Below are 72,089 nucleotides of genomic sequence, written 5' to 3' on the forward strand. Positions count from 1 at the left end.
GGAGTGTAGTGGTGTTTAATTTATTTTCATACTATAGTGTCTGATTCCATATTATTATACTAGTGTAGTTACCGGACATGTGCGGCACAAGCATAAAGTCATAGGTCGAAAGTCGTTAGGAGGAAAGTGGTAGTTGTGTGAAAATCACTGTGCCTGCACCGGGCCACCCATTCCTACAGCTCTTCTTGATACATGCACTAGATCACTTAACTTGCTACCACCAGACTTTTTAGATCTGACATTTGTGGTTGAAAAGAGACAAGTGTGTTGTCTTCAAGGGCCGTCACAAATTTTGATGTCTACTGGAGTTGGTCCAAACTGTAGTCATTCACTTTTCGTATTTATCTTAGTGCTTTCCTTTTTAGTTTCTTATTGTTAATTAAAATTAAAAAAGAGTTCGTCTCTTGAACGTTTGTATGTAGAGGTCAAGTCCTCTCTTTCTATGAAGAGTGATGTTGAGTCTCTGTTTACTCAGAGAGTGTTGTCTCTTGAACTAATTTTCTATTAGACAAATTATGTATGTCTTGGAGAAATCAAGTAGAGAAAAAATTAGAGGACTGATCACTTCTTGCACGATGAAGTGGAAGTATCATCCCACACAAATAAATTTTTCTAATGAACTTTCTCATTTAATAGCCGTGACCCCAAAAAATCCCCACAAAACCTGTGCCATAACTACTCACGTACGCAACCCAATGAATTCTATGATCATCCTTTACTAAAAAACATTTTTCTAAAATGCAAGAAATGCCAGTTTCTATCTTTCTAAAATCTCGTTCTTAAATAAATATGGTTTTATCCAATAGTTACAATTTGCATACCAGCTTGATTAGAGGAATTAAATTATTCTTTAATAAATTTTACATAATATAGTTTTTCAAATATAAATCTTGATAGAAACTAGGCCATAATATTGTATACAAATTAACTATCATCCCAAATAGTGTTTGGCTTTTTATATCTTTCTTTTTTTAGGCATCTTGGAAGCGGATAATTTCTTTCTCAAAGTAAATATATATCCATGGTTACGATCTACCCAAGTCCATCTCGTATCTCCAATAACTCTCAAGCTAGGCTTTCATTTTATTGGAAATTAACTTGTGAGAAGGATTTAAACATCTAAACAAAGACGCAATATATATAAATATATATATATTTATATATATATAAAATAGGATTTGAACAATATTATCACTATGTCGATATATATAATATGCATTGGGCAATCCATGCCGTTCATAATTTTGATACTGCGCGCCCAATGCATTTTGATCTCAAAAGATGTTTAAGTAATCAATGCATCAAATGCAGCGATGCCAATAAAGAAATGTACACTAACATCAAATGCGCCGTTTTATTTCTTTCTAAAATAGTAAAATATAGAGCATTTTTATTTCTTTCTAAGCAAAATAAGGGAATATTTTTGGTTTGGCTTGTACGACATTTATTTTCGAAAGCAGCGGTATTGCTAGTGAGATACAGCCAAGTTACCTTTTGGAAAATCTAGTGATCTCCAAATATAAAAAAGAAATGGAAAAAGTAAGGAAATTTTTGTATGTAATTTAGTACAAATGACATATTTGAAGTTGAAGCTTCAATCACGTAACCGTATATAACCATCATTCTTTAGTCTTCAGGTATGGGTATGGGATGGACAAGCAAAGCTAAAACACGGTCCTTGGTTTCACGGTCTTCAATTCCATGCCCATCTCCATGCTGGTACATGCATTGGGACACTCTTGCACTGTTCATTCCGATTTCAATAAAAGTTTCACTGAAGGAGGAACTTGCACCACGTTCTTCATTAACCTTTTTCCATGTTGCACTAATCAAAGATCTTATGAACTCACGAGCATCTTTCTCACTAGCACCAGTATCATTCATGTAACATTGTATTGATTTAGGATTATCACCCCTCTCTATCTCATCCTGATTTTCAAAATACATATATATAAACATGTTATCCTATGTTAATGTAAAGTAGCATGAAAAATTCATGATTAAAGATTAGGAAAAAATGGTTTGCAAACCGTAGATGTTCCGAGATCATCTGCGAGTCGCACAATCAATGCTAGCCAACGAATTATATCTGGATACTCTTCCAATAAATCCAAGGCTTCCTTTGTTATAGGGTTGGTCACAAGAAAATAAGAATGCACCAGTATATTTGGTCCACCTATTGTAATCCATGCATTTCCAAAGTATTCTAGAAGGCTTGGTGTATATCTTTTGTAGTACCACTTTGCCTCCAACAAATAATATCTACATAAATCCGCCCACTATACCATTTATATATGGTGGATCAGCAAACCAAAAGAGTTATTATATACACAATCAATATTAGAGTACTAAATAATGATGCTATAAATGTAATGGCCATACCACCCTTTTAAGGTATCGAACACTGTTGAATCCTTTTTCCTTGAGAATGTTAAAAGCTATTTCGTTAGTCGAGTTGTAGAGGGTAAGGAAACAAATCTGCATATAATGAGGAAGTTGTTCCATTGCATTGATATCCCATCTACATCACAAAGATTACACTTAGTACTTGCATAAACGATAAGCCATATATGAAGCTTTTGAGGCTTACTGCTACTAATACAAACCTTTCAACAACATCTGTGAAGAGCTCAAGTTCATCCAAAGTGCCATATACATCATACACATCATCTATTGTTGTAATCAATGCATAGAGCCTTGTTACCATTCTCCTCTTATACCCAAATTGAGGTTCAAATGATGCTCCCACTGTCCATAAGAAACTCTCCACCACCCTATCCCTCGCAAAGCTCAATTCTCCAAGGCCAGTGCTCTTCCACCACCTTCGTTTGAGCCAAAGAAATAATATCAGTTTAGAACTGTAGATGCACAATTTGTTAACTTTCTAATCATATATATATATATATTAAGTAAATGCCCTTGTGTCTATTCTCGTACTTGTTGTCTAAATTACTAAATGAGAATAAACAAGCTTTTTACCTCGATACTGCTTTTAGATCTTCTTGGTGGATTGCTTGTACCATGTTGAAATCCAATCTTGCAAACTCAAGCAAGCTAGGATTCAAATCTTCTCTAATACTATATACATCAATGAACCACCTTGCTTCCAACCTTATCATTTTCCAATGCAATGGAAGCTCTAGAGCGTGGTTCACCATTGTACGAAGATTTTGATCTTTGCTTTTCTCTACATTGTCTTTGAGATGTTTGGTTGCAAAATGTCTTGCTTCCTCCAAGATGCTTTCACCTTCTATCAAGAGGAAGGAGGCTTCGTACAACGCCAACACTTCTTCAGTATTATTACAAAGACATTCTTCGAAATCTCCATTTTCATTGGTGAAACTCTTGAAAGTCTCTGCAGTTAACACAACTCGCCAATTGTTAAATATATCTGATGGGTTACAAATCTGACATTTATTTATTAATATTTTACAAAGCATTTGCAGTATATTGTTTACCTTGTGGTACTTTATATCCGTGTTGTCTTAGCAGTCTAAATTCAAGAGCCGTGGCATATAAACTCTGCTTCTTGCACACATGATCACCACTATGATGAGTATTGTATATATTTTCCAATATGCTCCTTATTTCATGCTCAAAGTGGTAAGATACTCCAAGTCTTTGCAAGACATCAATCAGTTTGAGTTGCTCTAATGGATCCACGACTACTTTGTGAAACATCATTGTAACTTCTCCCTTCAACTTATCAACTTTTTTGGTGAATGTCTCCCCCTGCCAAACGATGCAATTTTTTCATTAGTCGAATCACTAGTATTCCAACAAATATTATAAAAACTACGAACTAAGACAAACGATGAAAAACAGAAATAGCATAATTTACCACATATTCACTACTTAATGATTGGATGTAATCATAATGCCAGATGGTAGGATGATAATTTGCTGATCGTCGAACAATAGTAACATCATGACTTGAGTTTTCTTTTCTTAGATCTGAGACAAGTGTTTTAGATGGGAGCAGTATAGAGGGTTTGCAATTTCGGACTGAATCAAGAACTGTTAGACACATTGAGTAGGTCATTTGTGAAACTTTGGGTTTCTGATTAATTAAATGGGTTAAGCTGTGGACATTATATGTATGATTCACTTATATACAGTCCTCGAGTTGGTATCGTCTCTATTGCCACGGTATTAAAGACACACCCTAATAGGATTTAAAAGGTTTCCTGTTCATGGATACAAATTACGGAGGCTGAAGGTGTTGGCAGCTATATATTGGTTGGCTAGCAAGGATGTTTTAAAAGCCGCACCCCCAAATGAAAATGTAGTTGTTTGAGAGAAATTAGACATACTTAACTGAGGCAGTTGGCGTCAAGTTATGAGGGCCAAGGACAAAGACATATTAGAGAGAGAGGTGAAGTCCTAATTAACTAAGGAATTTAAATGCAAACCATACGCCAATTTTTTATTTTTGAATCCTTGTAGTTTTATTAATTTAGCCTTCTCTCAGTTTATTAGTTTTGGTATTTCTAATATTTCCTTTCCTAGTCTTCTTTTATGTTTTAGTTTTTAGTAAAATTTTACATTTTCGTCTGTGAGGATCACGCTAGTCCATGGGAACAGAATATGTGATATCCCGTATTTACGTGTAATTTAAGTAAGTAAATTTTTTAATTAATTAAGATTATGGGCTTCCTTGTTTTAAATTTTAGATGATTTATGTGGTATTATTTTAAGATTTTTAACTGTTAATTTAATGTGTTTTCTTGTTATTAATTATTGTTCATTATTTAAATTGCTCCTTATTTTAAATTAGTTTATTGTTGGATTTAATTATTTTATTTTTATTTAGTCATTGTGTTTAAATTAGTTTATTTAAATTGTTGTTTTGAAATCATTTTCGATGGATCAGTTTTGAGATCCCGAGTTGAAAGACTGGATCTCATTTCTTTCCCTTCATTTTTTTTTCCTCTTCTCTTTTTCCCTTTTCTCTTTTCTTCTTTCTTTTTCTTAATTTCTATCCCCTGCTTCCCAACCCGTGCGACCTCTCATCCCTCTATTTTCTCTCCGTGCGTCTCTTCCCCCAGCCCACCGCTGTGTGCCACCGTCTGGCATTACAGCTCAGCCCACCAGCTCCACCACCCTCCGGCGACCTCCCCCACCCCAGCTTCCCTTCCCCACGCTCTCTCTCTCTCTCTTCCTGCTCGACACCCTCCCTTTCTCCCCCTGTCCGTTGCTTCGTCCTCCATAGCGCCACCGTGCGCCGTCATCGGCCACCATATTTTCACCACATCACCGACGACCCCCTAGCTACCTAATCCACCCATCCTTAGCCTCGATCTGCCACCGGAGAAGCCCATCCATCTCCATTTTCGTTTTGAGCTTTTTGCACTCCAACCGCCGCCACCCACGGCTAACCACCACTACCATTAGCTTCACCGACATCCTTAAGCTCTTCCCTAATAATCCCAAGTCTTCGTTTGTCTCTATTCAAAATCTAGCATTTTGAGACCCACGGCCATAATGCATTTTGCACTGTTACGTTGTTGTGCTGCCACTTCTAGCACCTCCGTGATCCTTCGAAAATTATATTATAGCACTGTAAGTATTTTTCCAAAGAACTTTTGAGATTTAAATGTATTTTTGCACTAACCCATATTTACTGTGAACTGGTTGGTTATGCCGGACTGAGTCCGAGGAGTAAGGGGGCTGGTTGGATTAGAGGATGCAGTTGTTTGTGTGATTGGACTATGTTGGGATTTGTTGGCAGTTGAATATTTGTGTTGTGTCATATACAATGCATTTACACGCATGTTCATGTTTGTAACTGAAAACTGGATTTTCGCATAATTGCATACATGTTCATATGTATACTTGAAATATTGAATTTTCATGTGTGAAATGATTTTGAGTATGTTTGAAATGATTGGATTGACTGGTTTGAGAGAAAGGAAAAGAGACTGTATGGATGGTAGTATAGTCCCACCTGTGATTCTCGCCTACAGTGCATACGGTAGGGATAGTGGTAGAGTTTCGCCTGTGATTCCCGCCTATAGTGCTCTGATAAGTACCTCTTGTGTGAAAATGAACTGTAGGAATGGTAGTATAGTCCCGTCTGTGATTCCCACCTACGGTGCACGAGGTAGGGATGATGGTAAGTAGGGATGGTGGCATAGTCCCTCCTGTGATTCCCGCCTCTGGTGCATGTGGCAAGGATGGTGGTAAGTAGGGATGGTGGTAGAGTCCCACCTGTGATTTCCCCCTATAGTGTCCGATAAATGATTATGTTATCGGTTTATGATTTAATGGTTATGAGTACATTTTCTGGGAAAATGATGGATATTATTCATGGCGTTTTTGGTCAAATGGGATTTTTTTGGCGTGCATTAGAAAATAATCATTTTTTGGAAAAATGAGGTTTTAGGTTACATTTGTGTTTCTTCGTGTACTCATATTTGTTGGCTGCATTAATGTATTTTTATCTTTTGGGTTGCTTGGTTGATTACTTGCTGAGATTCATAATCTCACGGTATTCGATACCTTGCGATTCTGTTTTATAATATCGCAGATTTTGATGCAGATGAGGACGAAGAGCCCGAGGATTTTGCTCTGTCGAAGAAGTGATTTGGGATCACTTGATTGTGTATTGGGATTTGTCTCCCACTTTTTGGCTATGTATTTGGTTTGTATTATATTTATATTAGATAACTGTATAACTTTTTAAAAACAATTTATTTTGGATATCTGTTTTTAAATATCTGGTACTTAGTTGACTAACTCTTAATTAACCACTGCGACTTTTGTTGTGCACTTCTTGCATGTTGCCCACACTTGAACACTTATCGTTGGGATGTGTGGTCCGTGTTGTCATTATCCCGACGTCACGATTCCTGCGTTTCCGTACGTGAGAGTCAAGGCATCACAGAACACTTTCTAAGGGAAGGTGGAAGGCAAAAAAGAGAGTATTTTCTTGGAAAGATGGAAGACGAGGCAGCAGTGACATGTAAAGTGTAGCAAATCCAACAGGGCGAGCAACACTATGTGGAAGGCCGAGTTGATATACCTAAGTACAAGGTGAAAGAAATGATTTGTTACCCAAAGTCAATCAAGAAAGAAGAGGCATCAACCATATCAATGCGAGAAAGAAGAGCTAAAGAGGCTGGTAGCTTGGGCGAAGGGTGAGATACAAGCCTAAGATGAGCAACTTTCAAGGACAAGATCCATTCTGATGTAAGGGCTTTCTGGATAACACTGAAATACTCAGAAGGTAGAGGCCCATACTCAACTTGAAAGGTCACATGTGGAGTGAGTTTACAGAATGAAAATTATGACTGTGCAGGCAATATCATTTGAACCTAGAGGTATGGTTCAATGCCATGTGGGAAACCCTTACTTGGGGAAGGACTACAGATTGGATTAAAGGCAACCTGTAGCAACGTGCATGGCTTGTCCCGTCAGTCTATCTCTGTCATCTTGCAGATGGACGATTGAGATTTAAGGTGTAACGACCCGATAAAATATTATTAGGGATCTAGTATGGATAATTTTATTGGGCTTAAATTAAGTTAAATGAATTATTTTGGATAAGCCCACGAGCTATAATTTTGATGTTAGTAGTGAATTTTAATTAGGCCCAAGAGCCCAACAGTATATTCTAAGGCCCTTAAGGTTTAGTAGATCATTTTGGGATGATTTTAATAGGTTAATATATTTTAGAAGCTCAGTCGAAATCTATTGGATTATTTGGTAAGCTCATGTGCCCATAATTTATTATGATGGATGGATGGTTTCCATTGAGCCCAACAATTGGATTTAAGCCCAACAAGTGGACCCAATAGTCAGTATGAGGCCAATAATTATTTTATAAGCCTAAAAATATTTATTGGGTGAGATGGGCTTGTTATAAAATTTAAGATCGGCTCGCTAGGGTTATTAAGCGACTTAGCCCATAAAGTTATTGGACTAGGACCCGTGACCAAGCCCATAAAATGGACCTAGCCCGTGTGTGCCTAGAACCAACCTAAAAACCCATGATCTGGTTTACACTCAAACTGAGCCCTTATATATACTAGCCTATAACTGGCACAATGTGCTTTTATTTTTTATTTTTAATTTTAATTTATTATTTGTGATCAAATGAAAGATGATGGTTTGAGATCTTTCAATATTCATACTTGTATGGTTTTATCTTTAATTTCTATAAAAATTACATAAAGCCTCCTTGTGATGGGGAAAAAAATCATTACCTTGGGCCCAGGATAGCAGAAAGGGTTTGTTGTGGGAGTTGGGCCGACAATGGGGCCTGAGCCGACAATGGGGCCTAGCCCGATCATCTAAGCCCGGGCAAGGAAAGTGAAAGCCCGGACCAGAACATGGACAGGGAGTTCGGGTCAGGGCAGGAGATCCAAAAGAAGACAAGGAAAAAAAGAAAGAAGACTGTGACATGCATCGCGAGATGGAGGGGACGCGGAACAGAGGCTACGTCGCATTAAATGCCTCCCAGGGCACAGGGTGTGCAGCATTGAATGCAGCCTAAGACTAGAGCAGTGCACAGAGAAGGCCTGGGGCCATCGCTGCTCGGTGAGGTGATAGTGTGAAAGCTGCTTGGTAATGCAATACGCAGGGTGAATCGCCCCACGCTACGCAATGCCCTACCATGGGAAAATCCTAAACGGTAACTATAAATAAGGGTCAACCCAGCGACAAATGAGGTAATAGAAAAAAAAATACTATCATCCTTGTCCATGGTTCTTGCTTCCCTCCTTAATTTTTCTCCTCTAGACATTGACTTAAGCATCGAAGGATTAACGGACCTCGAGGTCCCCTCTCCGTTTTGACTGTGCAGGATCGCACTTGGATACCGGGAGTGAGAAGTTGCCCAGGCTTGCGAAACACGACATCAACACTCCTATATAATTTAAATTTTAATTACTTACCTAATATATTAAAAAATAAATTGTTAACACCAGACGTTGACTATAAAGTCTCTAAAACCATAGAACAAGCACTTGTGTAAACAAAAAAATAGTGGAAGTAATGAATAAAATGATATGATAAATTACTGTTACGAAATATCTGAGCAAATTAGAATCTTAAAAATATCATTAGATTTTTTTTTTTTTTTACAACTCAAACAATAACACGCTCACTATTGTAGGCATGAAGACTTGAAACCCATTGAAAGTACTGCTAAGACAATTCAAAACACTGATTAATTGCTCTGTTTAAAATTACCTACATGCATATATGTATCTAAACACATTGAAACCCATTTTATAATATATAGTAATATACAAACATATTGAATGCAAAAAAATGCAAAAAGATTTCAAATCCATATTCAACATAACCCAATTTCGATACCGTGTATAATGGCCATGCATATTGAAATTTGATTAAAGAAAACAATCTCTAGATTAATTTGCATAACTATCGTCGAGAGATTTTCACAATCTAGCTTTTTGTTGCTTGTTATATAATGTTGTCAATGTGAATAGCGCATCTAAGTGCCACTTGTGAAATTAGAGTGGGTACAACAGTCGTTGGGTTCTATTACATTTCTCTGCTGCTTTTTTTTCACTGTTATCATGCTTCTGTTGTTGTGTTCTTTTCTGTGCTGCCATTTCTTATTCTCATTTGATGTTCCTGCTGCTCTTTGATTCATTGTGTTCGATCTCTATTGTGCTGCTCTTTGATACAAATTGATTTTTATTTATTAGTCTCATGCCCTTTCTGTTGATGGGTAGATCACAAGTGATGAGCATAAATAATTACTTTTGTTCTAAATAAGGATTAAAATATATCTATCATGGATGGACTAGAAATTCGTCATTGGCATCAATATGCCAATGAAGCAGGATAGAATGAGTCTTTTGGTTGTTTATGATGAAGAGCCTTGAGAGCTTTGGGAGCTTAGCTCAGCTTTAGAAATACCAGACTGGAACTTTGTTGGGACTGGAACTTTGTTAGAAATACCAGACCATAAACTAAAAAGGATGCTTTTAATAATCATATTCGTTTTTGTTGGAATTTGCAAAAATAATATAAATATAAAAACTTTTTTAATTAATCTGCTGCACTTTTGTGTTGCATTGCCACACTTTTAATTAATCTGCTACACTTTTTTAATATAAATAGATTTTTATGATCTATTGTATTTTCATTCAGTAAAGAAGTGTTGCAATGCAATACATAACATGCACTATATATATATATATATATAGATGCAGTACATATACATATACATATACATAACATGTTGTATCTATATATATATATATATATGTTTTTTTTTTCTAATTTGCTTGCTTCTAATTTATTTTTTCAGCACAATATATCTAGATATGGATGCTACACCTAGTGGGGACGATCGTCCATAAGGGGATGCCACAGTTCCTACACCGACATGTATTTCCACCCCTATACCCACATCTAGAGCAGCTACTTCCTATACAAGTAGTCGAATTCCAATAGATGTAGAAGATGAACAGATATTTAATGCGGAGGAGGAGATACATATTGAGCACGATCAACCACCATGACCTACTAAAAAAATGTTGTGGACATGAGAACATTTCACCAAAATTTTTGGTGAACGTGCGAACCCGCAAGCAAGATGTCACCACTGTGGGCAACTTTGTGGTTGTCATTCGAGAAAGCAAGGCAACTCTGTATTAATAGTATATCTTAATGGTTACCAACTATATAAGATACACAAGGGATTGGTGGCCATTGATCAGACCAAGCTCAGTTATGAAACTTTTAGGGCCACAAATGGTAAGCAGATTAAGAAACTGTCAATCTCTCAATACAGTGAGAAGAAGTTGAGGGAATTCCTTGCAGAGATGATCATCTGTGATGAGATTCCTTTTACCACAGTTGACAAAAAAGGCTTCGGTAAATTTGGGCACTCTTGAGCCACGATTTTCCATGCCTTCACGGTATACGGTGATGCAAGCTTGTCTAAAGAGGCATGCGAAGGAGAAGGTAGAGAGTTTCATTTACGACTGATTCATGGACATCCATACAGAATGTCAGCTACATGTGTATCACAGCCCACTTTATTGACAGTGAATGGACATTGCATAAGCAAATTATTGGCTTATAAGAAATTGTTGATCACAAGAGTTCATCCATTAGGGTGGAGATGGATGATTGTATAAATGATTGAGAAATTAGGAAAGTACTTTGTATCACAGTTGACAATGCCAGTGCCAATGGCATTGCAATTGATTGGTTCAGGCAAAATACGACGGTAAAAGAGGATATCATTCGTGAGCACGAGTTTATCCATAGTTGATGTTGTGCTCATATGATCAACCTCATAGTTGCTAAGGATTGAAGGAGGTTGATGATTCCATTAGCAAAGTCCGCAACCTTGTGAGATATTTGAGAGTTTGCCTCCAAAGGCTTGGCAAGTTAAAGGCAATAGTCAAACAAAATGAGATCCCATGTTCTAATACGTTGTGCTTGGATGTTCCGATTCGATAGATGTGGCGTAGAAGTATCATGAGATCTCATGATGTTGGAAGTGGCGCAGAAGTACCAAAGAGTGTTCGAGCGGGCAGAGGTTGAGGATGGGGGGCTTGAGGTATGCTTTGCTAGAGTAAGTGTGACACCCCGTATTTTAGTATATTTTTATTGAAGGATTTATTATTATTAATTCAAAAATTTATTCTCTTGATTTAAAATTGTTGGATTTTTAGTTGGTTTATTTTTTATGATTTTTAATTTTGTGAAAATTATTTTGAAGTGCTTTCTTATTATTAATTATTGTTATGCTTTTAAATTTCTCTTTATTCTAAATTAATTTACTGTTACATTTAATTATTTTATTTTCATTTTATCACTACATTTAAATTATTTTATTTAACTTACTGTTTTGAAATTATTTTTCGTTGGATCATTTTGTGACCCAAGATGTGAGGATTGGACCTCATTTTTTTCCCTCTCATTTCTTTTTCTCTTTTTCTTTTCCCTTTCTTTTCTTTCTTCCCTTTTTCTTTTTCTTTCCCCTGCTTTTTTCCCCCAGCGCGCGACAGCCCCTTCCCCTTCCCCATGCGTCCGCGTCGCCTCTCCTAGCCTACCGCCGCCCCGCCGCCGTGACACTCACTGCCCCTCCCATCAGCTTCCCCACCGGCCGGTGACACCACCCTACCAATCTCAGCCTCCCTCGCGCTGCCGGTAGCCCCCACGAACCGCCCAAAGCCGCGGCACCTCTTGTGCTCGCGCGCCGCCATCGCGCCACCACCGGCCACCATTTCTTCACCACTTCATCCTCGACCTCCTAGCAACCCCATGTACCCAGCCCCAGCTTCGATCCGTCACCGGTGAAGCACAACTAACCTCAATTCCGATTTGGGTATTTTTGATCTTCAACCACCCTTTGCGCCGCCACCCATGGCCAACCACCACCACCACTAGCTTCACCGAGCTCTCTAAGCCCTACCCTATCAATTTCGGGTCTTGATTTGTCTGCATTCAAAAGTGGGTTTTTGAGACCCACGGCCACAGTGTATTTGGCACTGTTAGGTTGCTGTGTTGCTGTCTCTTGCACCTCTGTGATCCTCCGAAAATTATTAGATAGCACTGTAAGTATTTTTCCAAAGAACTTTCGTGATTTAAATGTATTTTTACACTAACTCATGTAAACTGTTTGGTTTTGCCTGACTGAGTCCGAGGAGTACGGGGGTTGGATGGATTGGTGGATAAAGTTGTTTGTGTGTTTGGGCTGTGTTGTGAATTGTTGGGTGTTGGATATTGTGTTGTTTCATGTACATGGCATATTTGCACGCATGATCATATTTGTAAAAGAAACTGAGTTTTCGTGTAATTGCATTCATGTTCATGTGTATTTTATGAAAACTGGGTTTTCATGTGATAAATAGATTTTGGGTGCGTGTGTATCACGACCCTAAGCCGAGATGGGGCATTATCTCTGTGGAGCTCCTCTGGTCACTCGAGAGCGGAATATATTGAGTGACGTCCCCTGGATTGTCACTGGGCGACAATGGGATCGGACGAGATGGTCTCGTGCCGACTCCGTGGTCCCTCTGCTAGCGGGGAGAATGCTTGGCCACGAACGCGCTGGGCGCGAAACTGGGTATCGCTCGTTGCATAGTAGATGCTTGGCCACGAACGCGCTGGGTGCTGAACTGGGTATCGCTACGAAGCCAGGACGTACGGATGATCCCCAGGGGAGATTATGGTGCATATGGTTAATGGATTAATGGGTTGTTTTATGAGAAAATAGCGTGTGTTGAATAAAAAGATTTTATGTGATTCATTTTCTGGAAAAATGATGTTTTATTGATTTGGGTCATTTTCTGAAAAAATGACGGACTATTATTTTTGGGCCAAACTGAGATTTTGGCGTGTATTGGAAAATATTTATTTTCGGGGAAAATGATGTTTTGAGAATAATGCATATTTCATCATATGCATGCATGTTGGTCGCATTAATGCATTTTTATCTCGTGGTTGTTTGTTTTATACTTAACCTGTGGTACCATTTTGTGGTAATGTAGATTTTGATGCAGTTGAAGATGAGGGTGAGCCTGAGGATTCGGCTCCGACCGATGAGTGATTTGGTATCACTCATTTTATTTGAGACTTGTAAAATATTTATTTTGGATGACTGTATAATTTTTAAACCTTTTTACTGATTGTTTAAATTGTGTCAACAATTCTGGTACTTAGTTGATTTAATTATCCGCTGCTTTATTTTTTGTACACTGTTGCATGTTCATACACTTGGCACTATCGTTGGGATGCATGGCCGTATTGTCATCATCCTGGCGTCTCGATTCTCGTATTTCCTTACATGGGGGTCGGGGGCACCACAGTAAGTAGGAGGAGAAGGGGGTTTAGTGCGCCGGACATAGTTGATTGGGCCAATGTGAGGTATTTTAGTCTATTTTTGGAATTTTTTTATGACACAATTCTGTGTATATTTGAATCCAATTATACGACTGTGAACTTTTACTTCGACGAGCTCTCGAGGCTTCATGACCACTTGCAATAGAGTTGTGCTGACACTATGCGATTGTTATTTTCTATGGTTATGATGATGAAATCCAAATATGATAAATATTGAAAAAATGTTGAGAAGATAAATAGATTCTTATTTGTGGCTGCGATCCTTGACCTCGATATAAGTTGACCATTATAGAATTTTGGATTAGGGATGTCCTCAGGGAAGAGAAGGCTGGAGAGTTTATTAGAGAGCGGAAAAGTGATATTGATGACTTATATAGCCACTACAACAACATCGGTTTGTCTTCAACCATAGGTGGTAGCTTCTCACACCCGACCTGTTCGACATCTTCCTTAGATGGCACACATGCACAATGTTCATCTATTTTGGTCAGGCGGTATCATCAAAAGCATGCATTGAGGAATATTATGCAATGTAGATCTAGGGTTGAGCGTTATTTTATGAAAGATGTCGAAACACCTAGTGAAGCATTTCATTTATTAACTTGGTGGAAGGTTAATTCCACAAAGTTTCCAGTATTTTCCTGAATAGCTCGAGAGGTGTTAGCCATTCCTGCCACTACGATTGCCTCTGAGTCGGCATTTAGCACCAGAGATCATGTGTTGGATGTTTATTGGAGTTCATTGGCACCGACAATCCTGGAGGCCCTCCTTTGCACACATAACTGGTTAAGTGAAATACCCATTGGACTAGATGTCGTTGATGTCGAGAGCTATAAGTTTGAATCGAGTAACTTTATATGCTTTGAATGATTATTTAAACATTTTTAATGCTATAATTATTTAAGTTCTAATTTTTATGATTTTGTAGATCTAGTTGTGAACCCTAACATAATTGTGGATGACTGAGATAGACGTACCGTGGGATGGAGAACCCCATTTATTGTGAGAAATGAAATACCATTAGCAAAAGAACTTTGTCTTTTTTTTTTTTAGTTCAAAATAATGCTTTAGTTCTAATTATTGTTTTTTAATTTCCAAAACAATAATGCAGGATGCTTGGGATTGGAGGCTGAATAGCTGATAGTGATGAAAAATTAAAAATTATTGTCAATTTATAATTACTAATTTGTAGTTTTTTTTTTAATTTTGATACATTATTACATTGTACAATGTAAATTGGTTAAGCACTTTGGTTGTTTAATTAATGTTTGGTTGTGATTGTGCTGGTTGTTTGGGGGCTCCTTTGCATTTTTTATTTATATTGTGTTTGCCATTGTGCATTTACTTCTCTTTAATTTTGTAATGTATGTAATTTAATCATTGTATTTAAATTTTTTAATTGTTTTTACAACATGTTTTGGAAATTGGAAGCCCACTAGGGTGTTGGTATTTTTTTTACAGTATTTCAGAAGCTCAAATATTATAATGGGCCTTGGGCCTTTGGAAGTGGGCCCAAGGATTTGAAATTGGGCATTGGGCCTTCGGAAATGGGCCCAGGAATTCAAAATTGGGCCTTGGCCCAATCACACTCCGATCAGAGTCAAACTCTGACTCCGAGTGGAGTCGGAGTACACGATGGCCTTCGACTCCATTCGGAATCAGAGGTCGAAGGTGGTCACTCTGACTCCGTAAGAGTCAAAGCCCACCCCTCGGCCTAACATGAGGTGGGCCATGAAGCAGTTCTTGACCGAGCACAGAGTTGTATTCGCCTAGGGACACGAGGACATACTCGGGATTGATCACGCCATAATGATCGATAATTAAAATAGGTGTACAATGGATGTGATGGATAAATACTTTAGACTTTGTTTTAAGTGCAACAAATTTTGAGGTCGAATTTTTTTTTATGGGAGGGATGTAACACCCAGGCCCGTAGAAAAGCCCACCCGCTTGTAAAACGACTTCGTTTTGGTGAGTGAGTTTCTCTTCTATTTTTTCTCTCCTTCCCCCAATGGTTTTTCCTTCTCGTGTTTCTCTAGTCCCCGTCGCTGCACTCTCCATTTTACTCTCCCACTCTCCCCAGTCTCACAATTTCTCTCAACCCCCAACAAATTTACTTTAGTTCCCTCTCTCTCTCTCTCTCACCACTCTCTCTTCGATTTTCTCTCTCTGTGTTGTGTCATCTGTTACCCCATAGACTCCATCATCAACCTCTCTCCCACAGCCCTTTTATCACCTAGGTCTAAGCCACTGCACCAATGTGGGATAGCTCCATTGCTATAGCCCTATCGAGCCCATGCCAAAGAGGATCATGGCTTCACACCATAGCGCCTCCAGGTTCTCTCCAGCGAGCACAGGCGCAACAACGTTGTTGCCTCTTTCTTCAGCCATTAAGCCACTGTGGGTTAGCCCTTAGTTTTGAAAATCACACAGCCACAAGCCACCAAGCACGTTCATGCAGCTACATCGTACGTCAACCATGCTGATAACCACCCTACACCAATTAGCCACTGCCTTGAACTACCATGTGGAAGGAACCCTAGGATAGAGGAAGGAACATGCCATGTGCATGGGACACCATGAAAATAGCCTAGGCATGCATAAAGACCTCTATTTTAGGCAAGCCGAAATAGAGCACCCACTGCACCTTTAAACCACCTCGCAAGACGTTGCCTACCACCAAGTCATACCGTCAACTTCATTGCACTCACCGTCGTGTCACAACATGCCTAGCCACCTTGGTCCTTTCACGACGCCCCTGGCCGCCACAAGGAGTAGTCGTCATCTTATCGAGACGCTCTCTCTCTCTCTCTCTCTTCAGAGTTTCTCCACCATGCACGTCAGAAGCGGAGTGCGCCAAAGTGATTTTTGGCTTGAACCACTATCCCCAAGCACGGCGTCGTTCCTCTCTCAGTAACCTCTGCTGCCAACACTTTTTTCCCCTCTCGCTTGCGTTTCTCTCAAATAAAAAAGGGGCTTATATATATATATATATATTTCATTCCATAAACTTATTTTTACAAAGGGTAAGCTTTGAAGTTTAATTACCTTGCTCACCTTAGTGTGTTAGCCGATTTCTTTTATTGGGTTGTTCACAAGGGCTTTTGGTTTTGGGCTAGATGTATATTGGACTTGTGTTTGAGTTGGGTTTTATGTTAAGATATTGTTATGTTAGGCATATATTTTAAATTAGGCTTGGTTTTATATTATTTAAATATATATAAAATTGTTATTATATTATTTCTAATGGGTTAGATTTTTAAGTTAGATTGATTTTAATTGTGGCTGAACACCACTATAATATTTTATAGTAGGCTAGGCTCAAAAGAGAATTTAAGTGTGAATGCCTTAAATAGGCAATGTTCGGGAAGTTACTTTGTGGTTTGGTAGTAACTAGGTTAGAAGAAATAGAACTATAAAAATTGTTGTCGTGGAGTCGTTTAATTGTGTCATTTATTTTAGACGTGTCTGTTTATTTGTGTTAATAGTTTGTATTAATTATGTTTAGGTGACGATCAATTTTGCTTGACACTGTTGTGAGATTTTTCAGAAAAACTGAAGAGTCAGGTAAGCAGGATTCCTATGCTGGACTTTGCATAAGAAGCAATGGACAGAGGTTGATTTGTGAAAATATGGATGTTTGTTTTGAAAAGAAATGTGGAAATAACCTCAGTTATGACTGGTGTAGACGTGAGCAAAACATTTTGGATTATGTTTCTGAACTGTGCAAAAAAAGTGAATATGAAATCTTAAAATTGTGCATGTTATGTGAAGATATTTTGAAGATGTTTTGTTTATGTGAAGATGCTTTGAATATGTTTTAATTATGTGAAGATGATATGAATCTGTACAGTACTCTGTTCTGACATGATGTGGCATCTGAAAAACCTTTGGCATGACGTTATGTTTCTACTCTGTTCTATTGGGGCCCCCGCGGGTAATAATAGTAGTATACGACCCTGGCATGAGTGATACAAGTGGTATACGGCCCTGCCACTAGTGATAATAGTGGTATATGGTCCTGCCATGGGTAATAGTGGTAGTCTCTGTTCTGATAAGTTGCGTTTCAGTTATACTGTGCCAAAGGACTTTTGTTCACGAATGATTTTGGAACTATCGCTTTGTTATTCTGATAATATGTTTTTGGATTTGCATTCTGAAGCTAAAATATTTTGTTTTACATTCTAAACTCTATGAAAAGGCTCATATTTACATACTAGTATATGTTCTCTGCTTATTGAGTCGCTGATAACTCCCCCTTATTTCAACAAAATTGTCAGATGTTTTCAATTTTTTAGTTGAGGATCAAGAATAGGAAGCATGCATGGATAAGACTGTGGGAGCATAGCAGATTAAGTATAAGGAGGGTACCTTGATTAATGTAGAGTTTATTCAGTTATTTTGTTTTGCTCTGTTATCTTGGTTTTGGATGGTTGACGTTTATTTTGAGATTTTGTAGTATTCTTAGTTAATTATTTTTAAGTAGTTAGTTTAAAATTAAGGAGATCTATGTGTAATCAAGAAATTTGAGTTTATATTTATACTGTGAGATATGATTTTAGGTGATAGTTAGTAAATCTCCTACTCATCCGGGACCGGGGCGTTACATGCATGCATGAAGCTGTCCTCCTAACGTGTGTAGTTATTGTAATTGCCCTTGATTGTAGCATACCACGTGTGTATAAGAAAGTCAGTGTACATGTAATTGTATGCAAGAAATCAATATAGAATATTTGATACTCTTTTAACGTTGTATCCCTCATTCTCACACAACACACTTGCTTAAACCACCATGAACCCATCACCACGAACAGTCCAATGCAACCGAAAGAGCGTCACCCAAGCAACCACCGCATGTGAAAATAGCCCCTGTTTTAGCAATCCAAAAACAGAGCATCCTAAACTTTTAAATCCTATGCCAGAAACTCCACCCAACCACTGTCATCCCTCCTCCGAGATGCACTATGGTTGTAACCATTGTCAGAGCCAGCAAGCCTTTACACCATAATTTGGTGTTGCACCACGCGTAAAAGCAACACCACATCTTCCCTGCTGCCGTTGCCACATACAACCACCAGTGTGACCACCACGTCCACCTCAGTTCCCCTCTCTCTCTCTCTCTCTCTCTCTCTCTCTCTCTCTCTCTCTAATGTAGTTTATGGCTAGTAGGTAACAGGCTAAGCCTGTGATTAATGTGAACATGCACATGTTACGAGCTTATGTTAGGGAATTTTGATTTGCATCTAGGATTACTATTTTTAAGCATACCAAAGTCCCGGGTCACATGAATTCGCACGAATGGTCAAAGGTTGATGGTATTTTACAATCAAATCAAAAGAAAATAGATGTCTAGAACTGGAAATATTTTTAGGGTTATGATGATTTTAGGCTTTATGAAATATAGATTATTATAGTATTTCGAGTTTCAATTACAAAGTTCGTGTGTAATTAGAGATTTACGTACAATTAGAAATTTACATAAGTCACCTAATTTATAGGTGTCGATTGATATAACTTGGCATTGCGGCAAGAAAATTTGGAGAATGTTAAAAAGTTCAATTAAGCGGTGTTCCTGTATATATGCTAGACTTTGGCAAAAACTTACTAAGATTGATTTTATGAAAAATTACATATTTTATTATGAAAACAATCTCGGTTATTTTTTGCAATAATCTCTGTAACTGAACATGAAAATATGACATTTTATCATAACTGGTGTAGACAAACAATTTGTTTTGAGCGCAATCACTTTGATGACAAAGTTATTTATGCTCTACTTGTCAATCTGCAGAATGCCTAACCCGACCATAGGGGTAAACATGCCCTTTGTTTTGAGTGCAATCACTTTGATGACAAGTTGTATGTTCTGCTTGGCTATCTGTAGAATGCACAACTTTGCACAGGGGCAAACATGGCCCCCTGTTTTGAGATTTATGTTCTGCTTCACTAATCACTTTGGTCTCTGTTTCTATTTCTATTTCTGATAACATTTCAGTTATGCTTATGCCGAAAGTCTATTGTATATATTATTAATTATAACGAAATGCTTTTGAAAATACCTCTGCCATATTTTGTTTAGAATTGTCTTTATATGCATTAACTCATGTTTACACATTAGTATATGTTTGTTATTTACTTAGTCGATGGATGTAATACCCAAGTCCTATTAGGAAAAAAATTATGTTATTCATTTATTTAAATTAAATTCTTTTCTTTGTATTTTAAATATAAGGGTCTTCATTAATATGATTTTAACATATGTATATTTTCTATGTTTAAATAAGACTTAGGAAAAAAAAGAAGAGGAAGGGTATATTTGTACTTTTGGTGTTATTGATCTACCCTTTAGTATTATTATTTTGTGTACTAGTAAGTTTAATCCATTTTAATCCCATCAATTGATCTGGTAGGTAGGGAAATATCTTCCCATTGCATTGCATCTCAGCCGTCCACCTCATCTTCACTTAGTCTTCACCGAAGCCCCTTGCCTTGGACGTAGATCAATTGTTTTCAGTTTCATTCGTGCGTCTCTACCTTGGTCTCCTCTCCTGCTCGTCTTTTCACTTCCACCCTTGGAAGTGAAGAGACGAGAAAGAGAGGAGGTCGGTCTGTAAAAAGTCCACCAATCATGGAGTTTTACCGAGCTGCAATTTTTCCATTAACTTTTGCTTTATTTAGTCAAGTGACTGGGCTTGTATCCTGTGTAGGCCGGTCTGTACAATTAGTTTACAATAAATAAAATAATTTTGTGTATCTGGCTGTGTGGTTTCCTCCTTTGTTGTCTTTCTCTTTTGCTTCCATAGAGAATGGGCTTGTGTCGTTTTTTTCATCATTGTACGAAACTCGGCAAGTCATTTAGACTGCGTTGAGAATAACTGTTAGCATGTCATGGTTCTTGTGCTTTATACTTCGTGGATTGGCCCTTATAGGTTGGTAGAGCCTGAGGGCCCTACTCCCTCACCAACGCATCATTTTTGCATCATTCCATGAAGCTCGATAAGTCATTTAGACTGCGTAGAGAATAGCTGTTAGCAGGTCAGAGCTCATGGCTCGGCTCTTGTGCTTTATACTTCGTGGATTGACCCTTATAGATTGGCAGAGCCCGAGGGCCTTGCTCCCTCACCAATGTATCGTTTTCACATCCTTGCACAAAGCTCAGCAAGTCATTTAGACTGCGTTATGAATAACTGTTAGCATGTCAGAGCTCATGGCTTTGTTCCTGTGCTTTATACTTCGTGGATTGGCCCTTATAGGTTGGCAAAGCCCGAGGGCCCTGCTCCCTTACCAACGTATTGTCTTTGCATCCTTGCACGAAGCTCGGTAAGTCATTTAGACTACATTGAGAATGGCTATTAGCAGGTCAGAGCTCATGTCTTGGTTCCTGTGCTTTATACTTCATGGATTGGCCCTTATAGGTTGGCAGAGCCTGAGGGCCCTGCTCCCTCACCAACGCATCATTTTCACATCCTTGCATGAAACTCGACAAGTCATTTAGACTGCGTTGAGAATAGCTGTTAGCAGATCAGAGCTCATGGCCCGGTTCCTGTGCTTTATACTTCGTGGATTGGCCCTTATAGGTTGGCAGAGCCCGAGGGCCCTGCTCTCTCACCAACGCATCGTTTTCGCATGCTTGCATGAAGCTCAGCAAGTCATTTAGACTGCGTTGAGCATAGCTGTTAGCAGGTCAGAGGTCATGGCTCGGTTCCTGTGATTTATATTTCATGGATTGGCCTTTATAGGTTGGCGGAGCCCGAGGGCCATGCTCCCTCACCAATGCATCGTTTTCGCATCTTTGCATGAAGTTCGACAAGTCATTTAGACTGCATTGAGAATAGCTATTAGCAGGTCAGAGCTCATGGCTCGATTCCTATGCTTTATACTTCTTGGATTGGCCCTTATAGGTTGGCAGAGCCCGAGGGCCCTACTCCCTCACCAACGCATCATTTTTGCATCCTTGCACGAAACTCGACAAGGTATTTTGATTGCATAGAGAATAGCTGTTAGCAGGTTAGAGCTCATGGCTCAGTTCCTGTGCCTTATACTACCTGGATTGGCCCTTATAAGTTGGCAGAGCCTGAGGGCCCTGCTCCCTCACCAACGCATCATTTTCGCATCCTTGCACGAAACTCAGCAAGTCATTTAGACTACATTGAGAATAGCTGTTAGCAGGTCAGAGCTCGTGGCTCGGTTCATGTGCTTTATGTTTCATGGATTGGCCCTTATAGGTTCGCAGAGCCCGAGGGCCCTACTCCATCACCAACGCATCGTTTTCGCATCCTTGCACGAAACTCGACAAGTCATTTAGATTGCGTTGAGAATAGCTGTTAGTAGGTCAGAGCTCATGTCTTGATTCTTGTGCTTTATACTTCGTGGATTGACCCTTATAGGTTGGTAGAGCCCGAGGGCCCTGCTTCCTAACCAATGCATCGTTTTTGCATCCTTGCACGAAACTCGGCAAGTCATTTAGACTGTGTTGAGAATAGCTGCTAGTAGATCAGAGCTCATGGCTCAGTTCCTGTGCTTTATACTTCGTGGCTGATCTAAAGACTGGGCTTATTTGATTTAAGTTGTTTGCAAGAGACACAATAATGCAACTTTTGAAATTAGTCCATGAAATTTAACTAATCACAATCTTTCATTGTTTGAGCCCGGCTCAAATTTTTCATACAAAATACTTCCTTAGGTGCTCGGTGTTCTATGGGTATGGCAACTCGTGTTCTTCGTGGTTCTTAAGTCGATAAGAACCAGGTCTTCCGGTCACCGCTACCAAATATGGCCCTTCCCATTTGGGTCCTAGTTTGCCTTCATCCTGTGTAGTAAGTCCTGTTTGCTTCAAAACTATGTCTCCCACTTTGAAGTTGCGGGGTCGAATCCGTTTGTTAAAATATTGTTCAACTCTCCGTTTGTTGGCTGCTCCTCGGCTTACTGCTTCCTCCTGCCTTTCCTCCAAGAAGTCCAAGTTTTCTCTCAATCTCTCGTTGTTGCGATCTGGATCGAAATGTTGTACTCGATAAGTGGGCATCACTACTTTTGTTGGTATCATGGCTTCAGTTCCATAGATGAGGGTGAAGGGAGTCTCCCTTGTAGGGGTTGTTATTGACGTTCGGTATGCCCACAATGTGCTGGGAAGTTTTTCAGCCCATTCCCCCTTCTGGCTTCCCAGCTTCTTCTTCAGGATGTTGGGTAACGTTTTGTTGGTTGCTTCTACTTGCCCGTTGGCTTGGGGATGTCCTGGTGATGAGTACTTAGTCTTGATTCTGAGCTTCAAGCACCACTCTCGATAATGGGAGCAATCGAACTATCTCCCATTTTCTAAAACGAAGCTTTGGGGGATCCCGAAGCAGAAGACTACAGATTTTCAGAGAAAATTTGTAATTGCCCGAGCCGAAATCGTTGCTAGAGCTTCCGCTTCCACCCATTTTGTGAAATAGTCGACTGTTACCACGACAAACTTTACTCCTCCATTGCCCGCTAGGAGAGGGTCAATAAGGTCCAATCCCCATTGCACGAAGGGCCATGGGGAGGTGACAGAAGTGAGTTTTTCTACGGGCAATGAGGAATATGAGCGTTTTCCTAGCACTTGAGACACTTTCTGGCAAACTAGTCAGCATCTCTGTGAGAGTTAGGCCAATAATACCCTACTCGAGTAGTTCTCACCACTAGTACCCTTCCACTAGTGTGATTCCCACAAACTCCTTCATGTATCTCTGCTAGTACGTACTGAGCTTGTTCAGAAGAGATATATCTTAATAGAGGTTTGGCGTAGCCTCTCTTGTATAGGACTCCTTCTACCAAAGTGAACCTAGCCGCTCGGTTCCTAATTTTCCGAGCCTCCTCCCATTCATCTAGAAGGACTCCCTCTTGAATAAATTTTAGAATGTCAGTGGCCCATTCTGGGGGCTATATGATCTCGATAGTGGACACTCGAAGCCCCACTGCTGCCACATCAATAGTCTGAATTACAACATGATCCGGGGGTGGCACTTCTTCTTGACCTGATGCAACCTTTGCTAGTTGATTTGCTTCCTGGTTTTCCCCTCTCGGGATTTGATGGATGGAAGAGTATTGGAAGGGATCATGCTCTTCACCTACCCGTTAGAGATACCTTTTCAAAATTTCTCATTTCGTAAGGAATTGTGCGGTTACTTGCCCCACCACTATCTGAGAATCAGCCTTTACTTCAACTTCAGTAGCCCCCAACGATCTAGCAATGGTTAGACCTAACAAAAGTGCTTCATACTCAGATTCATTATTGGTGACCTTGAATCCGAGCTTGAGTGCCTAGTCAAGCTTCTCTTCTGAGTCTGTTATTATATGTACACCCACTCCTCCCTCGGTCCGGTAGGATGAACGGTTGACTTAGACCTGCCACGGCTTGCCCTGGGGCATAATGATCATCTCCTCTGGAAAGTTCGAGAATTTAGCTACAAAATCTGCCAACACCTGGCCCTTAATGGCGATGCGTGGAAGGTACTCGATCTCAAACTCACCTAGCTCGATTGCCCAGTTAGTCATTCGACCAAATGTATTAGGTTTTTATAATATTTTTTCTCAAGGGAACATTAGTTTGGACTTTAATTGGGTGAGCTTGAAATAAGGCCTTAACCTCCTGGTAGTGATCACTAATGCGGATGCTAGCATTTCCGTTCGGGGGTATTTGGCCTCTGCACCCCAAAAGGCTCTGCTTACATAATAAACCAGACATTGGATTTCTTCTTCTACTCGAGTCAATACGGCGGATACCACATTGGGTGATACAACCAGGTAGGCAGTCAAGTCTTCTCCTGGCATGGTTTGATTGAGCAAAGGTGGATGCGCCAAGTATTCCTTTAGCTCGCTGAAGGCCCTTTCTGCACTCTTCATCCCATTCTTGTGCTTTTCATAGGACCTTGAAGAAAGGGAGGCATCGGTCGGTCGACTTCATGATGAAGTGGCCCAGGGCGGCTACCCTCCCTGCCAGTCTTTGAACCTCGTTGATTGTTCGGGGTGGAGGCATATCCACAATTGCTTTAACTTTTTTGGGATTAGCCTCGATTCCTCGCTCAGAGACCATGAATCCCAAGAACTTTCCTAACTTAACTCCAAAAACACACTTTTGCAGGTTGAGCTTCATTTTGTATTTTCTAAGTACTCCAAAAACTTCCCAAGATCATCAAGATGCTATTAGGATTTCTTACTCTTAACTAGAAGATCATCTACATAGACTTCCATGTTTCTCCCGATTTGGTTTTTGAACATTCGGTTGACCATACATTGATATGTTGCTTTTGCATTCTTGAGGCCGAATGTCATTGCTCTGTAGCAGTAAAGTCCTCGATCTGTGATAAATGCCATCTTTTCCTCATTGTCGGGGCCCATCTTGATCTGATTGTAGCTAGAGTATGCGTCCATTAAGATGATTAAGGTGTGCCCGGCCATTAAGTCCATTATCAAGTCTATCCTCGGGAGGGGAAAACTATCTTTAGGACATGCTTTGTTTAAGTTAGTGAATTCGACACACATTCTCCATTTCCCACTTGCCTTCTTAACCAGTATGACGTTGGAGAGCCATTCGGGATAGTGAACTTCCCGAATGAACCCCGCAACTATAAGGCGATCCACTTCTTCAACAATGGCCACATATTTGTTTGCACTGAAACTGCGACACTTTTACTTGACTCTTTTTGCTTTCGGATTTACACTGAGGCAGTGCTCTATTACCGATTCGTCGATACTAGGCATTTCTTCATGGCACTAGGCGAAGACATCACGATGTTCGACAAGTAGCTACTTCATAGACTGGCTCAACTCGGTGGACAATTTAGATCCCATTCACACAGTCCGTTCTAGTTTTTCAGGATCCATTGGTATCAAAACTAACGGCTCGTTAGGTTTCACTTGCCTCAGTGCCTCTTCGTCCCTTACTTCTCAGTCTAGTTCTGTCAGAGCTGGAGGTGGAGGCATGGCTGCTTCGCTAGGTTCCGCCCGCCTTAGTGCCTTTTCGTCCCTTACTTCTTGGTCTAGTTCTGTCAAAGCTAGAGGTGGAGGCATGGCTGCTTCATTAGGTTCTGCCTGCCTCAGTCCTCTTCGTCCCTTACTTCTTGGTCTAGTTTTGTCAGAGCCAGACGTGGAGGCATGGCCACTTCCCCGTGGTCTTGCCTAAGACTTTGTACAGCTATCGCCTTTGACTTCATTTCCCAGGTGTAATAGTCTCTTGTGGTCTGCTGTTCGCCACACATTTCCACTACTGCAGCTGAGGTCGGGAATTTTACCTTCAAATGATACGTGGAGGTTATAGCCTTCATCCGATTCAAGGATGGACGTCCAAGGATCACATTGTATGAAAATGAGGCCTTCACCACTAAGAAGTCTACCATGAGAGATGTTGTTTTGGGGGCTATTCTCACCAACACAAATAGAGCGATTGCTCCAATTGGCTGAATGGTGTCCCCTATGAAGCCTTTAAGGGGCGTAGGTGCTGGTTGCAACCAGTCGGGAATGATTCCCATTTTAATGAATGCCTCCCAGAAGAGGATGTCGGCGGAGCTGCCGTTGTCGATAAATACTCTTTTGGTTCGATAGTTAGCAATTTGTGCTGTTATTACCAGCGCATTGTCATGGGGGTGTGACAAACCTTCTCCATCTTCTTCGTTGAAAGTTATGAGATATTCTCTGGTCTGATCCTTGTTGTTATGGGATGGTCTGTGGGCGGAGAATACTTCTTCATACCTGGCCCTCCTTACATGGGCCTTTCATGCCAAGGAAGTCATTCCCTCAGCATATCCTCCAACTATGGTGCTGATTTCGCCTATGGGAGGTTCTTATCTTCACGAGTCTCTTTGACGTGGGTTCTCTCCGTGGGGGTTCGCTGTTCTTCTTCTGTCAGGGCTCCTATTACTCCTCCGAGCAGGGTTCTGGTCTTTGCAGGTTGGGCTGTAACTCCTGTGAATTGGACCCTGATTCCTCCGAACGGGGCTTCGGTCCTAGTTTCTCCAAAAGTAGGGACAATAGTCTCGTCATGACTCATCCCTCTCATCTTCATATTGGTCAGCATGAATTTCTAGGTCGTCAAACCTTCTCCTCCTCGTATAGCAATCTTGCGTGTTATGTCCACTACTCCTATGGAAGAAACAATATTTGGGGTGCGACAAACTTCATCTTTGCTCTCCTCGAGGATTCAGGTCCTCCTCAGCCTTAACCATTAGGTTAGAATGTATACAAGGGCCGGGTTTTCCTTTGCCCTTAGTTTCATAAACCCTTTTCTTGTAGACCCCTTGGTTTGACCCTTGATGCCGGTCTGCTGTCTTCTTGTCTACCCTCTCTAAGTCACTCTTTCTGGGGGTAGTTAACTCTCGGAGCATATCTTCTCCGTTTATGTAACCGTCAGCATGGTCCATAAACTCCCTTAGGGTTACAAGCTAGATCCCTCCTAACAGTGTGGCCAAAGTGATCTTTTCATCTTGGTCGTCCGTCGTCATTCGTTCCTTGTTAAATCAAGAGAGGTATGACTTGAGGCTCTCGTCATCCCTTTGCTTAACAGTCAATAGATAGGCCGCTGGCCTCCTCCTCCTCGTTCGGCTGGCCATGAACTGCATTAAGAATAGACATGCCAGTTCGTTAAAACTATCCCCGGTTCCAGGCCGCAGGGAACCGAACCACACTCGCGCTGCTCCCTTAAAAGTGAAGGGGAAAGCCCAGCATGCTATTTCACTGGAGAAGCCGTGGAGAGTCATGTGGGTCTTGAAGGTCTCCAGGTGGTCTAACGGGTCCTTTGACCCATCGTATGCTTCCATCTGAGGAACTTTAAATTTTGGAGGCATAGGTACCGCCAAAATTCCAGTACTATATGACAGTTCAGCATTGGTGAGTAGTTGGTCTACCGTGGAAGGTTGGCCTATTTGCTTCACTACTTCCATCTGGTTTTGCATATTGACCCTATGTCGTTCTTCATATGCGACAGTTGCATTAGGATGAGGATGGACCCTAGAGTGATGACTTTGTCGGGCTGCCTCAGGTTCTTCATTATTCCTTCGTAAGGCAATGTTCTCTTGTCAGAGGGTCTCCATGAGTTTTTGTATTGCTTCATTTTGTTCATTGAATCTTGCTTCCATTGCTTTAGACTGCACAGTTTCATGCTGTGAACGCTGAGAGCGGCTTGTTGTCGGCATACGAAGGACACATTAGTTATGGGACAACAGAGATCCTACAGATAGCACCACTGTTGATGTCGTGTTTCGCATGCTTGAGCAACTTCACGCTAGCAGTATTCAAGTGATCACCTGCACAGTAACTATGGGGGACCTCGGGGTCCGTTGATCCTTCAATGCGTAAGTCAGTGATGATGAAGGAGATAATAAACAATAATGAAGACGAGAGTGTAAGGTGATAGTGATTGATTACCTTGTCTACTGCTGGTATTGTCTTATTTATAGTTACCGACCAGGTCTCCACGATAGTGGGGTGTTGCATAGCAGGGGATAATATGCTTGTGGTGTTGATTTGCTGAGTTGCTCCTGTGTTGTCACCTCGTTGAGCTATGAAGTGCTTAAGGTTGTTGTGCATTGCTCGGGCCTAGGGTCGCATTAAATACGGAACGCCTTCTGTCCCGGGTCCCTTCCATCTCATTAATGTTGGGTGTGATCCACCGTAAATCCTCTCATCGGGTGATGAGTGCTATGCTCCTTCCTTCTCAAGCCTTGCCTACGTCCTGGGTTTCCTGTCCTGTTAGCATGATCCGACCCGAGTCTCCTGCCCGAGCCCTGATCCAAATGTTATTGTCTGACCCAGTCCATGTGATGTGGCTGGGCCTTGTCTCCGTCCCGATCCACCGATCCAACCCAGATCTCATATTTGGGTTGTAACCTAGGCCTCACCTTTAGCCCAATATAAGGGATTTTCTCTCTTCATAGTGGAACCCTAGCCTAAATCTCCTCAAGGAGAGGGATAAACACAGGTAAGCTTCTGATTTTTGGTTCCCATTCTTGAAAAATCTGGTTATACACAAAATGGCAACCTAGGGTTTCTCTGAAAATTCTGTTTGAGTTTCTAGTCGAGAGTCCTCCTCCATTCCTTTGGATCACACACTTCCATTTCTTTGTTTTGATGCTTAAATTCGCACCTTGGGAAGAAGAACAAGTCAGGTAACACTCCTAGTTCCCAAAATTTTTTATGGTTGGATTGATGCTAAGTAAACCGTGGCATGGTAATTGGTTTTCTGCATTTTCTACTACTAGCCGATTGTGTGTAGTTCTAAATTCGATTTCTCACTTATTTTCCTCTAATACTTTTTTAGTTGGGTGTGTAACCGAGTAGAGAAAAGGTAGATAGAGTCAAAACTCATGCAATCATAGCTTGCGGAGGTGAGATGGAATTTTCTGCCCAGTTTTCATTTCAGTTATGTAGCTTTGGGAAAAAATTTTGTTATGACCATTCCTTGCCTTTTCTTCAGTATAAATCATGTTTTGACTATGTTTAAGCCTTTATTTAAACTTGTTAAACTAGGAAGAGAAGATTTGACAAAGACAACGAGTTAATTAGACATAAAGGAAAAGTGAGACATAAAGTTATTAATACATAAAGCATGGGACAAAGACTTGAAGAAGGAGAGGCGGCAACAGAAAGAGGGGTTTTGGATTTGCTTCTATTGGACTGGGATGGAGTTCGGAAGAAAAGGGAATCAGAGAGCTCCAAGATGATTCTTCATATATATAGAAAACTCCATGAGAGTAATTATATCATACATATTTAAAAAGAAACTGTTTCAATAATTTATTTGCTAGCATCTAATTGGGAGGCCAAGGATTTCTTTCTCAAATTAAGTAAATAATATTAATTAATCAGGCATAAGATGTGAAAATTCTGCCCACATCGGCTAACCTCTAGCTTGTGAGAATTTTTTAGCTTCTAGATATTTGTATGTAATTTAGCAACACTAAGAATTTTAAAGTTGAAACTTCATGCACGTAATTATATATGCCAACCATTCATCAACTCTTAGCAATAGGAACGGGATGAATAAACAACGCTTGCACGCGGTCCTTAGTCTCACTGTCACCAATGCCCTGATCATCTCCATGCTGGTACATGAACTGGGACACCCTTGCAATGTTCATTGTGATCTCATTAAATGTTTAGAGAATGGAGAACTTGCAATGCATTCTCCATTAATCGTCTTCCACGTTGCATTAATCAAGAACCTCATGTATTGACGAGCCTCTTCCTCACTAGCACCGGTATCATTTATGTAGCATTGTATTGATTTAGGATTATCCCCCCTCTTTAACTCGTCCTAGGTTACAAAACACATAAAAAAAAACATGTTATCCTATGTTCATGTGAAGAAATCCAAAATATTTTTTTATAAAATAATTTGGATAGTGTGTTTTACTAATCGTAGATGTTTCGAGATCATCTGCAAGTCGCACAATGAATGATGGCAAGCGAATTATATCAGGTTACTCTTCCAATGAATCCAAGGCTTCCTCTATTAAGGGATTTGTGATGAAAAAATAACAATGCACCAGTATATTTGGTATTGTTACTGTGATCCATGCACATTCAAGGTATTCTTGAAGGCTTGGTGTATATCGATTGTAAAACCAATTTGCCTCCAACAAATAAGATCTACATATATCTGCCTACTAAAAGATTTATGGTGGATCAATGAATTAGAAGAGTTATAATAGAAAGAAAGAGAAATGATACTTGTAGTTGTGAGTGCACAAGTGTCGTGTAATCACATTGAAAAAAGTTAATAAATACGGGATCCACATGAGAAAAACTTAATTTTTTAATAGTGTACCCCACTCTTTTTCAAAGCAACTGTACGGTGCTTGCACACTCAAAGACTGTATGTTGCTTTACTCTAATAGAAAATAAGTTCTAGGGTAAATAGTGAAAAGTCCAGATCCTACCCCCTTTTTCATGTACGAAATGATGTTGCATCTCTTTTCCTTGAGAAAGTCAAAAGCCATTTCATTAATTGTGTTGTAGACTCAAAAGAAACAAATCTACAGATAATAAGGAAGTTTTTCCATTCCATTGACGCCCCATCTAGATCACACGAAAAAATTTACATACAAGTATTTGCGTCAAAGATAAGCAGCCATATTTGAAGTATTGATTGGAGGTGTGCTGCCATTAACACAAACCTCTCAATAACATTTGTAAAGAGCTAAAGTTCGTCTAAAGTGCCATAGACATCATCTATTGTTGTCAACAATGCACCGAGCTTTGCTAACATTCTCCTCTCATATCCAAATTGAGGTTGAATTATTGCTCCTGTTGCCCATAGGAAATTCTCCACAACCCTATCCCGTGCAAAGCTCAAATCTCCAAGACTAGTGCTCCCCCACCACCTTTTGTAGGAGACAAGGAAATAATATCAATTTTAGAACTAGAGCATATATTGTAGATTCTTCCCCGTGTAATCTAATATAATATCAAGTAAGGGGATGTTTGGTAAACATGTGAATTCTCAAAACTGCACAAAATTTCATTCACAAACACTTTTCAATTTCAAAATAAGGATAAATATGTCTTTTTACCTTGACACTTCTTTTAGATCTTCTTGGTGGACTGATTGTACCATATTAAAATCCAATTCTACAAGCTCAAGCACGGTAGGGTTCATATCTTTTCTATTCTTATATGCGCATCAATGAACCACCTCTCATCCAACCTTATCACTCTCCAATGTAGGGGAGGCTCTAGGGCATGACTATCCATCATACAAAGATATTGATCTATGCTTTGATCCACATACTTTTTAAGATGTTTGGTTGCAAAATCTCTTGTTTCCTCCAAGATGCTTTCACCATTTCTCAAGTGGAATGAGGCTTCATACAAAGCTCGCATTCCTTCAATATTGATGCAAAGTCATTCTTTGAAATTCCCCTATTCATCGAAGAAACTTTTGAAAGTCTCTGAAACAACAAAGCGCACCAATTGTTAAAAATAAATGAGGGGTTATGAATCCAATGTTTATTTATTTTTGTCAAAGCATTACTATTATGTTGTTTACCTTGAGGTACATCATATCCGTGTTGTCTCAGTAGTCTAAACTCAACAGCTGTAGCATACAAACTCTTCTTCTTGCAAACATCACCACTATGATGAGTATTATGTTTATTCTCCAATATCCTCCTTATTTCATCCTCAAAGTGGTAAGATACTCCAAGTCTTTGCAAGATGTCAATCAGCTCGAGTTGCTTTATAGGATCCACCACTTTGTGAAACATCATTGTTACTTCTCCCTTCAACTTACTCATCTTTCAGGTGAATGCCTCCCCCTGTAAATTAAACTAGATTTTGGATAATCTAACAACGATTATAAAAACTACTTGGACAAATATTAAGAAAATAGAAATTGCACACTTTATCATGTATTCGCTTCTTAATGATTGGATGTAATCATAATTGCAAATGGTAGGATGGTAATTTGCTGATCTTCGGACAATAGTGGAATCAATAGTACTTGAGTTTTCTTGGGGGGCCATGCCTTTGTAAAGGATGGGGTACATAGCCACCGTTCCCTCTTGTTAAAGTTGAGACGCTTTTTTTAGGTGGGAACAATGTAGAGGGTTTGCAATTTCGGATTGAATCAAGAATGCTAAGACACATTGTGTAAGGCATTAGTGAAGCTTTGCTTTTCTGATTAAATGGATTGTTGTGGAACATTATACACTTTAGCCTTCAAGCATATGACCCTTTTATATTGACCCTTGGGGTGGCTATATATCATCTGTTTGTTAGTTATCTCTTTAGGGGTTGATTAAAGAGCTTTAGGGTGTTCACTTTATTATTTGACATCAATATCTAGAAGCAAATCAGGTCGCGGATTTTTTGGCTCGGCATGGTGAAACAGGTTAGACATGTAGATATGAGGAGGGTGGGTTACTCCCCTGCCATGTCAGGGGTATCCTTTGTACTGATAAACTTTGCCTTCCCAGCATTAGAGCTTAATTGGTGTCGCTGATTTACTAGGTCTGTTTAGTGGTTCTGGGTCTTATTTGTTTGGTTTCTTTAGATATAGTTGGTTTGGTTGGATTTGTAACTAAGGTTTTTCTTCGCCATAAGTGAAGGTTTTGAATAAAATTGGAGAATGGTCACTTGTAGACAGATGGCCCTGACTCTTTCAAATATATATATATATATATATATATATATATATTTATATCATCTGTTTGTGACGTTGTCAAGGGCACACTCATGTACGAATTTCAAAGAATATCGTGGTCAAGCAGTCAAGGGCGGCTATGAGCTGCTACTATATATTGTATGTTTATACATAGGTAGAAAAAATAAATCTTTTAGAGTATTTAAAAGCCCGTACTGTGTTCTTAAAAAAAACAAAAAAAAAGCATGTACTGTGTATTATAACTATACCAAATAAAATTATATTAATTGAAAAATAATAGTTACAGTAGTAGCAAGTGTGCAAGCGCCACATATTCATTTTGAAAAAGTAAATAAATATAAGATCTACATGAAAAAAAATTAAATTTGTAATAATAGACTCTACTTTTTTTTAAAATGACTATACTGCACTTGTACATTTTATGATTATATATAGTATTACTCTTTATATAAAAATTTTCAATTAAAAATGACGTTCTACATTATAAATGACGAAGTCAAGTCATTTCCAATAAGCTGGGCCATGCTCGGACCAACTTTTCTCTGGGCTGTTGTTATCATCAAGTGCCTCTCCGATTGTCTTTGCGAACTTTCAACGAATTTTCCATCACTCTTTGAAAATTGCTCACCTCTCACAATTGGACTCTAGCATGAATAAGGTCCAATTAAAAATGACGTTTTAAATTATAAATGAGGAAGTCATGTGATCTCCAATAAGCTGGCCCATGCTCGGACCAACTTTTCTCTGGGCTGTTGTCTGCCCTTTTACATCATCATGTGCCTCTCCGGTTGTCTATGCGAACTTTCAACAAATTTTCCATCACTCTTTGAAAATTGCTCACCTCTCTCAATTGGACTCTATTGAGTGGTTTATTATTCAGGTCCCTTTGATAAACTGTTGGTTTATTATTAAAAAAAAGAAAAAAAAGAAAAAAAGTAGGGCAGGACGAAATGTAGCAGCTCATCCCATTTTAGGAAGGGGTTGTTACAGTGGACTCACCCATTTTGCGTGATAGGATTATAAAAGAAATATGAGATAAGTGTCGAGTGACGTAAGTGAATTTGTCATGAGCTAGTTGAGAGAAGTTTTGCTAGTGTTTAGTTTATTTTGCTTGAAAAATTTTTTTAGACATTTTTATTTTGGAGGACTTTTTGTATTTAAATTCTCGTTAGTGGATTTCATATTAAAGGGTTTATCTCCAGGTCCTTAGCGTGACTTAAAAGGTTAAAGAATTCATGATTAAGAGGTTTTCATTTTCAACAATGGTACTTAGTTTTTGGATGTCACTTGATTATTATGATAGATGCTAAGGTGTTTTTGTCATTTCGGTAATATTTACGAGTAAATAATCACTATAGAATTATTCATGACAAAGACAAGTTTGCCTTATAATGGAAAGAGATGACAACTTTTAAAATTGGTGTTGTTGTAAATTGAGTTACGTGTTAAACCCATCGAATGCCTCTAAAAGATTAAGGCTGAGTATGCTTGGATGGTAGAAGGAAGAGAGGATCTGACAAAGATAATGAGTTAATTAGAGATAAAGGAAAAGTGAGACATAAAGTTATTAATACTTAAAGCATGGGACAGAGACTTGAAGGAGAGGCGGCAACAGAAAGAGGGGTTTTGGATTTGTTTCCATTGGACTTGGATTGAGTTCTGGAAGAAAAGGGAATCAAAGAGCTCCAAGATGATTCTTCATATATATAGAAAACTCCATGAGAGTAATTATATGGTACATATTTAAAAAAGAAACTGTTCTAATAATTTATTTGCTAGCTAGCATCTAATTGAGAGGCTAGGGATTTCTTTCTCAAATTAAGTAAATAATATTAATTAATCACGCATACGATGTAAAAATTCTGCCCACTTCGGTTAGCTTCTAGCTAGCCCATTGAAATTAATTAACTTGTGACAAGTTTTTAAACATCTAAACATAGACTCAAAGCTAACGTGATCATATATAGTTACATGATGCACGTACGCACCATGTTTCAGAAATCAATTCAGCTTGATCTGCATCGTATATATGTAGCGATGTCAGAAAAGAAACGTAGCATGCAATATATCTGTAATACTATAGAGAAACTTATATTTCTTTCCAAGAGAAACAAGAGAATTATTGAATTTCTATTGGCTTGCACATCATTTATTTTCGCAAGTTAATTACCTTTGACACATGATCTAGTCTTCCAAATATAAGAGATCTAGATATTTGTATGTAATTTAGTAACACTAAGAATTTTAAAGTTGAGACTTCATGCACGTAATTATATATGCCAACCATTTAGCAATTCTCAGCTATAGGAATGGGATGAATAAACAACGCTTGCACGCAGTCCTTAGTCTCACCGTCTCCAATGCCATGACCATCTCCATGCTGGTACATGAACTGGGACACCCTTGCAATGTTCATTGTGATCTCATTAAATGTTTTAGAGAATGGAGAACTTGCAATGCATTCTCCATTAATCGTCTTCCATGTTGCACTAATCAAGAACCTCATGTATTGACGAGCCTCTTCCTCACTAGCACCAGTATCATTCATGTAGCATTGGATTGATTTAGGATTATCCCCCCTCTTTAACTCGTCCTAGGTTACAAAACACATAAAAAAACATGTTATCCTATGTTCATATGAAGTACTAATCCAAAATATTTTTTATAAAATAATTAGCATAGTGTGTTTTACTAACAGTAGATGTTCCGAGATCATCTGCAAGTCGCACAATGAATGATGGCAAGCGAATTATATCGGGATACTCTTCCAATGAGTCCAAGGCTTCCTCTGTTATGGGATTTGTGACGAAAAAATAACAATGCACCAGTATATTTGGTATTGTTACTGTGATCCATGCACATTCAAGGTATTCTTGAAGGCTTGGTGTATATCGGTTGTAAAACCAATTTGCCTCCATCAAATAAGATCTACATATATCTGCCCACTAAAAGATTTATGGTGGATCAATGAATTAGAAGAGTTATAATAGAAAGAAAAATAAATGATATTTGTAGTAGTGAGTGCACATGTACCGTGCAATCACTTTGAAAAAAGTTAATAAATACGAGACCCACATGAAAAAAAATTAATTTTTTATTAGTGGACCTCACTATTTTTCAAAGCAACTGCATGACACTTCTACAATCCACGACTATATGTAGCATTACTCTAATAAAAAATAAGTTCTAGGGTAAATAGTGAAAAGTCTATCTCTTACCCCCTTTTTCATGTACGACATGATGTTGCATCCCTTTTCCTTGAGAGTGTCAAATGCCATTTCATTAATTGTGTTGTAGACGGAAAGGAAACAAATCTGCAGATAATAAGGAAGTTGTTCCATTCCATTGACGTCCCATCTAGATCACATGAAAAAAATTACATATAAGTATTTGCATCAAAGATAAGCAACCATATTTGAAGTATTGGAGGTGTGCTGCCATTAACACAAACCTCTCAATAGTATTTGTAAAGAGCTCAAGTTCTTCTAAAGTGCCATAGACATCATAGACATCATCTATTGTTGTCAACAATGCACCGAGCTTTGCTAACATTCTCCTCTCATATCCAAATTGAGGTTGATTTATTGCTCCTGTTGCCCATAGGAAATTCTCCACAACCCTATCCCGTGCAAAGCTCAAATCTCCAAGGCCAGTGCTCCTCCACCACCTTTTGTAGGAGACAAGGAAATAATATCAGTTGTATAACTAGAGCATATATTGCAGATTCTTACCTCTCTAATCTAATATAATATCAAGCAAGGGGATGTTTGGCGTAAACATGATGAGAATTCTCAAAACTTCTCAAAATTTCATGCACAAACACTTTTGAATTTCAAAATGAGGATAAACGTGCCCTTTTACCTTGACACTTCTTTTAGATCTTCTTGGTGGACTGCTTGTACCATGTTATAATCCAGTTCTGCAAGCTCAAGCAAGGTAGAGTTCATATCTTTTCTATTCTTATATGCATCAATGAACCACCTCGTTTCCAACCTTATCACTCTCCAATGTAGTGGAAGCTCGAGGGCATGACTAACCATCATACAAAGATATTGATCTTTGCTTTGATCCACATACTCTTTAAGATGTTTGGTTGCAAAATCTCTTGCTTCCTCCAAGATGCTTTCGCCATTTCTCAAGTGGAACGAGGCTTCATACAAAGCCAACATTCCTTCAATATCGATACAAAGACATTCTTTGAAATTCCCCTCTTCATTGAAGTAACTTTTGAAAGTCTCTGAAACAACAAAGCACACCAATTGTTAAAAATAAATGAGGGGTTATGAATCAAATATTTATTTATTTTTGTCAAAGCATTACTATTATGTTGTTTACCTTGAGGTACATCATATCCGTGTTGTCTCAGTAGTCTAAACTCAACAGCTGTAGCATACAAACTCTTCTTCTTGCAAACGTCACCACTATGGTGAGTATTATGTTTATTCTCCAATATCCTCCTTATTTCATCCTCAAAGTGGTAAGATACTCCAAGTCTTTGCAAGATGTCAATCAGCTCGAGTTGCTTTATAGGATCCACCACTTTGTGAAACATCATTGTTACTTCTCCTTTCAACTTATCAATCTTTCGGGTGAATGCCTCCCCCTATAAATTAATCCAGAGTTTTGGATAATCTAACAACAATTATAAAAACTATTTAGCAAAATAAAAAGAAAATAGAAGTTGCACACTTTACCATGTATTCACTTGTTAATGATTGGATGTAATCATAATTCCAAATGGTAGGATGGTAATTTGCTGATCGTCGGACAATGGTGGAATCAATAGTATTTGAGTTTTCTTCGGGGGCCATGCTTTGTGAAGGATGGGGTACAAAGCCCCCTTTCCCTCTTGTTAAAGCTGAGATGCGTTTTTTAGGTGGGAGCAATGTAGAGGGTTTGCAATTTCGGATTGAATCAAGAACGCCAAGACACATTGTGTAAGGCATGATTAGTGAAGCTTTGCTTTTCTAATTAAATAGATTGTTGTGGAACATAAGCTTCAGCCTTCAAGCATATGACCCTTTTATATCTACCCTTGGGGCGGCTATATAGCAAATAAGGTTATATAATTGGAAATGACGTTCTAAATTATAAATGAGGAAGTCAAGTGATCTTCAATAAGCTGGGCTATATGCCAAATTGTTGTCTGCCGTTTTTGAAACGTTTGATGTGATCTTTCCGTGATAACTTCCTTGCCGCCTTACATATTAAAAACATGCACAAGTATATAATAAGCATATTAAAACATTTAATATGCCAATTGATCTCAATATTGTTTTAACACGTAAAGGTCATTAATAATCAAATTTCTTCTCAATATAGACTACGAAATAATTTATAGAAAAGACTTCATTTATTTTGTTTCGAAACCTTGTCCTAACATTATGAAAAGCTGAAAAAGTTTCTTTGATTTTTTTTTAATATCAAAACCTAGTCTTAACAATTTTTATGATTTAAAGTTTTTAACTTGTCCATATTGTTCAACTTAAGTTTTCAAAATAATTGGTAAAGAAAATAACACATGAAAAGTCATTTTAATTATGATATTCAAAACTAATTTAACCGTATGTACAACATAATAAATCAAACTAAAAAAATTGGGTTTACAAGATGAATCAATGAGCAAATATATGATTTATGGAAAAATAAACCATGTTTGGGATTGAGTTGTGATAAATGGTAGTGAAAAAATAATAAAAAAGTAATGAAAAAATATTGAATAGTAGTAAAAAGTAAATAAAAGTAAATAAAAGTAAATAAAAGTATATAAAAAATAATAATAAAATATTGAATAGTAGTGGAGTGATCTGACTACCTGAACAGAAGCCTAAGTCTATTTCCTTTTATGAGTTTGAGTCAACTTGTCAAATCTATTCATGATGGCTTTGTTCTTAGGTTATATTCTTGACTTTATCTCTTTCTTACTTTTATTGATGGCTTAGATCCAGTCAATTATATTCCAATAGTTTTCCGCGTTTCTCAATATCAATTTGCTTAAATCTACACAATAGACTGGAATGGAGGAAATACTTATTTCCAAGGATAAAACCATGAAAAGATAGGACACGTTGACTTAGACTCATAAAAGGAAAGAGACTCAGATTCCTGAAAGGAATGAGATTCACAAGGCAAGTTGGACTCAATCACTCTAAGGAAATACACCTTTTTATAAGACAGAGATCTCCACAAGTCTGACAGACTCTCTACAGAAGCTCCCTACGTACAAGCTTTATCACAAATAGCGACTCCAAAGGACCTTCTCTCAAGCAAAGCATTATCTTCAACCTTTTGAAACCCTAAATTTTTCCATTTTATTGAGAGATATGTGAGGTCATGAGAGATTGTAAGATCACCCATTATAGTGAATTTTACCCCAAAACAACCCGTGGACGTAGGCTTTTATGCCGAACAACTTAAAGCCCTCTTTATTTATCTTTATTTTTTGTTCTCTATTTATGTTATGGATGAATGTGAAGAGTACTGAATTAACACCCCAATCATTGTCGTGGGTTGGGAATAATCATTTCCTCCCTTCCGATCTGTTGTGCGAATTCAAGAATTACTAATTGGCACCATCTGTAGGATATGATTATTGTCTACACCGGAAGTGGGTGAATGAAGATTTTTCGACATACAAAATCATCCCCGAACAAGCAGATGGAACACCCTTGAGATTTGGTTTCTGAAGATTTTCTCAACTGAAACTCCTTGAGGTTCCACGAGAAACCAAGGGGGTTGTACCCCTCGGGAATATACTTCACTGGAAATCACCCACATGGTGCGGAACACCGACTACGAAGCCCATCTTGGACATCGCTCAGGCATCTCAATTTCTTGTCATCAGAATAGACTGTTCAATATTGCGAGTACCCCGGACCTTCATCATGCTCTAGCGAAATGACTCAGGTTTACAAATCTCAAACTTGTAATTTATATTACACTTATATATTTGATTTTTGGTGAAAACCTCTCAGGACTGGTGAACTCGGCCTCACGCAACAACAGTGCAGTTGACTATCCCCTCCTAAAACACCGAAGACGAGTCCAAAAGCTTGGGGAGACGAACACAAAAAATGAATCCAAAGGCTTGTGGTGACAAAAAGGATGTGCATGTCAGATGACCCCACGACCCTCCTAAACACCAAAGGCTCGCGACGATGGAAAGGTTGCGCAGGCCAAAGGACCCCGCGACCTTCACCATAAAAAAGGGCGCGCAGCTCAAAAGACCCCACAACCCTTGCAAAACACCTTCTCCAGCAAATGCCGAGTGACGACACTCGTGCCAGAACTATCACCAGTGGGTTACCTTCGGGAACGAGCCTCCGAACTCTACAACTGGCTCGCGTGGGTTTTCCTTGGGAACGAGTTGACGGGCTCAACAACCGCCTAATGTGGACTAATGGAGTTCACGGGCTTCCTGACCGCTTAAGCGCGATTTATAGCCAACAAACTATAACATCAATCCTGAAAATAGGAACATCAAGTGACAATTTTCACCAAGAGGCAAAAAATCCACTACTACCAACAATAGCAAAAACAATAACGGAAATATAAACAAAAAGCCAATCATGAAAATATGTACTCTTTGCCAACAATAAACAATCTCTTACCCAAACATCCACAAAAATAAACAAACTCAAAACCAAGCTCCGCGATCATACCTAATGCAGTCAAGGACATCTCCCGCCTAAGTTGAGCTTCGAGCTCGCACCTAATGTGGTCAAGTACATCTTTCGCCAAAGTCCAGCTCCAAGCTTCGTGCTTGCACCTAACACGATCGAGTACATCTCCCGCCAAAGTTAAGCTCCCTACTAGGTACAGTCAAGCACATCTTCCGTTGAAGCCAGGCCCCACGCTCACACCAAATGCAGTAAAGTACATCTCCCACCAAAGCCAAGCTCCAAGCTTGGCACTACCTATCTCTCCAAGCTAAGCTCTTCACTGCCTAGCACAAAACAAACAAGAAAACCTAGGACCATTTTTTGAAATTTATTTGTTCTGCAAATTATTGACTTGAAGATTCTCAAGGCTTTCTTGTTGAGCAAATTGATCTTAAGAATTACGAAGAACTGTTGAGATAGAATTGATCGTGTCCAACCCATTGCTAAAAATAAAGGAACATATAAAGTCAAGAATTTAACTCAGGGGCAGAGCCAAGAAGAGATAAGAGACTCAAACTCCCAAAAGAAATGAGGTTCACAAGGTAAGTTGGACTCAATCACTCCAAAGAAATAGAACTCTATATAAGAAGGAAATCTCTACAAATGAGGAGACTCTCCACAACTTCTTTACGCATATAGTCCTTCACGTGTAATGACTCCACAAGATCTTTCCTCAAGGGAGGCATCGTCTTCAACCTCCTAAAAACCCAAAGTTCTCTTTCGTATTGAGAGCGATTGACGCCATAAGAGATTATAAAATCACTTATTATAGTAGATTTTGCCTAAAAACAATCTGTGGATGTACGCTTTTATGCCGAACCATATAAATCTATGTGTCCTGACTCCTTATTTATTTATTTATAAATTCTTTTATGGAGTAATGCAAAGAGCACTGTATCAAAACCCGAATCATTAAAAAACTAAAATTCAACGACACACAAATAAAGTCTAGGGTTTACCAACTATCCATGGTGACAAATCTCGAGTTTAACAACAAGGGGTGTGCAGCGTGCAATCAGCTTCTTGATTGCCTGGAATTTCTTTTTCAATTGGTCATGGTCGTGCTGCGGCGAAGTTTCTATCAACAACATCATAGGTGTGGCCGCTCAAGAGATGAGGAGTGAGGGTTACCATAACTCATGGTTTACAACATGATCAAACTTGTTTTCGGGTCCAAGTGCCTCTCCGGTTGTCTTTGCAAACTTTCAACGAATTTTCCATCAGTCTTCGAAAATTTCTCACTTGTCACAAGGACTCAGCATGAATAAAAGTAGTCGTTGAGATTCTTTCTGTTAAAACTTCTTTTTTTTTTCCCTAGCCGCCTTACATATTTTTCTACATTAGGTTGAAAGATGTTTACTCCAACGTATTAATAAAATATTATTTTGATACTTGGATATAAAAATAAAAATATTTAAATTTCTAATGGTAGAAAAAATTCTGCGTAAAATTAATAATATTTAGTTTACATATAACGTAAGCAAACAATTGCTCTCTTTTTTATGGTTATATATTTGTTAATTAACTAATTTATGTTTTAACAATGCTTGTAAACCACATGCACAGGGGACCTGGCAATAATAATATTAAAATTTTAAATATTTACAAACAAAAATTAATGGTGATTAAAATTATAATATTTAATTGTCAGATTATTTTACCAAAAAAAAAAAAAAAATTAAAGAGTCCTTACATATTACTTAAGCAAACAGCTGTTCTATTGAGTTTATGCAATGGTAGAAATATGTAATAGATATCTTTTGCAGGGACAAACCCAAGCTGATTTCTCTAGAGGGAGGCTAAGAGATATATCAAAATTTGTATATGTTAGAAATATTATATCAGAATGCACAGCGGAAGCGATATTACCTTATAGGAAATATCTCGGATCTAGTGCGGTTGTTCCACGGATTATCTAGCGTCATTGTTCTTCCACAATCTTTGCATCGATGGTGGAGTGTGCTATGTGGTAATACCAGAGCAACACTCACACGTTCCACAGCCAAGATGTCGTGACTAGAAAGAGAACCATTTTGAGAGAGAGATCATATTTTTTTTTATGCAAAAAACATCCAAAGGGGAGAGGGGCTATGTAAATAGCCCTTCTAAGTGTAACCCCCGGCTGGCCTTTAATGGCCAGTCATCAAGTCTCATGAAGTGGTTTAAGAACCACTTCATAACCACCAAGAGAAGGTGAAGGGGTGCCCACTATGGGTGCCCCTTTCTTACATCTCCGACTCACACATAGTGGGCAAGACCTCAGGTCTGCATCCCTCAATATGTTCTCAATCTTGTTTATACTGGCAAATAGGCCGTGCGACCATCGAGCACAGCTGTAAAAGAAAAATGGGAGCACTATACCAAATCTCTCCGAGAGAAGACCAGCATAGCAACATCCCTAAAAGTGTCTCGTTATGCCCCGACTTATTTGGTCACATCAGACCAAGCATCCCTAATCCCTCTCGAGTCCAAATGACTCAGAGCAATGCTCAATCTCCATAAAACATGATGTACTCACAGCTATATCACAACTCCCAAGAAGCAACATAACTTGCCGGCAATGAGTAGACACCATTATCGATGTGTTACCAAATAGTCTTCCCTTCGCGCTCATGTCATTTAGTTTCAGTCTAGTCGCTTTCCCAGCAATGCCTCTTTAGACCGCATCATACATGGCCATAGATAACATGCCAAAGTAGTAGACACTAAAACATCAACCTCGTAACATAGTTAAAGGTCTCCTAAGGGCATAAATAAATTAAGGTCATCAATTATGACCTACAGGACTCACACGGTGAGGAAGCAGGGAACCATTCACTCAGCTCTACTGTTGGTTGCAAAAGCACATGTAATATAAAATACATGTTACGGTAGATTTCTCTTTTCGAATAAAAAGCGTATATCTAATCTCAATACACCGTACAGATCTTAGTCTAGTCGCTATCTCAGCGCCTATCCCGAGTCCCTCCATTTGCTCGCTATCCAAAGCGCCAAAGAGGATCTCGCATCTGGCTAAACCACAGGCTACATAGATTGTGGGAAACCATGCACGGTCGTTAGACCTCATCTTAGCTCCTACTAAGGTGACATATCTTTTGTATCTTACAACTTATCCCTCTCTGGACAAGTACTGAGTGACACATTGTCTCATCTTTGCTCGCTATCTCTTTATAGCGCCAAAGGCGATCGCTCGTGTGAGTGAGTCGATCTAAGCCTGTCAATATACCTTTTTCACCATAACTCCTAAATTTATGGTGAATATGTGTGCTTACCAAAGAATGCTTCTAATCTCTAATCACGCCACATGATCATAGAACACATCAGTATCATGTGCATGACGAGCAATACCGTGAGGTACAGAGAAATCACATGGTCAACAACAAATTATTAAACCGCAACTCTCAAGTGGTGTTTAATGACCATTTCTCTCCATGCGCATTCTAATGTGTAGTAACTTTCCAAAACATGCTCCTACCAAGAGACTCAACTTTTACATGTAAAAGTCCTTTGCACAACTATGAAGTTAGCGATAACTCATCGCGAATCTAATTTAGGTCAAACTCACAATATAAGTCGTAGATTCTAGTCAGCAAGTCTAACTGCGATTTATAAGAATCTACAAGGTGACCTCAAATGTTATTCAACAAACTTAATTTGCGACTTCAAGGTTTCATATAAATCTCTTGCACTCAACAAAAGCATGTGAGATAACCATAATTTATTTTTCATTAAGGGTAAAGCGATTAGGGCCTTTGCCCCCAAAGACAATCATAATAGTCTAGTCATTACTTTTAACGACCATCGCATCACAAACTCACTTAACAAAGTAAGCCATATTTACCCTCTAACAAAATCTTAACCTCTAACTCCCATGAGCAAATCATAATGGAAACACCAAACAGTATAGACAAAACTAGATTCTTTAGTATTTTCTATCTCAATAATTGTCTATGGATTTTGAACAAGAGCTCCTAGAAACTGTTTTTCTTATAAACAGTCTCACAAGACATGAAACCTGAGCTTCTTTTCACAAACTCATGTCCATCACCTAGTAGTATGGAAAACCTCTTATTAGGCGACAATTAATTATTTAAGACAACCAGTTCACAATATCTCTTATGATGACACTTTTCTAATATTGTCAACAACGTTCAAAGAACCACATTTTATTCAATAAGTCGTTTAAAAAAAAACAACTAGGTACATTGGGTATCTTTGAATAGATGGTTTGTTTGGGCCGCATGTAAACAGCACCAGCAACATTCATTCGCTTTATGTACCAAAATAGTACTAGCAATAATCATGCACTCAAAGTACTTCATGCCTAAACATCACAAAAGCGAACCATCTAATTCTCCTATGAGAATCAGCTATTTAACACCTTCAAGAAAAGTTTCAATAAATATGCGATCAATAGCTATCTAAATGCAACTCAATTAGTGCCAAGAGATGGATATATACCTCTATCAATTAGATCAACAATCCCAGATCGGATCATATAAGCGAAGCAAATCTAAGATTCTATGTTGGGATTCCTACTATGTGAATTCAATATCTTTAGTGGAGCGATATTACAAAATATTCTCTTCTAGTCTTTAAACAACGAGAGAATATTGATATAAAGCTATCACGCTATTTAAGAGAATCTTTATATTCTATAACGTTTGGGAGTCACTATCATTAATGGTACACCTTAACTCAAAGGTATACTCCCACTATTTTCGGCGATCTTATATAAAAATAATTTCAAAAATATTAAGGTTAAGGTAATGTGGAATGAAACATTATGAAAATGTTCTTTCCAAAAATAAGTGTTACAAAAATCCACAATTCCCCACCCTCGCTGAAAATACGAGTAATTTTCTTGACTCAACCAAAAAATGATCAAGCTGAGATCCTCTCGATTTTTAATAGAATTCACGTTTGCACAAAATAGTCACTCAGCCTTTCTCAAAAGCGAATGAACTCGATCTAAGGACGACAAATCAAAATTAAGGCTGCAACCCCATATTACATCAACCCAAGTGTGATATAACAACTGCTTTGCGCCATAATTCATTTATAACACCATTCTCAGCAAGTCAATAAACTGCGAGATAATTGTTCTCATCATATAACTCATACGATTGCGATTTTTTTTTTAAAAAAAATTTAATTGAAAAATATATTTTCATAGAAAAAATTTTGGATCGCATTTATATGATGAAACAACATATTTATTATCAAAGTCCTTAGTGTGCATGTATAAGAACTTTCACATAGAAAATGCTCATATTGCCTTTTCTCTTTGACTCTACTAATCCAAGAAGAGGGATCTCATTAGCGAGAAAATATTCAATTTCTCAAGCTCACACCCATCATCCTAAGCCTCAATGGCATATTTTAGTATATTATTTTTCCACCCGAAAAATAATATCACTGAGTCAATGAGTGACCATCCAACTTCTAAACCTCTAAGAATTCTCACTAACTCCACTACTTTCAAGAAGTCTTAAATCAAATTAGGTCTAGACTTATTTAATATCGCATTAAAAGCACTAATAAAAAATATTGCTTTTTGCAACAAATGCAGTATGCGACGTTTTAGCCGCTAACTAGCGATATATCCTTATTTCTTGCATACTCAATATTTTTCATATTCTCCAATCCACTATAGGAGAGAAAAGAAAAATTTTGTAAGAAATTATTTTAGCCTAAAACCTGTCTTGCATCAATGCAACCACGAGCAAGATTTTTAGGCTTAATTTAAGTCGTACCTAATTATTCAGACTTTTGCCACAGTTACCATGCAAACCTCTAAGGTGCTTGGTATTATTACTCTCAACGGGTGCTCCAAAGTTTATATATCTGCAAGAACCTATTTGTTCTCACTAGAGAAAGATAAAACTTGAGCAAGATTACCAGTGCTAGTACCACATAGAGGTGCATTGATAAAAACTTTAAAAATGAATGTGCCAATTAAGAATGTCCTCAACACTCCTGCACACTCAAAATTTAATGTCCTGACTTGCCAAACATAATAGCAAGTATAGAGGGTATATACTTATCTGTGAGTTAATCTAAGTTGCTTCAAGATTATATGCTTAACCTCAAATATAGGAGCAATTTAATCTTTACGTTACAAAAACAACGCGCAACTTTTGTTATTACCCACAAGATTCAAAGGCAAAATAGTGGTTTAGCTCTATCTGACAGTTGATCCCATCAACTTCCATAAAAAATTATAGTGCAAGCGTCCTACGTGCACTTCCAATTTTACTTTAAACCTCTTAGAGGTTTCACAATAATGATGGTCTAAGACAATCTGACACTCACAATAATCTTTATTTGTTTCCAACTATTGCTCATGGAGGAGATTAATGCGACGATTAAGTCGTCTAAATAATCTCAAGGCTTTCTTCATGGTTATCTCAAAGTTACTAAACTATGCACATCTAATTGCACACACATTTAAGAAATTTGCCGCGTTAATCTAAGTTAGAACAAAAATAATTAATACATGTCGCAAGATCGGAAATTCGCTAAGCTTCTTAATCATATCTTTCGCCTCAATGTCTAATTATTAATTTCTAATTTAATTTTCGTGCAAATTTATATCATATAGGAGATTAATTCCAAATTAATCTCAACCATACTCCCACTAGGATAAGCAATCTACCGAGTTAGTCACATAAAAAAAATTTCTTCTCTAATCGAAGAAATTCATTTGAGCCAATCAGAAGCATGGACTAATCAAACCCAGGCTACTTAATCCTCTAATTTATCACATTCTAAAAAACTGAAGACAATTCTAAAAAATAGTCTAACAATATAAGTGATAAATTAAGCTCACAATCACATGCAATCACAATACATGTATGGAAAAATAATCATCACATTTCATTCAAATAATTATTATTCACAAAAATAATAATCTAGGCAATTTATAACGTAAAATAAAATGCCAAACAAATGTGACAAAAATAATATCATGGCAAGTTTGTATTTAATAACCATAATGACATGCAAAAATATTTCAAAAAAAAATATTTTATGCCACAATAACATGCTGAATAAATAACTAAAATTAACATACACACTAACAATAAGCTCTAGCCCAATGGTTGAGCTTATAATCCTTGTGTGTGAGGTCTTGGGTTCAAAACACCACCCAAGCATTTTGTCAAAAAAAAAATGTTCTTAGACAACCAATGGGCCGCACCTTCTTGGGCGCCCAACTGCAAAGCAGGCCTGTGCCTGCTGGGCTCACGCCCAATTCTACAAGCACCCTTAACAGGATGTGATACGGGTCGGAGTTTTTAAAAATGGCTCAAACTAAGCCTGTTTTTGTTTTGTTAGAAAAAGATACATGGACCGGACCGAAAAACTTGATTTAATAAAAAACAAAACATAACATAGCCCAGAGCAAAGTAAATAAAACATAACAACCCAAAACAAAATTTGAAACAAGCCTATAGCCCAAGCCCGTATAGATGAAACACAAAAGAAAAATAAGAACTATTCATCTTCTTCCTCAATGTAACCTACGGTTACTGAAGATATAACGGAAAGAAAAAAAAAATGTAACCGCCGCCAGTTGCACTAGGTGTCCATTAACCAAGACTCTGAAGGTCCTGGCAGAGGTGCCAAGCCATGGCAGCGCCGCCCCCATACAGTGGGTTGCATTGTGTACAGCGCTGCACCATGGCAGCGTCACACAGCTGTGTGTGATGCGTTGTGCAGGCTTTTTCCACCGCTCACTGGTGTGTGCAGCACCGCAGCACCTCGCTGCACCTGGTGCGCATTGCACACAGTGCAGGTGGGCAGCACCACCACGGTGCTGCGTAGGCTAAGCTTCAAAAGTAGCAGTTGCAGCGCGATGCACCAGACAATACACTCAACTGTCACCACCCTCTCAGCCAACGTCTGCTGCCGACTCCATAGTAGGCAGCTTCACTGCCGTGTTTTGGAGAGACCTGGTCCTCTGCTCGCAGCAGAGTCCGCGGCACCACCATGGTGCTTGCTACCATGCGCGCAGCAGAGGACATCGCCTCTGTGGAGAAGCATGCGCCTCCATGGTGCACACGACCCTGCGCTAAACACGGTTCAATGTTCAGCATGGGTGAGCACTGCACCAACAGTGTACCCACGACGTTGCTTGTGACGCAGCACCTGCTGCGGCGATGCTTTTCGCCCAGCACTGCTGGTTATGGGTGCGCAGCACCACTATGGGCGCGCAAGGCACTGTGCTTGGGTGCCGGATGCAACGCCGTATGCCGTTGTGGACAATACAGACCTAGCTATGGCCTGCCGTTGCTTTCAACAGCCATTGCATGTGCAGCAGTGCTACCACTGCAATGACCATCCTCGACAGCTCGTGATTACAAAATATTGGAATAAAAAATCACATCATAGAAAAAATATTCCTCAAAAGAAATCAAGATGACAAAGTATAAATCGAGAACAACCATGGCGCTCTGATACCAATGTTAGAAATATTAGATCAGAATGCACAACGGAAGCGATATTACCTTATAGGAAATATCTCAGATTTAGTGCGGTTGTTCCACAGATTATCTAGCGTCATTGTTCGTCTACGATCTTTGCATCGATGGTGGAGTGTGCTACGTGGTAATACCAGAGCAACACTCACACGTTCCACAGCCTAGATACCGTGACTAGAAAGAGAACCATTTTGAGAGAGAGATCATTTTTTTTTATGCAAAAAATATCCAAAGGGGAGAGGGGCTATGTAAATAGCCCTTCTAAGTGTAACCCCCGGCTGGCCTTTAATGGCCAGTCATCAAGTCTCATGAAGTGGTTTAAGAACCACTTCATAACCACCAAGAGAAGGTGAAGGGGTGCCCACTATGGGTGCCCCTTTCTTACAGTATATAACTAAAATGAAAAGATTACTTAAAAACATGCACAAGTATATAATAAGTAATTTCAAGTTTGAATGCTGCATAAAATATTAAAAACATTTAATATGCCGATTGATCTCAATTTTCTTTTAACATGTAAATGTCATTAATGATCACATTTCTTCTCAATATATACTAGGAAATAATTTATAAGAAAGACTTCATTTATTTTGTTTCGATACCTTTTCTCAACATTATTAAAAGCTTAAAAAGTTAATTTGGTTACTTTTTTTTAATATCAAAACCTAGTCTTAACAATTTTTTTTATTTAAAGTTTTTAACGTGTCTCGCATATTGTTCAACTTAAGTATTCAAAATAAATGGTAAAGAAAATAACATGTGAAAAGTCACATTAATTTTGATATTCAAAACTAATTTAACTGTATATTTCAGATTCCTAAAAAGAAAGAGACTTATATTCCTAAATGGAATGAGATTCATAAGGCAAGTTGGACTCAATCACTCAAAAGAATACACATGTATATAAGGCGGAGATCCCCACAAATTTGACATGCTCTCCATAGAAGCTCCATACGTACAAACTCTATCACACATAGTGACTCCAAAGGACCTTCTCTCAAGGGAGGCATTATCTTCAACCTCTCGAAATCCTAAATTTATCCATTGTATTAAGAGATATGTGAGACCCTGAGAGATTGTAAGATCACCTATAATAGTGGATTTCACCCCTAAACAGCCCATGGACGTAGACTTTTATACCGAATTACGTAAAGCCATATGTCTCTCTTTATTTATTTATTTATTTTTATGTTTTATTTCTATTATGGATGAACGTAAAGAGCACTGAATTAACATCCGAATCAATATCGTGGGCCAGGAATAATCATTTTCTCCATTCTGGTCTGTTGTGCGAATTCAAGTATTACTAGTTGCCGTCGTTTGTGGGATATGATTATTCTCTACACTGGAAGTCGGAGAATGAAGATTTTCCGACATACAAAATCATCCCCGAACAAGCAGATGGAACTCCCCTGAGATTTGGTTTCTAGAGATTTTCTCAACTGAAACTCCTTGAGGTTCCACGAGAAACCTAGTGGTTGTACGCCTCGGGAATATACTTCAAAGGAAATCACCCACATGGTGCAGAACATCAACTACGAAGCCAATCTCGGACGCCGCTCAGGCATCTTAATTTGTTGCCATCAGAATAGACTGTTCTGTATTGCTTGCACCTAGACCTTCATCACGCTCTAGCAAAATGACTAAGGTTTACAAATCTCAAATTTATAATTTGTATTACACTTACCTATTTGGTTTTCAGTGAAAACCTCTTAGGACGGGCGAACTTCACCTGACGTCACAACAGTGCGGTTGACCATGCCCTCCTAAAACACCAAAGACGAGTCCAAAGGCTTGTGGTGATGAACACCAACAACGAGTCCAAAGGCTTGTGGTGATGAACACCAACAACGAGTCCAAAGGCTTGACAAAAAAGGGTGTGCATGTCAAATGATCCCATGACCCTTCTAAACACCAAGGGCTTGCATTGATGAAAAGCCCGCACAAGCCAAAGGACCCCGCGACCCTCACCATTACAAAGGGTGCGCAGCTCAAAAGACCCCACAACCCTCGCACAACACCTTCTCTAGCAAATGCCAAGTGACGACACTCGCACCACGACTGCCACCAACAGGTTACTTTCGGGAACGAGCCTCTGAGCTCCACAACCGCCTCGTGCAGGTTTTCTTTGAGAACTAGTCAGCGGGCTCGACAATCGCCTAATATGGACTCAGAGAGTTGACGGGCTTCTTGACCACTTAAGCACGGTTTACTACAAACAAACTATAACATTAACCCCAAAATGGGAACATCAAACGCCGATTTACACCGAGAGGCAGAAAATCCATTACTACCAACAATAGCAAAAATGATAATGGAAATACACACAAAAAACTAATCATGAAAATATCTACTCTTTGCCAACAATAAACAATCTGTTAGGGAAACATCCACACAAATAAATAAACTCAAAACCGAGCTTCGCACTCATACCTAATGCAGTCGAAGACATCTCCTGCCAAAACCGAGCTCCACGCTCGCACCTAACGCGGTCAAGTACATCTCCTGCCAAAGCCGAGCTCCATGCTTGCACCTAACACGGCCGAGTACATCTCCAGCCAAAGCCGAGCTCCTCGTTAGGTTCAGTTGAGTACATCTCCCGCCAAAGCAAAGCCCCACGCTCGCACTTAATGCGGTTGAATACATCTCCCACCAAAGCCGACCTCCATGCTGGCCACTACCGCGGTTGAGTACATCTCACACCAAAGCCAAGCTCCAAGCTTGGCACTACCGTGGTTGAGCACATCTCCCGCCCATCTCTCCAAGTCGCGCACTTCACTGCTTAGCACAAAACAAACAACAAAACCAATGATCAATTTTTGAAATTTATTTGTTCTGCAAATTATTGACTTGAAGTTTTTCAAGGTCTTCTTGTTGAGCAAATTGGCCATAAGAATCGCAGACAACTATTGAGATAGAATTGACCAGGTCCAACCCATAGTTAAAAATAAAGGAACATATAAAGTGAAGAATTTAACTCAGGGATAAAGTCAAGAAGAGATAGGACAAGTGATATGAACCCGTAGGAAATTGAATCCCTTGAACCCACAATCAATTTGAAAACTCCCCAAGAAAATCAAAATCAAGTGAAAGGATGGAGAACCCCACCTTGGTTCCCATCAATAAGTTGACTAAGGCTCCTAAAAGAAAGAGACTCAGATTCCTAAAAGGAAAGAGACTCGGACTCCCAAAAGAAATAGGGTTCACAAGGTAAGTTGGACTCAATTACTACAAGGAAATAGACCTCTATATAAGTAGGAGATTTCTACAAATGAGGAGACTCTCCACAACTCTCTATGCATATAGTCCTCCATAGGATCTTCCCTCAAGGGAGGCATCGTCTTCAACCTCCCGAAATCCTAAAGTTCTCTATTGTACTGAGAGCTATTAAGGCCATAAGAGATTGTAAAATCACTTATTATAGTGGATTTTGCCTCTAAATAATCTGTGGATGTAGACTTTTATGTCGAACCACGTAAATCTATGTGTCTCTTGTAACACCCCGTATTTTAGTGTATTTTCACTGAAGGATTATTTTTAATAATTCAAAAATTTATTCTCTTATTTTATAATTATCGGATATTTTAAATGGGTTATTTTATGATATTTAAATTGTAAAAATTAAATTGTTATGTTTTCTTAATATTTATTTATTGTTGTACATTTAAATTGTTCTTCTTTTAAATTAATTGATTGTGGGATTTAATTATTTTATTTTCATTGTATCATTACGTTTAAATTATTTTAATTGATTTTCTATTTTAAAATCATCTTCGTTGGATTATTTTTTGTGACCCAAGAGGTGAGAATTGGACCTCATTTCTTTTCCCTACTTTTCTTTTTTTCTCTTTTTCTTTCCTTTTTCTTTCTTTCTTCCGCGGTTCTCTTTCCCCGCGCGACGCACCCCCCTCCCTCTCTCCCGTGCGCTTCTCTCTTTCCACCCAACCCACCGCCGTCGCGCTGCCGTGCGCGACACCGCCCCTCCCATCAGCTTCCCCATCGGCCGGCGACCACCTCCCTCCATTCTCAGCTCCTATCGTGCCACTGTTTGCCCCCACGAGCCCCTCCAAGCCGCAGCGCATCTTGAGCTCCAGCGCTGCCGTCGTGTCACCTCCGGCTACCATCTCTTCACCACTTTATCCTTGACCTCCTAGCAACCCAATGGACCCAACCCCAGCTCTGATCCGTCACCGGTGAAGTACATCCAACCCCATTTCTGATTTGGATATTTTTGGCCTAAAACCATGATTTGCGCCGCCACCCACGGCAAACCACCACCACTATTGGCTTCACCGACCTCTCTAGGCCCTACCCTATCAATTTCGGGTCTTAGTTTGTCTCCGTTGAAAAGTGAATTTTTGAGACCCACGGCCACAGTGTATTTTACATTGTTACGTTGCTGAGCCGCCACTTCTTGCAGCTTCGTGATCCTTCGAAAATTATTATATAGCACTGTAAGTATTTTTCCAAAGAACTTTCGTGATTTAAATGTATTTTTACACTAACACATATTATTGTGATCTGGTTGGACATGCCGGACTGAGTCCGAGGAGTTCAGGGGTCGGATCGATTATGGACAGAGTTGTGTGTTTGGTTGCTATTGTGAATTGTTGGTTGCTGTGGTGTTGTTTCATGTATATGGCATATTTGCAAGCATGTTCATGTTTGTAAATGAAAACTGGATTTTCACATGATTGCATACATATTCATGTGTTTATCTGAAAATTAGATTTTCATGTGAAATGATTTGAGTGTGTTTGAAATGACTAGATTGACTGGTTTGAGAAAAAAGAAAAGAGACTGTAGGGACGGTGGTAAGCAAGGATGGTGGTAGAGTCTCGCATGTGATTCCCGCCTATGGTGCACGCGGTAGGGATGGTGGTAAGCAGGGATGGTGGTTGTGTCCCGCCTGTGATTCCCGCCTACGGTGCACGCGGTAGGGATGGTGGTAAGCAGGGATGGTGGTAAAATCTCGCCTGTGATTCCCGCCTACGGTGCACGCGGTAGGGATGGTGGTAAGCAGGGATGGTGGTAAAATCCCGCCTGTGATTCCCGCCTACGGTGCACGTAGTAGGGATAGTAGTAAGCAGGGATGGTGGTTGTGTCCCGCCTACGGTGCACGCGGTAGGGATGGTGGTAAGTAGGGACGGTGGTAGAGTCCCGCCTACAGTATCCGATAAATGGTTTGTTTTGTGTGAATCATTTTCTGAAAAAATGACAGACTATGTTTTTGGACCAAAATGAGATTTTGGCGTGTGTTGGAAAATATCAATTTCCAGAAAAAATAGTATTTTTGGATTTAATACATATTTCATCATATGCATGCATGTTGGTCGTATTAATGTATTTTTATCCCGAGAGTTGTTTGGTTTATACTTACCTGTGGTACCATTTTATGGTATCGCAGATTTTGATGCAGATGAGGATGACGAGCCTTAGCTTGGCTCCGTTGCTGGAGTGATCTGGGATTGCTCCTGTTTATCGAGTTTCGTTTTTTATCAATTTATGTGTTGCCTTTGTAATATATTTGGGATGACTGTATAGCTCTTTAAAGGTAATTTGTTTTGAATATTTGTATTTAAATTTCTGGTACTTAGATGACTTATTTATATTATTTGCTGCGATTTTTATTGTGCACTTTTACATGTTGCACATACTTGAGCACATTTCGTTGGGATGCGTGACCCGTGTTGTCATCATCCTGACGTCATGATTCCCTTATTTTTGTACGTGGGAGTCGGGGCATCACATCTCTCTTTATTTATTTTTATTTACTTATTTATAATTTATTTTATGGACGAATACGAAGTGCACCGAATCATTAGAAAACCAAATTCAACCCTACACTAGAATCATTAGAAAACCAAATTCAACCCTACACTAATATTAAAGTGTAGGGTTTACCTATTGTCCATATAAGTAACAAATCTCGAGTTTGACGACAAGAGGCGTGCAGCGTGCAATCAACTTGATTGCCTGAAATTTCCTTTTCAATTGGTGATGGTCGTGTTGCGGTGAAGTTTCTATCAACAACATCAAAGGTGTGGCCGCTCAAGAGATGAGGAGTGAGGGTTACCATAACTCGTGGTTTACAACATGATTAAACTTGTTTTCGGGTCCAAGTGCCTCTCCAGTTGTCTTTGCGAACTTTCAACGAATTTTCCATCAGTCTTTGAAAATTTGTCACCTCTCACATGGACTCAGCATGAATAAAAGTAGTCTTCTTCTTCTTCTTCTTCTTCCTCTCCTTTTTTTTTTTTTTTAAGCCACCTTTCATATATTTCTGCATTAGGTTGGAAGATGTTTCCTCCAACATATTTAAATAAAATTATTTTGATACTTGGATATAAAAATAAAAATATTTAAATTTCTAATGGTAGAAAAAATGATGTATAAAATTAATAATATTTAGTTTACATATAACGTAAGCAAACAATTGCTCTCTTTTTTATGGTTATATATTTGTTAATTAACTAAGTTATGTTTTAACAATGCTTCTAAACCACATGCATAGTGGACCTGGCAATAATAATATTAAAATTTTAAATATTTACAAACAAACATTAATTGTGTATTAAAATTATAATATTTAATTGTCAGATTATTTTACCAAAAACAATTAAAGACTCCTTATATATTACTAAAGCAAACAACTGTTCTACTGAGTTTATGGAATGGTAGAAATATGTAATAGATATCTTTTGCAGGGACAAAGCCAAGCTGATTTCTCTAGAGGGAGGCTGAAAGATATATCAAAATTTGTATATAAATAAAATGAAAAGATTACTTAAAAACACGCACAAGTATACGTACAATAAGTAATTTCAAGCTTGAATGCTGCATAAAATATTAAAAACATTTAATATGCCGATTGATCTCAATATTCTTTTAACATGTAAAGGTCATTAATGATCACATTTCTTCTCAATATATACTAGGAAATAATTTATAAGAAATACTTCATTTATTTTGTTTCGAAATCTTGTCTCAACATTATTAAAAGTTTAAAAAGTTAATTTGGTTAATTTTTTTTAAATCAAAACCTAGTCTTAACAATATATATATATATATATTTATTTATTTAAAGTTTTTAACTTGTCTTGCGTATTGTTCAACTTAAGTATTCAAAATAAATGGTAAAGAAAATAACACATGAAAAGTCACATTAATTTTGATATTCAAAACTAATTTAACTGTATATTTCAGATTTCTAAAAAAAAAATAGAGTAAGATTCTTAGGAATGAGATTCACAGGACAAGTTGGACTCAATCATTCTAAGGAATACACATCCATATAAGGCGAAGATCCCTACAAATCTGACAGGCTCTCCACGTAGAAACTCTATTACACATAGCGTCTCCAAAGGACCTTCTCTCAAGGGAGGCATTACTTTCAACCTCTCGAAATTTTAAATTTTTCCATTATATTGAGAGATATGTGAGGCTCTGAGAGATTGTAAGATCACCGATTATAGTAGATTTCACCTCCAAACAACCTGTGGACGTAGACTTTTATGCCGAACCACGTAAAGGCATATGTCTCTTTGTATTTACTGTTATTTTTTTATTTATATTATGGATGAATGCAAAGAACAATGATATGTGAGGCCCTGAGAGATTGTTTCAAAACCTTGTCCCAACATTATTAAAAGCTTAAGAAGTTAATTTCGTTAATTTTTTTTTACTGTCAAAACCTAGTCTTAACAATTTTTATGATTTAAAGTTTTTAACGTGGTCCTGCATATTGTTCAAATTAAGTATTCAAAACAAATCGTAAAGAAAATAACACATGAAAAGTCATATTAATTATGAAATTCAAAACTAATTTAACCGTACGTATGTACAACATAATAAATCAAACTAAAAACATTGGGTTTACATGATGAATCCATGAGCATATATATGACTAATGGAAAATAAAACATGCATGTTTGGGATTGAGTAATGCTATGATTACACTCTCATCTCATTTTCATCCCACTATAATGAGGTGGCATTGCCATCAATCTTCATATGTAAAAAAAAAAAAAAAAAAAAAAAAAAAAAAAAAAAAAAAAAGAAAAAGAAAAAACAGACGATCAACCAAGGATGATAAAAATGCCACATCTAATAGTTCTCTTTTATTACAAAAATCTCTTCATTCCTTTTTGATGTGTTAAGAGTCTGCAAATTTATTTGAAGAAATTTGTTTTTAAGTTTTTTATTAAAAAAATCTTGAAATTTTTAAGAATCTAGAAACAATTAGATAGAAGATCAAGCACATCCTCCGCTACTTCTTTTCAAAACTTCACATAGAGGAACTATTGTAATGGGCAGCGGCTTACGATTTTACGGGATTACTTTGAAGTTTGAAACCTCCATTAGCCGCATATCTCATGATATATTATACATTTTTTTCGCATATCCTTTTAATAAACTAATGAAAATATTAGAATTTAGGGGAGGCCCCCCTAGATTCGTCTACATATGTAAAATACCTTGCACTACAAGAAATTTCATCCCTAATAGTAGTTATTTGAGATAAAATTTAAATTTCGTCTCAAAATATGAAAGCAATTTTTATCGGTTCAAATAGATAAGTATTCATTTGAACTACTATTTTTGGGATGAAATATAGCGTCCCAAAAGAGAAAATAGCTCAAACGTAATGTAATCGATCCAAACGATAATGTATTTTACATTCAAATATTGCGATAAAGATTTGAACAATATTTGTGGTGGGAAGTTTTATACAATTGTGGCGGGGAGGGTTGCACTTAGTTCGAACATACACTTCTAGTTCGAACTAATTTTTAGACCTTTCGACGGTATGATATTTTCCATTCAGATGTTGAGATAATTGTTCGAATGATATTTTTGGCCAAAAGTTATATCAGTTTTGGCAGGGATGCTTGAAATCTAGTTCAAACCTAAATTTTAGGTTCGAACAAAGTTACAAACTGTTCAAATGGTCCAAATATTTATTCGGATTGTGATGAAAAAAAATTGAAATAACCATTAATTGTTATAGAAATTTATTTAAAGGCATTAAATTTTTTTTTAAATAATCATTATTTGAATTTATTAATTTTCATTTCTAAAAGATGAAAAATCTATCTTTATGGATTTATTATTTTCAGTGGTTAATTAAAATAGATCATATATGTCATCCTAGAATAGTAATATATGTTATTATAAATATAAATTATTAGTTTTTTTTATGTAAAGAACAGTTTGCAAATAAAAAAAATTATATATTTATTCCAACGAAACTGATTCTTGATATCGCTAAATGATAAGGAAAAAAACAAATATTTAATGAATATACAAGCTATATATAATAGAACAAAAACTATTCAAATGTGACAATGTTCAAGACAAAACAAATATTCGATGCAAAATAAAACTACATTGATAGATTATCGACGTCCTCCTCCATCATAGTCAAGCATGCCTCAAATCCTTTCAGTCGAGTAATGATGGACGCAGTAATCCTCTCCACGAACATCTCCATGTCATGGATCAAAATTGAGCGATGGTCCTCCAATAGAGATCTCATCTCCCCGGTACCCTTGCAGCCTCTGTAACAACTCTGGCTTCGTTAGTAGCTTGATCACTCTCAATGCCACCATATGCCGCCGCAACATTAATTTGAGTCTTTCGCAAGTGACCCTTACTCTTGTTGAAAGTGATTTTATTAAACAAGCCAATTTTTGGGTGCATCCACTCTGTCAAAAGCACATCCACCCTCGGTTTAACTAGGAGGTTGGAGACTATCAATGCATATCATATACTACCTCCAGTCAAATACCATAGCATTAGTCGAGCGTGCTCAATGCTAAATATGTCTTGTGCTTTCTTGGAAAGATATTGTATGAGACAATCAAATTTAATGTGCAAAAGAAGGCTCAACAATCAACCTGTTTGGTGACCTCGCTTCCATCATATGGAGGAGCCGAATTGTCCAACATCAGCCGATGAACCTCATCGTCTGCTGGACCCTCATCCTTGATATCATCGTTTGTCCCCACAGTCGTGGAAATACAGGGTAGGCACACCCTCCTGAGAGATGACATGCCCAAGGAACTTGACTTCATCGAGCTAAAACTCACATTTGTTATGCTTTGCATATAATTGATGCTCTTGTAACTTACCCAGCACAAGTCATAAATGGTTCGCATGGTCCTCCAAATCCCGCAAATAGATCAAAATCTCATCATAAAGACGACCACAAAGGAATCCAGATAAGATCAAAATACTCAATTCATCATGTCCATGAAAGTTGTAGGTTCATTGGAAAGCCCGAAAGGCATTACCTTGAATTCATTAATATAACAGGCCAAGTACTATGAGAAGTGCTCATGTTGACAAATGGATTAAAACCATCCGTTGTTAAACTAAAATGTACGTTGCGAGGTTGTTCGTCAAACTATGGATACTCGACGTCAAATTTATTCCATTGTAAGGAATTTGCAGGATGCAAGAAAAAGTTTTTATTTTGGACTCTTTCTGTGTGATGCCAAGACATATCTTTCATAGTCAACCGGGACGTATACAATCTTTGAAGTCGAGAAATCAACGAAAAATGTCTTAACACTTTTTAGGGTACATTATGTTTTATCGGATGTCCATCTTGACTCATGACACACTAGACATGAGTCAAATTCTGCATATTGTTATTAGAAGAGAACACAATCATTTTTACAAGCATGGATGATATTAGAATCAAATCCAAGTTCTCGCTTCGATTGCTTTGCTTCATAAAAATTACGGAATACTACGTTATCCTTAGGAAGAACCTCTTTAAATAATTCTAGCAACATGTCAATGGCCTTGACAAAAATATGACAAATAGACTTAATATATAGCAACCTCACCATGAAAGACAACTTGCTATGACGAGTGCAACCCTCGTACAACTCTCGTTGTGCATCCTCCCACAATATTCCAAAGTTTCCATTTCCCTCAAATGATTATGCAAATGTTCATTATCCATCCCTCATCTCAAATATTCCTTCACTAGATCACCTAACATCTCAGTCATATCTTCTCCATATCATCACTGTTATCAGGAGCATCCACATTAATGTCTTTCATGTTGATGTCATTACCCTCCTCCATTTGATTGGACTGACTACTCAATCTAACTCTTTTGGGAAATGGTTCACCGCGTAAGACCCAAGATGGATATTTAGGATCGATTCCATTTACAAATAAATGATCATCCACTACCACCAAATTATAATAACTAAGATTTTTGCACTTCTTGCACGAACATCTTATAAAACCTCAACTGTCAACACTCATGCGAGTAAACTCTATAAAAAACTTCACCTCTTGTGCATACTCCTTATAGTCTCGCCCAAGTCTATCTCCCAACAACATCCAACTTTTATCCATTGTATTTTAGTTACTTGTTGGATGTCTATAAAAAAAACTCAATTCATGGAATAAACACTATCAAGAGTATATTCATACTTGTTTACCATTTATTTTATAAGATAGTTGATCATATCTCATTTGAGATGCTATCATCTATATCGCATATATACTCAGTCCAAAACTCTAATGTTAGTAAAAATTTCGGCAACAGTTTCTTACAATTCTCCAAGTAAGCTAGTCACAATAAGTCGTCAACCCTATTCATCGGCCGAGAGACTTACAGACCACATACCCAAATAATGTAAGGAAACACTGGACCAAAATTTTAATTGATTAACACAAGAGTTTAAACTCAATATATCTGCCATATCGATGATAGAATCTCAAACTGTTTACTTTGGACAATTCAAGAGTTGTACTCAAACATTCTTTAAGAGAATATTTGGCCACAACTCTCGAACGAGTCTAAGGTTCAACTTTCAGAATGTTTAATTTGATTGTTGGTTATAACATCGATCCAAAAAAACACAAGACTAATTTTGGGATCGATTGAGCTAGATTTTTGTTGCAGATAGCACGAGGGGACCGCATTGATCTGGCATTGTATTTTTTCGTCTGCATTTGATCGTAGTCATGCTATTCCAGTAGAGGTAGTCTACTATTTGCACCGCTGATATCTAACTTTTTACTCCGATCGAGGGTTACAGTGTCTATGACAAAGCGGAGTATGCCACAGATGGGGCCCCTTAACAAGATCACATTCAACAAGAGCAAGGGGCACTTGCTGAAGACTGCACCAGAACAGCCTAGTGGCACGCCGACCGATCCAACTTCTAGTAGTACTGTCACTATTGAGAGACAACCTCCTAGGGCTACTTTGGATCAGGTATGAGCGTTGTTTGTAAAGTTCGTTGAGCCCATCATGGAAAAGCTTAGGGATCTTGATGTACGCATTAAAATGTTATGAGAGGATGTTGATCTACCTAGCAAATAGATTGTTTTAGTTATTATTTTACATTTTTTATGTTGTATTGAACATTATATATTTGGGATGTAATTAATGTCTGATTTTTATTTTTCCTGTTTGCTACCTTGTTTATTTTTTTCATTTTACTTGTTGTTCATGATAATATAAAAAATGATACTATCTTTAAAGTTATATTTATATAAATTGGACATAAAAGAAATCACTATAAAGTTTTGAAATTAATTACATAAAATTAATTTATGAATTTATAAATATTTTAACTCAATGCAAATCATAATATGTAATATATACACATTTTTTATATTTTGAAAATGATAACAAATTAATGGAAAAAATATTTATTACTTTAATGTAAAAAGTATATGCACAAATTAATGATGATAAACAATTTTTATATAATTTCCAACTAAATTAGTCGTTCGAATGAATAAATAAGATGTCGAACAATATTTGTTTGTTCGAACGGCAAAACAACCTTGCCTCCACATTTTTCCATCAAATCTCATCCGTTCGAACAAATAAATTTAAGTTCGAACAGTTATTAACTTTTTTTGAGAAAAATAAATTAATTTCCTGGCAGGATTATTATTCAAGCAGATTATATACTGTTTGAATAAACATTAATTCCTCGTTCGAATCTATTTTATTCCGTTCGAACGGTTTTTTTTTAAAATAATTTTATTCGTCACAAAATATCTTATTCGAATGGATATTTATTCGTTCGAACGAATTTAATAACTAGGCATTTTTAAAGACAAAATATGTTTTTAATAATTACTTTTAGAGATAAAATTAATTAATTTCTAATAAATTTTATCCCTAAAATTTAAATTTTTTGTAATGATACGAATCCAATGGAAAAATTAGTAAAATGGACAGGTAGTAGTATTCATGATGTAATCACTATCCGATAGAATGTTGAGTCGCTGAGTGGAGAAAACAAATTAAGCTGGTAAGGTGATTAGACATATCACGCTTCTACAAACGTTCAATGTCTAATCATATTAATTAATTATTTTTTTGTATGTGATTTATTAGTAAAATAAATAAATTGTATTCAGAAATAGACACATTAGTATTACTTTTCTTAGCATAAAATTCTGTATCTTTCATTTCAGGTATCGCTAGCTAGCTTTTCCAGCTGCTAGCTAGAAGAGCTCTTTTTTGGTGTTATGCATGGTCCATGAGCCACTTTCACCAAACCCATTGTTTCTACGTCCTAGAACTAGCTAGCTGTTCCTTGGTTTATATTAAGGACAAATCCACAACCGACAGGACCCGGCTCGAAAAACACTATTCTGACCCGGCCTGACCGTATTGCTTGATTAACCGAACCAGCTATATTAACCGATTATTTGAACCGAAAATTTTAGATGTTAACCGATTAACCGGTTTTTTTTAACATGTTTTTTAATTTATTTATTTCTAATGTTGATATTGATATTGTTGAGGATTGCCCACATATTGTTGAGGAAAACGATAATATATTAAGCTAATTTCATGTGAATTAATCCCCTAAGCCCTTTTTTTTTTTTTTTTCTCTAAGCCTTTTTGCTCAATCATTGAGAGCCCGAAGTGCAATGAGGGTTTTTAAAATGGTGTACATGCATATTCAAACAATATCTTTAAGAGACTAGAGATCTGGTCTCTAGTAAGCATGCCATTAAGCCGTAGCATACAAATAAGATCTCATCTCCATCCAAGTGCATGCCACTCTAGAAAAGAAAACTCCTTGCTAGTCTAGAAAAAAAGTACATACAAAAGTAACCAAGGAGCAGTATGGTATATGTGAAGAGAAGTCCTTTTGGACGTACAGATAATACTGAGTTCCTTTTGGGAAGAGAAGTCCAAGATAAACAAAAAGCAGCCGCCCAACGAATACTCATCACAACAGCTTGTTTCCTAATCACCGTGAGTTCATAAAGTAAGGAAAATTCAAGTAATCTTCAATAGGTCGTATTCAAAATATTCATCAAAATTATCTCTACATAAAAAATAAAAAATTATATTAAAAATATAATTAATTGAAAGGATTATATAAAAATATTCTTTAAATATGAATATTATAGTATCTAACTTGTAACTTTTCACATGATCTTTCATTACATCATAAGAGTCATAATTAATGGAGGTAGACATCACCCAATTTGAGTCAGGCCAAATCCCATCCTATCGCATCCCTTCAAGTAATTCGTCAAAACATGATAAAGAGTAAGTACTACGTACTGCATGCGTTATCTATTTCAAATTGATCGATCCATTTAAAAATATAAAATAGTCATATGAATAAGATTGTTTTTAGCTATCTAGTGATGATCATCCTAATATCTATAAATTAAAACAATTGGTCCCTATATAATATATATATATATATATATATATATATATATATATATATAATATGTGGAGTACTCCATCGAGTGTTATTTATTTATGGAAATCCTAAAAATTAGGTAGGTATATACGTACGTAGCTCATTAATTTGAAAAGTTTAATTCGAAGATCACTTGCTTTCAGAGACGGATCCCAAAAACAACCCAGATCTAGAGCACCCCTAATTGTCTTAAATTAATTAGCTAGCTAGGGGCCGGGCTAGTTTTGGCCAAAAGATCCCTATTATCCCGTTCTTATATTATCTCGATCTATCGCTTTGATTCTTTGCGGTCCATCAAGAAAAGGTACCATAAGAAACAGAGTACATGACTTGATCTAACTCTTATCTCAAACGTGATATATGGAAGAAAATTATAAACAACTGCATGCACTAAAGTAGTTTTCGCTTAACCCAAAGCTTTGAACTTGGGCATGCATCATGCATGCATGCCATAATATATATATATAGGGAGGTATTAGGAGTATGGTCTAATGCGGGTCGGTGGAGATCATGATCCACTTTTACTTAATTACAGAGATATGTGAAGATTAAGGGTCAAGTGGGCCGGATGCATATATACATGCATGCATGGCATATATTGATATATATCAGATCTGATCCATGCATGCATCATGTCCACCATAATTAATTGGCAATATTTATTAATGTCAACATTCATGGCCCCTGCTCTAATTTGGTTTGGAAATATACATGTCATTAGCCAAAATGTTATTAATTGTCAACATATGGTGGTCCATATATGCATTGATCAGTACCGGACCATGCTTGGGATAAGATATCATTTCACACAATTTTGTCGTTTGGACGTTTCAAAGGTGACAAATTAAATGTCTTCATGTTTAACTCGCTTAAAATATTGTCATAATTAATTATAAGAACAGTTCTATATTTAATTTGCAATTAATTAATTAATTTTGTCATAACATTTTCTTAGGAGAAAAGGGAAAGGACTTTGGAAATTAGGTTAGGTTAGGGTCCCTGACTAGTTACTAATTAATCATCGCATACAAGTTCAAAATATATGGTACTGCGTGCATGCTACTTAATTATATATATATATATATATATATTTATATATGTATAGACGGAGTGGTGAATTTATAAGATGTAAAGTAGTACTGTTTGAGAGGAAGAAATCTTTATCCTCTTTATAATAATTTTAATAAATTTTAATTATAATATTGACTTAGAGAAGAAAAAGAAAGAGGGGCCTAGCTAGCTAGGGCTTATACCCACAAAATGCACCGTTTGTTTTTCTAAAGCGGGTTGGGCTTAATCGTTTCGGGCTATGCCTCACGTACAGTAGGTATTGTTCATTTGGTTGGATTAGGTTAATTCCATGCATTTAATTTGAATGCATATTTTAAGATTTGTATGAATTAATATAGTATGATTTGTTGTTATGGAGTTATAAGAGAAATGCTACACAACCTCTCCGACCTCCACATACCACATTTTTAAAAATTTTTTAATTTTTTAATATTTTTTTCAAATTTCTTTTTGAGTTTATTCTTTTTAAACTAATTCAATTCTTCTATTCATTATTCATATATTAAATATTTGATAAAAGAAAAAAAATTAAAAGAAATGTGGTATGTGTAGGTTGTGTGAATAGTGAGAGATTGTGTAGATTTTTTCATATTGGTTTCATGGGGTGGTTGAAATGCTATGTTTAAAGCCTCAAGTCCGAGGATTCCTTTTCTGTGGGAATACTGCTATTGTAATCCATGCATTTTCAATGTATTGTTGAAGGCCGCTCGGTACATATTTGTTGTACAACTTTGCCTCCAACAACAAAGATCTACATAAATCTGCCACTAAAACATTTATCGTGGATCAATGAACCGGAATTACTATAATCTCTATGGGTCCGTATCCAAAATTACGCAAAGATGCAAATTCCAGATCATGATGATCCAGAGAGGCAATTAGGAACTGAGCCCGAGCCATTCAATTAACAGAAACCAAGAATTTGCATGCAATAATAGGTTCAGCTTCTCATGTACTTTCTGCCGAATATCCCACTATTTCTTCTGAGGTTTTCATGTCTATATATATGGTCATTTCATCATATATATAAATATATAAATATAATATGTATATGTATATACATGTATATGTATCAGCCTCTTCTACATGATCTGTCATTATCACTTGGTCCCTGTCTCCTACCATGCAGTACATGCAGGTTCAACTTCAACTTCACGTGCGTACTGAGTCTGTGGGTCATGATCTGGCTTTTGCATCTTTGCTTAATTTGGATACGAATAAGTAGAGATTATAGTCAACATAGACGTCACCATTAAGAAATATTGCTACAAACAGGCGTGAAAAAGTACTGGTAAATATTGGACGTAACAATAAGCAAATAAAAAAGTAAGGCACGTCCTAAATAAAATGCTAATACTAATTAGAATGATGACCTAGCTACACTATAAAATGAAACTAGAAAAAGGGAAACATAAAATGATGACCCAGCACAATGTTGCATGCATGATGAGAGTAGTGTTGAGTAGCTAGCTAGCATACCTAGCTTCAGAACCACACACCAACTACATGCAATTTGTCATTTTTATCATTCTATTTAAATACATATATTTACAGACACCTCGTCCTTCCAAGAACAACCATGTCCAATAGAAATAAATAAAACAATAAACTAAGATATATTGAGCTGGGAGAATTAAATTATATATGTAACATCAACGAGCTGCTAGACATTACCTTAAATTAAATTATATATGTAACATCAATTAAATTATAGTTGAGCAATATCATATGATTCATTGGGCTGACAGAATCGATCGAAAGCCCGATTAGCCCCCTAGTAAAGCTAGCTATATACGTGCATAACCAAAAATATATGATCATTAGGACGATACGGCAAGCTGTTTGGATTTCAATATATATCAACATATGTGGCCATTTATAAGAGTACTGTCATGTTGATCACCATTTATATATATGGAGAAGATCGATCGAGATCGTTTTTATATAACCGTGCGACAATCTACTCAATCATGAAATTCAAACAAGACTCTCATGATCATGATATATCACTTTCAATAAATTATCAAGTGTTTATATTTTTGTAACCAATTTGAGAGCTCCATGTTCTAGGTAAGTAGTTTAGTCGATATGGATCAAAAGGTTTTGGTTGTACTAATATACTTAAAACCTGCCGTTTCCGGTCCCTGTAGCCCCCTGCACGCAGTTGCTTGCATGGCTAGGTCGAGAGGAAGGATCGGAGGAGGTTGGAAAGTAAACTTGGATCAGAACCTTCCAGGTCATAATGTTTTAAACTTACGGCTAGGGTATTTGGTTTGGAGAATCGCACATTCTATTTGTACCTATATATATATATATATATATATATATATATATATATATTGATGCATTGCGTTATGAATTTATACCCAAGGAGTAGGGTAGGTGTATATATATGTGCATGGGTATATGTATGTGTAATTAATGAACGTACACATGCATGCACACTAAGTAGCTAGCTTGGGATGATAGTTAATTGTCAAGATTAATTATGGCCTAATTTCCGCTTGGAAAATATATTTGAAAACATTAGATCGACTAGGTAAAATTTATCATAAAGAATTTTAATTGCTTTAAATTATGTAATTATTGAATAAAAGCATGTCTATTTGAACCTTTTCTTAGAAACAGAATTTAGAAATTTTTTCGAGATCCCCCGCCTAGTACATGACAATCATGAGATCTTTCAAATCCTAGAGAGTGAGTATAATATGCCGTATCCTAGAGGCAACAACCACCACTACTACAATGGAATTGATTTTTTGTGACCGAATAAACCGTTACAGATTTTTTTTTATAACCATCACACAATCATCACAGCATCACAATCACCCAAAGTTTTTTTCTTTTTTGTGACAGTTTACTATTCAATCTCACTAACCATCTAGCTAGCTTGATGATCGTATCTTCTCATTAGGAAGATGCAGTAACACGATCGAAGATCTACCAATTCTCTCAATCAATTTTTTAATCAATATTCATGTCATTATTCAATAAGAATAGCATTAACATAAAAATAAATCCATTGCATAACACAAAGATCGATTGGTAACGAAGGGAAACTCTTTAAAGAATTTTTTAATGGTAAAACCCTATCAGGCAGCTTACATAGAAAAATCAATTTTATTATTTGAAAATCTTTTACAAACGAGTTTCAATTACAAACATTTATCTATTGACACTCTTACTTGATGAGACAAACGTTTGTCTCTACAACATTAATAACAGTCAGAACCTCGGAAGATCTTCAAATATTGATTTTTTTTACTAGAACTCTAATGGTTGAAACAATCTCACTATCTCGACCACGGATCACGACACACTTTTTGAGAGAAACAATCACAAAATTTTCAAGAGAATATTCTCACAAAAAATAACCACTCTGAAAGTGCTCTCCCAAAATCTCTCAATCTTTGAATCCATGCGTTCCTAATTAGTAGGACAACTTAAATATAGTTCTAGAAGCAGTTTCCAAGTCCTAGTGAAATTCTGCTAATGGATTGAATTTGTTACAATGGTTTTGTTGACAGTTTGCTAACAATTGAAATTTATCTTCACAACATTGGGGCGGTTTCAAATCCAAACTCTTCATTGGATAAGATAAGGATCTTGAAACTCGAACTTACTTGTTTTGACTTATCTAAAACATTTAAGTACAGACTCAAGATAAACTCAAGTCTTTTACATTCAACAACTCACAAACTCAAACTTATGATGGTATCTAACTATCATCTTAATCACTTAATCCTAGCCAAACTCTTAAAATTTACATTTTCAGTTTGTGACTTGATGTTTAGTTGAACATTCAAGTGTGGGAAACTTCTTGTGATGGTTCATTTCCATCACTAAAATGTCATTCAAGTGAGGGTTGGCTTCGTCACCACGAAAAAGCCAGTATTTCTTGTGAGTCCTAGGTGTTTTCCTTTTTTCATGAAAAAGACTTTTTCATGTGAGTCCAAGGTGCGTTTCTTTTTCTTCTGAAAATGATTACACGGGACTTGCATATCCTAGAATTATCCAAGTCATTTTTCCTTAATAAAACACCCCATCTCTCTCACCTTGCATAGCAAGTAGCCCATATAGTGTGGCTGAGTGGAGGGGCAAGTTAGGGTACCTCTCTAACCCTAACCCTTAAATAGCCCCGCCCCCTTCAAAATCCAAAGCAGTAGTGCACACTTGATTTTTGAGCACCTAAATATATTTCCAATGAGGTAGATATACATATAGGCGTGTGTAAATAATTACCACGATGGAATGAGAGTGTGTCGAAATTATGGTTCAATTTCTAATTGGAATATATATTTGAAAAATATATGGTTTATATAAAACCTATTTACAAGAAAGATAAGTTTAATGCATTTAATGTTAGAGTAAATGAACCATTGTGCTTATCCACATCAACAAGCACTTTAGTAGTAACAGATTTACCCCAGCAACAAAGTCCGTCTCAAACACCAACACTACCTTCACATTCAAATATGTTGGTACGAGAGCTTTTACGCTTAATTGCTCATGTAGATCCTACAATGACCACTCCCACTACCACTGCTCTCATTGTTTCATTTGCCACCCGACCATCATCTCTTACATTTGATGAGTTTCAAACAGAGCTATTGAATTATGAAATGTTAGTTTCTAACCATAATGTTGGAAGTACTCAAGATGTAGGTTCCTTTGCACTCTATTCTCACAAATAGAAAAATGGCCCTTACAAGCCCCAATGCCACAATGGGAATCCGAAACAGCAGTGCTCACAACAAACCATCCACCCTACAAAGACTATTGCTGCTTCAAGTGACAAAAACTCAGATAATACATTCTTTACTAGTAAATGTGCTCCTTGTCAAATTTGTGGCAAAAGTGGACACCAAGCCTTGGATTGTTTCTAACGCATGAACTTCTCATATCAAGGACGCCACCCTCAATTACAACTTGCTACCATGGCTGCTAAACAATCTGATTCAGGAGAAGAACAAACCTGGTTTGCATACAGTGGTGCTAATGCACACAGCACTGCCAACCTCAACAACCTTACCATCCCTAAACCTTATAATGGAGGTGAAGAAGTCGCAGTTGAGAAGGGCTCTGGTTTGTATATCACATCCACTAGTTCCTCAACTATTTGTCATTCCAAAATTTATTTAAATAATTCTTACATTGCCCTAAAGTTGCTGCTAATATGTTATCCATTCAACGTTTTTGCGAGGATAATGATTGTTGGTTTGCACTCACATAATAGTTTTTTGTGGTGAAGGAAAATCTCACTGGGCAGATTCTTTTACAAGGGCCCAGTAAAAATGGTCTTTATCCCATCAAGTTTCCAACTTCTGCCAATAAAGCTAAAGCCTATGCTACCTTCCTTTTAGTCTCTACTAATTCTTCCATTTGGCACCATCGACTTGGTCATCTAGCTATTGCTATCTTACAAATGTTAAAGTCTAGGTATATTATCTCCATGTCTAGTGGTATCAATAAACCTTCTCTATGTGGTCTTGCCAATTAGCCAAAAGCAAGACTCTCCCTTTTTCTAGTTCTTCACGAATATCTGCATTTCCTCTTGAAATAATACATTCAGATGTTTGGTGTTCTCCCATTTAGTCATGAAGTGGCTGTAAATTCTATGTTACATTTATTGATGATTTTTCTAGATTCACATGGATGTATCCTCTGTATGCCAAATCTGATGTCTTTAAGTATTTTTTACAATTCAAATATTTTGTTGAACAACAGTTTGATAGATCCATTAAAGCACTACAAAATGACGGTGGTGGTGAATTCACCTCCAATCAATTTAAGGATTTTCTTCAACACAATGGTATTCTCATCGTATATCATGTCCTCGTACCTTCCAAACAAATGGTGTTGCTGAGAGGAAACATAGACATTTGGTTGAAAGAAGCCTCTCTTTACTCGCACACTTTCATTTACCTTTAAACTATTGGGTTGACTACTTTAACACAATTGTCTCTCTAATTAATCGCTTGCTAATTGTTGTTCTTAAGCCAAAATCACCGTATGAAGTACTTTTAAAAAACACCAAATTACTCACTTCTCAAGACATTTGGGTGTGTTTGTTGTGACGCCCCGACTCCCACGTACAAAAAAATACGAAAATCGTGACGTTGGGATGATGACAACATGGTCACGCATCCCAACGAAATGTGCTCAAGTGTGTGCAACATGCAAAGGTACACAATAAAAGTCGCAACGGATATTATAATAGTCAAGTAAGTACCAGAATTTTAAATACAAATATTCAAAACAAATTATCCTTAAAAAGTTATACAGTCATCCTAAATATATTACAAAGGCAATACATAAATAATTGATAAAAATGAATTTCGATAAACAGGAGCAATCCCAGATCACTCCGCCAACGGAGCCAAGCTAAGGCTCGTCATCCTCATCTGCATCAAAATCTGCGATACCATAAAATGGTACCACAGGTAAGTATAAACCAAACAACTCTCGGGATACAAACATATTGATGCAACCAACATGCATGCATATGACAAAATATGCATCAGATCCAAAAATATCATTTTCCCTGAAGATAGATATTTTTCAACACACGCCAAAATCCCATTTTGGCCCAAAGATAATAACCCATCATTTTCCCAGAAAATGACCCAAATCAATAAAACATCATTTTCCCAGAAAATGAATCACATAAGATCCTTTTATTCAACACACGCTATTTTCCCAGAAAATAACCCATTAATCCATTAAGCATATGCACCCATCCGCACGTCCTGGCTTCGTAGTGTAACACCCCGTATTTTAGTGTATTTTTTTACTGAAGGATTATTTTTGATTGTTCAAAAATTTATCCTCTTATTTTAAAATTGGTTGGATTTTTAGTAAGTTTATTTCTATGATTTTAATTTGGTGAAAATTATTTTTATGTGCTTTCCAAATATTTATTTATTGTTATGCATTTAAATTGCTTTTAATATTTAAATTAATTACTGTGGGATTTAATTATTTCAATTTGACTTTACCATTGCGTTTGAATTATTTTATTGAACTTATGGTTTTAAAATCATCTCCGTTGGATCATTTTTGTGACCCAAGTTATGAGGATTGGACCTCATTTCTTTTCCCTCTATTTTTCTTTCCTCCTTTTCTTTTCCCTTTCTTTTCTTTTCTTTTCTTATTTCTCCTTCGGTTTCTTCAACCCCGCGCGCGAAGCCCAGCC

The 72,089-nt window shown here is 37.5% G+C and overlaps 2 protein-coding genes across 2 annotated transcripts; both read right to left on the bottom strand.

The window, feature by feature from the left end:
* Positions 1 to 1,370: 1,370 nt before the first annotated feature.
* On the bottom strand, positions 1,371 to 4,101 carry LOC121256626 (myrcene synthase, chloroplastic-like). Its single transcript, XM_041157470.1, has 7 exons — positions 3,842 to 4,101; positions 3,459 to 3,732; positions 2,980 to 3,355; positions 2,607 to 2,822; positions 2,383 to 2,521; positions 2,031 to 2,279; positions 1,371 to 1,929 (listed from the first exon to the last, which is right to left on the bottom strand). Exons 1-7 carry the CDS (start codon positions 4,040 to 4,042, stop codon positions 1,627 to 1,629), a joined length of 1,758 nt encoding a protein of 585 aa, XP_041013404.1. The 5' UTR covers positions 4,043 to 4,101; the 3' UTR covers positions 1,371 to 1,626.
* Positions 4,102 to 35,243: 31,142 nt separating this feature from the next.
* LOC121255276 (myrcene synthase, chloroplastic-like) lies at positions 35,244 to 37,890 on the bottom strand. Its single transcript, XM_041155549.1, has 7 exons — positions 37,651 to 37,890; positions 37,292 to 37,559; positions 36,818 to 37,193; positions 36,408 to 36,623; positions 36,175 to 36,313; positions 35,653 to 35,901; positions 35,244 to 35,549 (listed from the first exon to the last, which is right to left on the bottom strand). Exons 1-7 carry the CDS (start codon positions 37,888 to 37,890, stop codon positions 35,244 to 35,246), a joined length of 1,794 nt encoding a protein of 597 aa, XP_041011483.1.
* Positions 37,891 to 72,089: the final 34,199 nt, after the last annotated feature.

Source organism: Juglans microcarpa x Juglans regia, chromosome 3D (assembly GCF_004785595.1).
Source record: "Juglans microcarpa x Juglans regia isolate MS1-56 chromosome 3D, Jm3101_v1.0, whole genome shotgun sequence".
NCBI classification, from domain to species: Eukaryota; Viridiplantae; Streptophyta; class Magnoliopsida; order Fagales; family Juglandaceae; genus Juglans; species Juglans microcarpa x Juglans regia.

Excerpts from the sequence above, each read along its gene's own strand:
- LOC121256626 (XM_041157470.1), bottom strand. The coding sequence starts at position 4,042 with ATGACCTACTCAATGTGTCTAACAGTTCTTGATTCAGTCCGAAATTGC. Across the intron at positions 2,522-2,606 it reads TTCACAGATGTTGTTGAAAG|ATGGGATATCAATGCAATGG; the intron begins GTTTGTATTAGT and ends TTTGTGATGTAG. Across the intron at positions 2,280-2,382 it reads TTCGATACCTTAAAAGGGTG|TGGGCGGATTTATGTAGATA; the intron begins GTATGGCCATTA and ends TAAATGGTATAG.
- LOC121255276 (XM_041155549.1), bottom strand. The coding sequence starts at position 37,890 with ATGTGTCTTGGCGTTCTTGATTCAATCCGAAATTGCAAACCCTCTACA. Across the intron at positions 37,560-37,650 it reads CATTAACAAGTGAATACATG|GGGGAGGCATTCACCCGAAA; the intron begins GTAAAGTGTGCA and ends ATTAATTTATAG. Across the intron at positions 35,902-36,174 it reads TGTCGTACATGAAAAAGGGG|TGGGCAGATATATGTAGATC; the intron begins GTAAGAGATAGA and ends TAAATCTTTTAG.